The 60,948-nt window shown below is 40.2% G+C and overlaps 1 protein-coding gene across 2 annotated transcripts; it reads left to right on the top strand.

Moving 5' to 3' along the window:
• The first annotated feature begins 2,965 nt into the window (after nt 1–2,965).
• On the top strand, nt 2,966–30,629 carry PIK3R4 (phosphoinositide-3-kinase regulatory subunit 4). 2 transcript variants are annotated; one of them, XM_075083371.1, is made up of 20 exons: nt 2,966–3,056; nt 3,271–4,053; nt 5,393–5,526; nt 5,725–6,307; nt 8,601–8,735; nt 10,662–10,883; nt 13,329–13,502; nt 14,674–14,819; nt 16,908–17,111; nt 17,987–18,188; nt 19,756–19,955; nt 20,928–21,138; nt 23,118–23,283; nt 24,022–24,186; nt 25,369–25,580; nt 25,862–25,993; nt 27,399–27,499; nt 28,550–28,638; nt 28,991–29,099; nt 30,009–30,629. In XM_075083371.1, exons 2-20 carry the CDS (start codon nt 3,324–3,326, stop codon nt 30,177–30,179), a joined length of 4,086 nt encoding a protein of 1,361 aa, XP_074939472.1. In that variant the 5' UTR covers nt 2,966–3,056; nt 3,271–3,323; the 3' UTR covers nt 30,180–30,629. The 2 variants fall into 2 exon arrangements, with proteins under 2 accessions (XP_074939472.1, XP_074939473.1); XM_075083372.1 differs by lacking the exon at nt 24,022–24,186.
• Nucleotides 30,630–60,948: the final 30,319 nt, after the last annotated feature.

Below are 60,948 nucleotides of genomic sequence, written 5' to 3'. Positions count from 1 at the left end.
TAGCTGGGAGCAAAGACTGCCTACAGGAGTTACAAAAAGCCCTCGGTATTAAAAAGCCTTAGCTTCTTACCTTTGAAAAGGGAACTTCTCTCCTACGAGCAAAGGGAGGAGAGCACAGCTAAGCTGCAGGGCTGACAGATGCTCCTCTCCAGCCAAGTCGGCAGCTTGGCTGCATGGTCTCTGGCATCTGTTCACAACTGAGATGGGTGCTCAGTCATGAGGGAAGCATAAGCACTCGTGCACTCCGTTTTGGGAGGTGTAGGCTCTTACATTGTTAGCAGTAATGTGTTTCCCATTCAAAGAGCACGAGAGGCACGTCACCAGGGTGGGCTTGCCTTCGTCTGACCAAACCCTGACAGTTTCAAAGGCTTAACTAGGAGCTGCACTAGCTACAGTCATAGTTTGATAATTTGAGCAGGAAGTAAGTTGCAGCATTAATACAAGTTCTGTTCTTTACTGAACAGCCAGAGCATAATTAAAGTCACTTTCATGGGATTTATGCTTACTAAACAGCCTCAGATATTTTCTTCTGAACTTCATGCATCTGATTCAACTGAGAACATCTTTCTGCTTTAAATCCATTAACTTTTTCCATTACAGAGAACAACCCTATATAATTGTTTTGCAGACAACCCCACGGAGATTTTCTGATTACCCACTTACTGACTTACAAGACAATCGATGTCCAACTTAGCCACAGACTGTCAGCAGCCACTCAGCTTTCTCCCCACACAGCTGTCTCCACCCGTGTTATGCCCTAAAAGGAGGGGATGAAGTTTTAGGTGATTAGGAGTGATCAGAACAGGGTACCATTAGCTTACTCTCTGTTTCAAAGTCAAAAAGGGAGTGCAGGAGTCACAACTCCACATTCCCTTCTCTACCCACTGTGACAGGAGCTAAACAGTGGGGGTCAAGAGCATCAGTGTTACAGCATGAAGCCAACCTGCCAAACCACATTCCTTCTCTTCCAGATCCCCTTTGTCAGGACTTGATGCATACCCTGCCTGCCATCCAGGTAAAACTCTTGTGACTGGAACAGTTATGTCCAGATTATGGCATCTGAATAGGAAAAAAAGGGTGCAACAGCAAGCTACGACTCTAGAAGGAACCACACCTAGGCACCAATCTAATGCCTAAAGGTTTCTTACTTCTCACTCTCCTCACTCTAGTCCTAGCCCAGACCATAACCCTAGGCCTGGGCTAAGATTTCTGCCCTGGGACATGCTGAACCTCCAGGTGTCCATCGCTGGTGGCAGGGACCCCTCACTAGCACAACCTGAACCACTTCGCAGACAATGTGACTAAGTGACCTCATGCACAGCTGGTGGAAATCATACATTTGGGTAAGTTTCAATTGTACAGGCATTGGTGTAGGGGACCCAAACATCGCCTTCTTTAGTAATGTGTTACAGGTAGTGAAGAAACAACATGGCAAAGGCAAAAAGCAAAGGGAAGGATGAGCAAACTCTGCCCTGGACTTCTTGCTCTCAAGCAAGAATCAAAGATCAAAGGATAAGTAAGGCCCCTTTTTGTTTCAACTGTGAGTTTGCTATGAAAAGCCTCTTTCTCATATTTCAGACACATGAAATATGTCAGGACAATATTCCTGCCTGTCAGGACAGACCTAGTAGTGCATTCACCTAAAAAAACACCTCCTGACAGGCATCTAATACTTAGCGTCAGGAGAAGGAAGCATGGCAGGTATTCTCCTGTTTCCTCAGCTGAGAGAAGGTCCAACCAATGCATCTAAGGCCTGTCCTACCACCATACCCGATCTCCTCCCTGCGCTTTCTGACCCACGCAGCTTAGCTGTGTCAGTGCCAAGCTCACAGGAGTACATAACCTGTACCCCCCTCACCTCTTCCTTGGCATTGCTAAGCAAAAGAGACAAAAGTAACTTAAAAACTGCCTGAATGTGTCACTGTTACTGCTACTGACGTATCTTCTTCCCATTACAAAGCACAAAAGAAGGAACGCTTTCAGGGAATATAGAATCATGGAATCATTAAGGGTGGAAAAGAACTCTAGGACCATCAAGTCCAACCGCCAACCCAACATCACTGTGTCTCCTAAACCATGCCCTGAAATGCCACGTCTACACATTTTTTGAACACCTCCAGGGATGGTGGCTCCACCACCTCTCTGCGCAGCCTCTTCCAATGCCTGACCACTCTTTCGGTGAAGAAATGTTTCCTAATATCCAATCTAAACCTCCCCTGACACAGCTTGAGGCCATTTCCTCTCATCCTATCGCTAGTAACTTGGAACAAGAGACCAACACCCACCTCGCTACAGCCTCCTTTCAGGTATTTGTAGAGAACAATAAGGTCTCCCCTCAGCCTCCTCTTCTCCAGGCTAAACAACCCCCGTTCCCTCAGTCACTCCTCACAAGACTTTTTCTCCAGACCCTTCACCAACTTCCTTGCCCTTCTCTGGACACGCTCCAGCAACTCAATGTCCTTCTTGTACTGAGGGGCCCAAAACCAAACGCAATATTCAAGGTGCGGCCTCACCAGTGCCGAGTACAGGGGCACCATCACTTCCCTACTCCTGCTGGCCACACTAGTCCTGACACAAGCCAGGATTCAGCCAGCTGTCGACCAACACCCCCAAGTCCTTTTCTGCCAGGCAGCTTCCCAGCCACTCTTCCCCAAGCCTGTAGTGTTGCATGGGGTTATTGCGACCCAAGTGCAGGACCCGGCACTGAGTCTTGTTAAACCTCAAAAATACAACCAGGAAAAAACCCTAAAAGTCCATCAGAAGACAACCAGCCCCGACCAAAGTGAAAGCCGAAATTACGTCCCTGAGGCAGGTACCAGTGCAAATCCCTTCCCTTCCCTTCCCTTCCCTCCCCTTCCCTTCCCCGGCCGTGGGGCGCCGGCAGCCCGGCAGGCCGCAGCGGACCGGCGCCGCAGGATGTGAGCTCACGGCGCCGCCCCTTCCCCCGCCCGCCTGACGGTGCCGGTTCCGCCGCCCTCAGTCCCGCTCCGCTCCATCCCGCCGCCGGGGCTGGGGCGTCCCGGCTCTGCGTGGGCCGGGCGGGCCGCGCCGCGCCGGTGAGCGCTGCGGAGGGAGACCCGCCGCCGCGGCGCCCTGCTCCCCTTGGGCCCGGCCCCGCGCAGCGCTGCCCCGGCGGCGGGGCCTGGGGAGGGCGGCGGTAGCCGGGGCGGCGGCGGCGGCGGGGCCCGCTCAGGGCGGGGTGCCCGGGAGGGAGCGGGGTGAGCCCGAAGCGGCGGCCGGTGTGAAATACGCGTTGTGTTTTCCCCCCAGGCTGAGGCGGGAGAGCCCCGGTGCGGTGGCCGCGGCCGGGAGGAGGTGCCGCCATGGGGAACCAGCTGGCTGGCATCGCCCCCTCGCAGATCCTCTCGGTGGACAGCTACTTCTCGGACATCCACGACTTCGAATACGACAAGAGCCTGGGGAGCACCCGCTTCTTCAAGGTTGCCCGAGCCAAGCACCGGGAGGGGCTGGTGGTCGTGAAGGTGTTTGCCATCCAGGATCCGACCTTACCCCTGACGAGCTACAAGCAAGAGCTGGAGGAGCTGAAGATAAGGTTACACTCGGCGCAGAACTGCCTTCCCTTCCAGAAAGCGACCCTGTCCGAGAAGGCTGCGATGCTTTTCAGACAGTACGTACGGGACAACCTTTATGATCGAATTAGTACCAGGCCATTCCTAAACAACATTGAAAAAAGGTGGATAGCTTTCCAGATCCTTACAGCGGTGGACCAAGCGCACAAATCTGGAGTCCGCCATGGGGACATTAAGACAGAGAACATCATGGTGACCAGCTGGAACTGGGTTCTTCTAACTGACTTTGCCAGTTTTAAACCAACATACCTTCCTGAAGACAATCCCGCTGACTTCAATTACTTCTTTGACACATCACGGAGGAGAACATGTTACATTGCTCCTGAGCGCTTTGTTGATGGCAGTATGTTTGCCACGGAGTTGGAAAACATGCGGGACCCTTCAACTCCTTTGGTAGACTTGGCAAATAGCAATCAGCGAACAAGAGGGGAGTTAAAACGTGCAATGGATATCTTTTCTGCAGGTACTCGGAGACATCAGGAGAGACCAGGGTGGTGTTTATGATTGTGTGTTGGGATGCAGAAAAGCTTATTTGGAGGGTTTCTTTTTTTGGTTTTTGTTCTTTTTTTTGGTTTTACTTTGTTTTTTACAGTGGGCATGTGGAAAAGCTTGCTTATTTTAAGTGTAAGACCCAACCCCAAAACCTTTCATTCACAGAAAAAGTGCAGATATGATACAGTAAGCTACATAATTTAAGTGCATAACTGTGTTATCTGAGGAGGGAAATCACAAACTGTTCTGTTATGGCTCAGCTCTGCCCTGGGAAAGAGATGGTTCTGCAAGTCACAGACTATCATCTTCTCGTGGCTGAGGTTCTGGGGATGCACAGCATATGCCTCATGGGACCCAAAAGGAGGAACCAGTCAGTGGTTCACCTGAGGTCCAGCTGCCTGGGGACTGAGCCAGCTTTCAGGGCGGTTTGGCAATATTGGCTTTAGAAGCCCCTTCTTATTACATTTTCCCCAAAGGTGGGAAGTTGGATAACTAAGCAAGCTCCTGTCATAGTCCCACTCGCAAATAGTAGAGTCTGACTCTGGAGCCCATCTTGAGTCTTGGGCTTGTCTTGAGCAGTTTGAAAGCCATAAGTTTGGCCTTTTTTTTTTTTCTTCTTAAAGAGATTGGAAAATCTGAATTTAAAGATAATGGTTACTTCATTTTGCAAGCTGCTCTCACGGCCAAACTTCCAGGGCACTCCACTGATAAAGCAAGAATGCTGACCATTGGGAACAAACTGCAGGAGTGGGACTTTTGAAGAGAACGTGTGTCATGTACACAATGAGGGGGGCTGTGTTTGGCAATCATTATATTTCTCACTGTGCTTATGAGCTTGTGTGTGTGAATATATGCTGTCTCCCAGCATCGCCGTAGAAATAGAGGTTATTTCTTTACATTCTGTTAAAGGATTGCTTGTTTGACCTACTGCCCGATCCATGATGACTTACTGGCACTCTTCTTCCACGTGACAGTGATGTGGGTTCTTTTCTGGTGGTGTATTTTCCAGCTGGCAGGTGTCTGAAGTCACTGCCTCATGTTTCCTAATTACAAACTCTGCTGTTGGCATGTTTGAAATAAAATACTCAGGAGATATTTCGGGGATCAAGTGTAAAAGCCAGGTTTTGCAGCTTGAGATGCTACCTCCTTTCTGCAAGTTAATTTGGCAACTCACTTAGCTTATTTTTTAATTGAGCTAAGAGTCATGTAGGGTTTGTTCTTGTCTGCATATAGAAAGCAAAGTTAAAGTGTCTGTTTCTAATCCTCTGACAACTCTTTGACTTTTTTTCCCCCCCCCCCCTACTCCCCAGGCTGTGTAATAGCAGAGCTCTTCACAGAAGGCGTACCCTTGTTTGATTTATCTCAGCTTTTGGCTTACAGGAATGGCCTTTTTTCCCCTGATCAAGTCCTAAACAAAATTGAAGACTGCAGTATCAGAGAACTGGTAAGGGTGGACTGCAACATTAGAACCATATCTGTGGTCTGTTTGTAGTGTATTTCACCTACTTCTGTGACAAATGGCTTATTGTTTGGGCTTGGTTTTGGGGTTTGGGTTTTTTTTTGTGTTGGTTTTTTTATTATTACAAATGTCTAAACCTTTAATCTTTCTCTCCCGCTCCCTCTGACTTCTGCCTTTCTCAAGGTCACTCAGATGGTCCATCGCGAGCCAGATAAACGTTTAGCAGCTGAAGATTATTTGAAACAGCAACGTAACAATGCATTTCCTGAAATATTTTACACTTTCCTTCAGCCTTACATGGCCCAGTTTGCCAAGGAAACGTTTGTATCGGCAGATGAGCGTATATTGGTCATACGTAAAGATCTGGACAACATCATTCACAATCTCTGTGGGCATGATCGCACAGAGAAAGCCGAGGGAGAGACAAAAGAGAATGGGCTGGTTATTCTAGTGTCTGTGATAACTTCCTGTTTACAGACTCTGAAATACTGTGATTCCAAACTGGCTGCTTTGGAATTGATTCTTCATTTAGCACCAAGATTAAGCGTAGAGATTCTTCTGGATCGTATTACTCCTTATCTGTTACATTTCAGCAACGACTCTGTGCCCAGGGTGAGGGCAGAATCTGTGAGGACACTAACTAAAGTTCTTGCTCTCGTCAAAGAGGTGCCACGCAATGATATTAACATTTACCCAGAATACATTCTGCCAGGCATTGCACACTTGGCACAGGATGAAGCCACCATCGTCAGACTTGCATACGCTGGTAAGAGGAAATTCAGTCAAAACTCCAAATCTTGGGCTTTTCTGTATTTCCTTAACTGTTTTCTCCTCTGCTCAAAATCATCACATAGCTTGCTGTTTCTATTTCAGTAAATCTCCCCAGAAGTCTCAGAAATGACTGCAGGTAAAGACACCTGTATTCACTTAAGCTAACTGGTGCAGGTTGTGGTAGCAACTTGGTGATTAATGAGTTGATTTATACTAACAGATGAGTTCCCAGTGTAGATCTGTACCCAGAATAAATAATTACATTTTAAAGAGCTGACAAAATATGTTTGCTCTCTGCTAGGTGACTTAACTTTTTTTTTTCCAAATTAACATTTATTCATCTCTGTAGTTCTGCATGTAAAAGCAACTTGCAGGATGTGTACATGTGCTTTGGGTTAGGGCCTGGAGGTAGCACAGAGCAGGCCTGCCCACAGCGAACGTAAGGGGTCAGAGCTTAGAGCCTCATGCTCAGGGAAGCAGCCCTGGCTTTATTTCCTGGATAAGCAAGAGTGTAATGAAGAAAAGTGCTTGTCCAAGTGGTCTTTGTGTACTTAATCATGTGAGCAGGGCTTTCTGAGCTTGCCCACCCTTTGCAGCTTTTATTAATTTATCTTAATTGTCACTTCATTGGCTCAGATTATTTGCTTAGCGTGGCCTGATTGAACTGAATAAACATGGAACTAACAAAGCATCAGTTTGTTGCTACGCTTCAGGGGTATTTTCCCGCAAGTGAAGTTTTATATTAGGGGCTCAAATTACATTATTTGCTATGGGATAGAGTGGCTTATATTGTCACAGATGTTTTCTTTGTACGTGATTCAGATATGAGTTCTGCCTGATTCAGGAAGAAGCTTTGTAGTCGTGCCCATATTTGCTATTTACCATGTTCCCTTATTTGCTATGACTAGCATATTTTTAAGTGTGTTGAGTTTGATTTTGCTTGATTGTTTGTTTGGTTTTTTTAAGTTATAAATGCAGAATTTGGTTGAAAATGTCCCAGGTATTTTTCTTTTGTTTACTAAGTAAGCTGATAAAACTAATTATTGGAGATAACACACAGTTAATGAATAGAACCAATTGCTTTTGATCACTTTGATCTTCCACATTTATGGCTTTATGAAAGAATCATTTTTTCATGACTTGCTTTTATTTGTAGCTTAGAAGAAAAAACCCCAAATCTTGTAAAATTATAGGCTATTCATAATTAATTTTAAAATGAACTAATATAAAGCTGAACCTCTTAAATAAGCTGAAATGGAAAAAACCCAAAATGCAGTCTCCTTTTCTGCAAGTGCAAAAAGGCTACAGGTCTCAGTACCCATAGACTCCAGTTGCATTTGCTTACACAGAGGTTCTCTCTGTTTGGTGGTTGGACTATTTTCAAACTGAGTACAGCTAGAATATTTTCTGAAATTTGAAAAGGTTATTTGAACTGTAGATGGTTAAGTCTGATTAAGTTACCTTAATTTCAAATAGCTTTTCTTTTAAGAAAGCAGTTTAAATTTCAAATATATGTGTGTATATTTTTTAAGGTAGTCTAACACCTGGGTTAACTTGTGTTATTACAGCACGCTTTTTGGAAGTGGTCAGGCTGGTGACTTACAGGATTTGATCTGGGCTGTGGACAGGCTCTGTTGGCATGCTGCTGCTCTCTTAGATGACACTCAGAACGGCTGCTTAAGTGGGACTTCTGCCTCGATGGGATTTTTCCTGTGCCAGCCATATGGCTGGACCCATATAATATAGCCTGAGCTGCTTCAGCAGCTTCCAAATAGTGCAGAGTGGTGCCAAGTCACGTGGATAGATACAGGGACAAATGTTCTAAACGTGGAATCCAGTCCTCAAGGGTAACCCTGTTGTTGTTCCCTAGGATACATATCCTGGCGTGGTGGTTTGTTGTTTTGTTGCAGTCTACCACGTGGGCATGTTAGTTAATTCAGGTTAATTTGCCTTTACATTCTATCAAGTTATTTAGTCATTAGACTGAGATTACGTGGCATTTAGGGCTAGTTCTAGAGGACTGAAATTAGTCATTGTTACACTTAATGTCCTTATAATTTTTCTGCTTGTTTACATGACAAAAATACTTTGTGATTTGATGTACTTGATAGCTTCACTGGCATCGTGGTCAGCAGAATTGGGCTGACCAGAGCCAGTTCTGTAATTTCAACCCCATTTGCCCATCATGACTGGTTTTGTCAGTGGTAATAATCTCTTGTTGGGGACCATCGGACTGATGTAAACTGGTGAAGTAGAACAATTCTTAACCAAAATGTTTTCCTTTGCAGAAAACATAGCATTGTTGGCAGAAACAGCTCTGAGATTTCTAGAGTTAGTACAGCTGAAAAATCTGAATATGGAAAATGAACCAAATGGTGAAGAAATGGATGAAACATCTCACCCTAGTGATAACTATGACACCGGTAATGTCACTTCTACTTACCTTGCCTGCTTATAATCGCAAATCATGGGCCAAAGCTCCTAGTTAGTACTGATGTTCCTCATCTCTGAAAGCTTAGCCTTCCTATTAAATGGGAAGAATGCTTTTCTTTGACCGGTATCAAAGCGTGTGTGTTACAGCTTCAGGCAGAAACAGACATCTCTGTTCTGAACATTGGGAAAGACAAAAAAAAAAGCATATAAATAATAACAATCTTTTTTTTTTTTCCCTCCAGAAGTTCTCAAGGTATTTGACTCTGATGCTGGCTGCCTGTTTGCATATCCAGCTTCACTCAGAGTACCGTAAACAAGTCAGCTGTGAAAACACGGCTGTATTCCAAATACCATTTCCATCGAAGAGGCAGGCAGTGTTAGCTTTGAAAAACCTGACAATTTCTAGCATAGTCATAGTACTGTATTTTTCAGTCATTATTCTTTTCTGTTCTTATGTCTGGCAATTCTTGTCCACCTTTTTGCCTGAAGATGCTGAATGTATGGATGCCGTTGGGCAGTAACACTGCTATCTCTGCTGTTGGAACTGTAGCACAGAGAATGAGTTAAAATCCTAAGGATGGCCATTCTTTTTCCTTCCCTTGGGAAGGAGGGATGGTAATTAATGACCTGTGTGTCAGCTCCAGTGCCTTTTAGCGATGCGTAGATTTCCAGAACAATGCTGCATGAGTCTTCTAAGCTGGGAATAGTTTGTGGTTAAAACCCATCATTTTTCTTTTGGGCTAAGTAGATCAATCTGTGACTAATCGTAATTGGTAAACATCCTGCATATACTCATTTGGTAGGGAAAAAGGCATGTTTCAATTATCTCTTAACTAGTTGCAGGATGATACTATAAAAAAACCCCAAACCTACCAAAAACAAACATTAAAAAATCCCCTTCAAGTTCCTTCACATAAGGCATGGGGTGCTCAGAACTGCGGAGGAGTGAGAGAGGAAGCCCCGTCGTATGGGCTGTATTTCTATCCCTCAAAATAGCTTGGAGATGAAAGAAGTAGCACAAGGAAGAAACCAGTTTGAATAGTTCTATTCTTTAGTACCCTTTCAGAAACCAAGCATGAGAAATTTGAAGCCAGAAGGCAACTTTTGCATGTGACTGACAGAGTCATGTTAGAAAGCAGATTAGCTGGTCTTCTGACTGCAGGCAAATGGTAATGACCCCTGCAAAGCTGGGACAGCAATAGGTGAAATTTTTGTGCTACTTGTTTGAGAACCTCCCTTGTCCAGCTTTCAATAACAGCCTGTGCATTAGCAATTCTGTTATTTCCAATTAGTGTAAATATTTTTTTAGTTGTACCATGGAGTAGAAGCCATGGGCAAGGTCATCTTGAAATTTTTTGTCGGTATTGTTGGGGTAACTGCTGATATTTAATGAAATTGGAAGTACTCACTTTTTCAAGTATCGTTTATTCCTCTCTGTATCCTTAGTGAAGCCAATCTATCTACCTAACTAAAAATACTCTTGATCTGTTGTCAGTTCACAAATTTTGAAACTGATAGTCAGATAAACGTACCAAACCAGAATTGCCTTGAAGCATTTTGTTTACTGTTGTAACATTGCCGCTGACTTGTTCTGATGCTTCTTCACATTTGCATTTCACCTGGATATATAATGAGCTGGATCATCTTAGCTGAAGTTATGACAGGTTCAGAATACATTGATCTGGGAAGAATGTCTCACTTTTCTATACTCTTTGGCTTTGCCACCACCTCATGCTTAGTCTGAAGTCTTTGGTAAGCCAGTTGTTGGAATTGCTGAGGTTCTGTTGCGTTGTCCGTCTTACTGAGTGGGGAGTTCTTCAAGATGGCAGGTCAGCATAACTCCTTTAGCAGCAGGTAGTACACGTGCACATGTTGTTTCTCGCCAACCCAAATGTTCATCCTCTTGTCTCATGCAGAGTTGCAAGCCTTGCATGAAATGGTCCAGCAGAAAGTTGTTACTTTGCTAAGTGACCCAGAGAATATTGTGAAACAAACGCTGATGGAAAATGGAATAACACGTCTCTGTGTCTTTTTTGGACGTCAGAAAGCCAATGATGTTCTTCTATCTCATATGATCACTTTTTTAAATGATAAGAATGACTGGCATCTTCGAGGAGCCTTCTTTGACAGCATTGTTGGTAAGTGTTTGGTTTCAGCCAAACAGACTAGAGAGATAATAACGTAAATAAATTAATTTTTGCATATCTTGGAAACTGTTAACAGTCATATGAAAGCCCTTTCTTGTAAAGACTTCCATAATTTATAGGAAAAGACTTTGCTGAATTATTTGGTGTAAATGTTTCTTTAGGGAGTGAAGGCAAAACAATGTAAATACAATCAGATTTTTCATTTAGTCCAAATATTTAATACGAATGAGACTGAGGCATTTAAGTGAAGGTTAGATTAACATAAAAAGTAAACTTTAAATGCGCTTTTTTTTGAGTCCTTGCTAAAGCCACTGGCTTAGAAAGCTAAATTATGACAAGTAAATACTAAGATTGCTGCAAGCTGTCCAATAGATTCATCACTTCACACGTGTGCATGGTCCCATTAACTTCAATAGATCTGTTCATATGATGAAAACTACGCATTGGTATAGGCTAAAATTATAATATGAAAATTTTTCTTTTAGTGCCTTAAAACCTCACTTAAGTTTTCTGAGCTGACAAGAATCTTTAATAACAATTTAAAAAATCTTACCAATGATGACATCAGCTGTTAAGTACATCTAATGTTTCATGCATGTTGGAAATTCTTCCACATGACTGTTGCTGAGAGTCAGTGCTCAGGATTTGCAGGTCAAAAACTTTCCCATTGCAGTCCCTGGGCAGGGAAATGGTACTACAGGTGCATGGTAAGAAAAACGAGCATGATCAAAGTTCCATCAGGGCCATTATGGTAGGCACACGTTCCCTTATGACTGGAAGCCACAAAATGCTGTGCTGGCGAACCCTGCCAAGCTGTGATGCTAATAACTTTTCAGAGTTTGTTTAGAAGGAGCAATTCTTCTGGCAGGTAGCCAAAGTACAGGTCACCGTGTCCTTGCTTCTTGCAAAGACATGTAGAGAAATGTGAGGCTTCTAAGTGTAAAAGTCAAGATATGTAACCTATATTTTTAGCTCCTCCTCCTCTCCCAATATCTGTTCAAAACCTCCACAGAAGAATTCAGATAAAGTTTAAAATTTATATATTTTTGTTTTAGACTGTTTTACTGAAAGCTTTTGCACATCTTTAAAACAGAGCGCTCTAACTCGTCTTTAAGTACATGCAGGCACTTCTGCCTGCAGATGCCCTTCTGTAACAGTGTCGCTGAGGGGATTTCTCTTACCTGTGCTATTTCTCCCTTCTTCCTCTCTTCCTTTTAGCAACTGGTTGCAAAGCCCAGCATTAATACATGAGCGATTATATTGATTATTATCTTATTAGAGTAAATGATAAAGTTTATTTTATGTTTAATCTTGATTCTGATGGGAAGACATTGAATTTTCTGGTATTTACCAATCCCAAATAACTGGGTTAGAAGCAGAGGCAGTTATGGTCTATGCTGTGTATCAGATATGATGATAGCAACAATAAGCCTGAGCTATTCAGTGAAAACCTTTTTTTTTTTTTCCTCTTGAGGATGATCAGAGGACTTGCCCAGTTGTTTGTGGGAAGGAATGTTAGCTTGTTGGATGTAAAGCTAGAGAAAAGATCAGAAATCCAACAAGGTCCATCTCACTGACTGTTGCCAGAGATTAATTATTGTAGATGGGTTATCTAATCTAAACAAGCAATTCCAGATGCTAATTTCATGTGGCCAGTGGCTGGTTTTCATGTGGGAAAGGAAGAAAAATGGGAAAGGAGTTTCTTTTACTGTAATGCAGCTTCAAAGGAATTACTTTCATTTTGCTTTTGATCTTGGCTTGTTTCTAAGATTTTGAAATATATTTTAAAATTGAATTTATTTTTGAAACTAGGGTCAAGGTGGCTTCGTGGTAGCAAATAATTTGAGACCAGTTAACTGAACAGCAAATCTTGCAGCCATTTCAGGCTGGGGGATTTTTAGAAGCTGGTTCTAAAAGTTCCTTTTTGACTATTAGTGTATGCGATAGACTTTCCTTGCTGATAATTAGTCCAGTATCCAGTTCAGTCTTTTCAGGAGTCTGAATCATACTCCAATTACAAGCATTGCTAAGTTAAAAGACAAAATCTTGCTAACAGAACCTTTCATCGTTGCTCACTTGTCCTTTCCATGTACAAATGCAGGCACTGCATCCCCACCCCTTAGGAGCACTGCTGCTTTTGCCTTGCTGTTTCAGCTGTGGAAAGCAACAGACGTGGGAAGTGTTTCATGCTGCTGGCCAGCTGTGTGCTGACATCTATGCCTGGCATCTTGAAGGACCTCTGCAGGCACAGGGACCTGCTTTTATCAAACAGTTTTCAGAATATTGGTCTGACTTTGAATGGAAAGCAGCCTCCTTTTTTGCTAATGCCTAATAATCTGTTTTGAGATGTCTCTGTGGGATAGCAGTTTTAAACTTTGGTGAGGAAAGGCAAGGAAGTGCTACTTTGTATTTTTATGTGTTCTTTTTATGTTTCAGGTGTTGCTGCTTATGTTGGCTGGCAAAGCTCATCAATACTGAAACCTCTGCTTCAGCAAGGTCTCAGTGATGCTGAAGAATTTGTCATTTATAAAGCCCTCAATGCTCTTACTTGTATGTGCCAGCTAGGGCTCTTGCAAAAGCCCCATATTTATGAGTTTGCTTGTGATATTGGTAAGTTGGAATACTGGAGAATATCTTGTTTTCCTAGTTAAGAAAAGAAATTTTAGTACTACATAAAGCTTCACCGTCAGCTTAACTATCCAATATGCAAACCTATAGTACTGTTTTAGAATCTATACAAAATTGTGTTAATGAACTGTTGCTAGTTGGGCCATGTTAGTGCTCAGAACTCTAAAATAATAATTTTGGTGGAACAAATTGGAAGCATCTTCTCTGTTTTTGTATAGGACAGCAGCAAACAACACTTAGTCCAAAAACTTTCTGCTTTGAGATCTTTCCTTGTTCTTTTTGCCAACCTCCTAAAAAGAAAAACTCTTCGTTACTTCTGGAAGTTGATCAGGCACATAACTTGCAAATTTTTACCCATCAGCCTTTGAAGAAGGGGCAAATCCAGCCTCCTCCAGACAATGCATGATCCTTTCTCGTCCTGTACCTACCACCATTTCTAAAACCCATTTAGCTCAATAGGACCTTGAATACAGAGTTTGTCTCTCCTTCCTCATCAGGCTTATCAGTTTAATTTAGACCTGCCCAAGATTTACCAGCTGTCTATGGAAAAGAAAATACCAACTCCTATTTTGAGGTGTAGTCTGCTTCTTCCTAATGTTATGGCTTTTCAAAGGCACACAGAATTTCGGGCAGTTGATCTGTGGTTATATCTCATGACTAGATACAGTCCCTTGATTACATCTTCTTAAAACCCACGTAATTGAGGTGGACTTCTGAGTCTGATAATCTTAAAATATAAGTAGTGACTCTTCAAGGAAGAGAGGGGAAGAAGGAAGGAACAAAGTGTTTACTTAAAAAGAAAAAAATACGTCACTGGTATTAGGATTCTCTGTAATTGTCCAGAATAAGGTTGAGAATTATTTTTGGATTAGTCTCCTTTGCAAATCTGAAGTTGACAATTAGGAAATGAAATGAATAAATAGAAAAAATATGCTTTTTGGCAACAGCAAGGAAGCTGAGCAGCAGAAGCACAGTGAACTCCATGAAATAGTTTTCTCAGTATGAGTGTGTTCACCCCGGTGCTCTGCAGGAGGGAAGGCTCAGTTTGGGCATAATTCTAGGGGAAAGAAATGACATCACAGGCTGCCATATACAGGACAATCCCCTCTTTTTCATATGAATGATATATTTTAACAGCCTAATTTTCTTTCAGCACCTTTCCTGTGTCATCCTAATCTTTGGATACGTTACGGTGCAGTTGGATTTATCACTGTGGTGGCAGAGTATTTGAATATTGCTGATGTATACTGCAAGCTAATGCCATACCTCCATCCTTTCATCACACAACCAATAATACAGGTAATACTTCAAATACGATTAATGTGAGCATATCTCAACTAGTCATAATTCTTAAGTCTGCCTTGGCCATGGTCCCAGCTATAAGAATATCAGATTTTTTTTTTTCTTCAATTAAGGTTAGAAGTGATATAGTTTTTTGATCTCTGCTGTCAGACACTGACAGAATGGCCATTGCCTTCCATGTCTGAAAGACTGTTGTCTCAAATTTGTTGCAAATTGCAGAACACTTCACAAAGCCTAAAATCAACAGGTGTGTCTTTGGTTCAAGCCCTTCTCTGCCTTGCTTACAATCAAACTCTTGCAACATTGTGCTAGTTTACAGGAATCTAAAAGGCATGAGAAGTTGGCAGTGAAACAAGTGTTTCCATGTTCTATGCTTTCATCTACAAGGCTATTCCAGCCCTGCCCTGCTAACACATTTGGCTGTGGGCCTGACCCTCTGAAAACATGAGCAGTCTGTTAGGTAGTGATGACCATGCTTGGGATTTCAGCAGTGCTACTCCTGTATTCCAGCGCTTTGCCAAGGGTAAGGGCAGAGTGCTCAGCATGGTTAAGTCAAGTCATTTCGTAACAGCATGTGTCTAGGAATGACCTGCACGATCCTGGTAATATGATCATATAGGCAACTTTGCATATAACTTCAGGACCTGTAGAATGCATCTGTCAGGTGTTTAAATAGATAAGAAACTGTTGCAGTGCAACATGTGTTCAACATTTCTTGTAAACGATGCAGGTGATAACTTCACTAAAAATAATATTTTGTCTTGTTTATATCTCCCTAGACACCTTGTGCTGTGTTTTCAGCATTGATTGATAAATTTCTGTCTTGTTCACTTCCTGCTTCTTTTTAGGGTATTCATCTTTGCTATACAATTCTACATATAGTAAGCAAGTAGGGGGTAATGTTGCATTGGACTCTAATAAAGAAGTCCTCACTTTGGACTAATTTTGAAGTTGTTTTTCATGTAGACAGGCAGCTAGGAGAAGCACATCATAAGAATGAGGTCTTCTGACACTGTTGTGAAGGAATAACTGCAGTTCAACCCCACCATCTTGCATTAATTATTTTGAGTATTCTAACTTCTATCCAAACATTTATGACACAACTTTGGGCCAAATTAGGTTTGGCCATTTAACTGTGGGACTGTAACTGGGAGCCTATTTCATGAATATGGCTTGCCCTACCCCCAACCATCTTAAGACCTATTCTTGAAACAGAAAAGATCAAGTGCTAAAATAAAAGTGTGCACTCAGAGAAATGTTGGGGCTGCAAGTAATCTGGATTGCATACAAGGCCTTTTGTCCAGACACATTCTCTGGACACAAACAGACGTTGAATCGCCACCTGGGAGAACAGAAACTAGTTTGGGTTTTTTCTGTTTTAATAATAATGAACAACCTTTATAATGAGTGCCCCAATTAATTATTCTAAATTATGCCTTAACTCATCAGTTTCTTATGATTGTTTACTAATGTCCCAATACGCTTTTGAATATTCCTTAATTACGTGCCTGTGCATCCTTATTCCCCTGTATACATAGGAGGAAACTCAGTAATCTGACTGACACGGGGGAAGAGCTCTTCTGGTTGGTATTTTTACAGGGTAAATGTAGGACAAAGACAGACAAGGTTAGAAATATCATTGTACTAGTAGTAGATTTTTTTAATCCCATCTGGCAATGCCAAGTTAACATTCTGAGACTTCTGGGAGAACAGGGAAAGAGAATGGAGAAAACCTGATATGACCAACACAGGGAAAGATATTATTTTCACAAAAGGAGAGAAGTTGAACCTAAGTTATTGGTACAATCATGTGCAATAACGTTTAAGTCCTACATGATTTTTTTGTTGTTGTAAGTTTGAAAGCATCTCGTCAGGACTAAGCTGGAAACTGGTTTTTAGAACATGCCTTCAGAGGAAGAGATTGATTTTTATATTAATATTTGCAGTTGTCCAGTTACTGATTTTCAGGCTAGGGAAAAAACAAAAGTGCAAACATTGTAGACATGAGATGACATCATTTACGTTTCCCCCTGTTTACAGGGATATCATCCTCAATGTTGATGGGTCTCTCTTTTTGAATTGCAGATAGATAAAGAAATAGTCCTGCTAAGTGTACTTAAAGAGCCTGTCAGCCGTTCCATATTTGATTATGTCTTAAGATCAAAGGATATCACAAGCCTCTTCCGACACCTTCAGATGCGTCAGAAGAAGAGGAGTGGTGTTCTCCCTGACTGCCCACCCCCAGAGGACCCTGCCATTGCACAGCTCTTGAAGAAGCTACTTTCACAAGTGATTGTTTTTTATTTGTACTTTGAAAGTCAGGCTTGAGATTCTTGGGTTCTGTATATCTCCACAGATCCTAAACTTGCAGTTGCTGCTCTGCTCTGAGGGACTCCCAGTCTGAGGCTCTGATCCTGCAAACCATTGACTTCATTGATTTTAGCACATGTTTGTAGGACAAAGAGTTCAGGAGTTAAGGAAGATTCTGAAAAGATCTGCCAGAAATAGGGCAACCGCACGTTTGGATTTCCCAAACGCATCCTCTTTTTAAAGACTTCAGTTGTATGTCTCAGATTTGTGACACATCTGTGGTGGTATCAGGTTACAGAATATGCAGTGTGTGTTGCGTTGGAGAGAAGAGTATGTATTTGTTGAAGAGGTAGATATGCAGGTAACAGTGCAAAAGCCAAAGGGAGCTGGAAGGTGTTGAGGCTTATATATGAAAAGGGGAACACCTAAGAATCACCCACACAAAGTAGTGAGAACTGGGAAGAGGAAGGACTGCAGCTGAGAGTGTGTGTGCGTGTGTGGGTTCATTATGGGGTTTTTTAATCTTTTTTTTTTTTTTTCTCCTGTGGCTTATGAGCTGTAAGCAAGGCCTAGGTGGCAAAAAGCAGATTGCACTAGACAGTGATTCAGTATTAAATGCTATTCTGCCCTTTCACTATTCCTAGCCCTGTTCCTGAGGAGAGAAGATATTTTTGTACTACAGCAGCTTACCCAAAGTCTTGTATGAGTGATAGACTGATTCTTGAATTCTGGGGATGTCCTCTTTCCTTCCACTTTTGAGCCAGTCATTAATCTTACTGCTTCTTACATCTTCATGCCTTGATGTATGTTCTTGTCCAAAAGTAAATAATCATATTTTCCCTTTTATTCTATAGGGGATGACTGAGGAGGAAGAAGACAAACTGTTAGCACTGAAAGACTTTATGTTAAAATCAAATAAAGCTAAAGCCAATATAGTGGATCAGAGCCATCTGCATGACAGCAGTCAGAAAGGGGTGATTGACTTGTCAGCTCTGGGAATAACTGGGAGACAAGTGGATCTTGTTAAAACAAAGCAGGAGCCTGATGACAAACGTGGTTGGTATATTTTGTGGTCTGTATAGGTAAAGTATAGCCTTTCTTTCAGGGTCCAGAGAATTAAGTCTTTAATTTACTCAGCAAGCATTCTCGGTAATTCAGCCTACAAAATTATCACTGATTTTGCAGTAAGAAAATTACTGCTGCTATTTGAAGTGTGGGGTGCTGGAATGCTCTCTGGATGACTGAAAGATGGGGATATTTTGCCCCTGCGGGTATTTAAATTAGTTTGACTGCATTTGCAGTAGTAATATGCACAGGTTGTTTAGCTGATTGGGACAAACAGGACTCTAGTGACCCATGGTAACAGTGTAAATTCTGAAGGCTACTTTTCTGCTATCTCTGTGTCTTCTCAAGAAGTGATGAGCTCCTTATCTGTGAAAATCCAGGATATTTTCTTGAGGTAGCCTGGAGGAAACTGAGGCCTAGGTGTGATGCTGAAACAGGCTGGCACTGAGGTGTGCCAGCTGTTGCTCACCCACCAAGTACGTGCTTTTTGACCTTAGGGTTCATCAGTTGCTCATCCACCCCCATTTTACTTTGTTGCCTGCTCCTCTTTCAGTTTGAAAAACTTATTTCCTTGTTCAGCTTTGAAATCCACTTGCTGCTAACTCTATTCCAGTTCTTTGTATCCTCAAAATTCTTGTCTGCTGGACAGTGAGCTTCCTCTTTGCTCTGTCAAGCTTGTACGGCCCTCCTCTGTACACTGCTGATAGGTTCTGTGTTTTCAGATGTAAAAATACAGACATATCTGCAAACCAGGTAGTTATTGACATCTTATTTACAGAATTAAGATGCTAGTCTGCAAATATTTTGCATGTCAATTTAAAGGAAAGTGCATAAGTACGGGATTTTTCAGTTTTCCGTCCTGTGGAGTCAGGATTGGACAGGATTTAAAAGTTAGTGTATGAAGTGTGCATTTGAACTGATTGACTTCACCCAAAACTGTCACCTGCAAAGTCTTCACACCTTTATCTTCCTTACTGACTTTGTCCAAATTCAATTTGTCCTATGTTTTCATTTAGCTTTCTATATTTTACAGTTTTAAGTGACTCCAGAGGAATGCTGAAAATAAATAAATTTCCTATTTACAGATAACGTTCTTGACTTACAGGTGATGTTGCAATTGTGATGGAAAACTGATTGTATTTGACACTGACAGTGATTTGTGTACTGTGCTATTACAAATTTATCCCTGTCTTATGCCAGTAGTGGAGTAACTCTCGTAAGAAAAAATTGTCACGTGAAGTCTAATCCTGCAGCCTTCTAGACTCAGAATTTCCTTGTACTGGAGTGATTAATTGCATGAGTCAGCTGTAGGATTAAGAAGGTGTAAACAGAGCACTTGCCACATGTGTTCTGTTTGCCTCATAAATTCCTGTCAGCTGGTTTAAACAGCCTAGCAGTACATTTTTCTCTATTAACTATATAAATAATAAATTGGCATGTAAACATTGGACTCGCATGTAGCCTGAAAGTAATGATCAGCCTGAGTGAATGTTGCCATGATTATGTGTTCTTTGGTTTTTTTCTTTCCCTCCCACTTCTCCTTCCCGATTGCTTATAGCTAGAAAACACGTAAAGCAAGATTCAAACGTAAATGAAGAATGGAAAAGCATGTTTGGGTCCCTGGAACCAACTAACATCTCCCAGCCAATACCCAAAGGACATGGGCAAACTACTGATCCTGAAGCCATCCAGGCTGGGAAACCACTTCGTTCAGAGTCCTCAGCTGGCATATGTGCCACTTTGTCATCCTCCCCACAGGTAGGGCTGAAAAATACTATCTTCGCATCTTTAAAACAACTGAATCACTTCAGTTTAAGCCAAGTAGGACTATAGGGATGTGGTGTTCTTGTTTTGTTTGGAGGTTATTTTATACTGGTGCTATTCCCTGGCCTCTTCTCTAGCAGAGTAGCCGACTTTCAAGTTCTTATTTTTAAAATAGGAATTGAGAGAGGATGGAAGTAAGCTTAGTCACTTGAATGGAAGAGTTTCACTAACAAATAGATGCTCTGCATAAAGAGATGGGGCTTTGTGGATTAGCCAGTTACTAGGTGAGCTCTTTTTGGCAGGGAAGACTCAAATTGCATGCCCTGATATGTGTTGTGAGGAAGAGAGAGATGTCATGATTTTAACTTGGAACTGGTGTATCACATCATAGCTGCATTTAGACACCCTGTACCTATAATAAGTTAGTACTGGCTACAGAAGGATGGGCTGGGAGCCCTGCAGGCTGCGGAAGCATCTTTTGACAATGAATCCTTCTTTCTATTCTGTTTCTAGTTGGAGATTAACTTCTGTTAGCTTTAAATGAGTGTCCACGCTGAACTAAGAGAGAAACACTTCATGCTTTCATTTCTAAAGCCCAATATAAAAAAAAAATCATTCGAGAGCTAACCTGTAATTCTGTAAGTCTTGAGAGCAATAACTGCTTCTGTAACAATCGCATTAAGAGGTGTGCACAGCACAATACAATTTCTACAAATAGAATACAGAACGGACTAGGCAAGCAGGGTAGAATAAGTGAATGGTTAAGCTTTTCTATAAAAATAATTTTCACTGTTTTTAATTGTTTTCATGCAAACATGATTTTTTAAAATGCTAATTCATTGCTAATTGATTCAATAAAAAACATTTTTCCAATTCTTTTTTTTCAGTGTGACCCAGTAATCTTAAGAGCAGGATTTATGTGTGTAGAATGTAAGGCATATATTTTTAAGTGCTTACCTCTTACAGGCATCTGATGGAACGGTTGTTCAACCCAGGAAACCGACCATGCAGGTACCAAGCAGTTCAGCGTCCCCATCTGCACACCAGTTACGCATCACCACATGCAAAACTGAACTTCAGCAGCTGATCCAGCAGAAGCGAGAACAGTGTAATGCAGAGAGACTTGCCAAACAGATGATGGAGAACGCTGAGTGGGAGAGCAAGCCCCCACCTCCAGGTAAATCACAGGCTACTGATGTTGTTATACAAAAAATAAAAAGTATATAATTTGAGTCAAAGCGTCATCGTCCCCAGGAAAAAAATGCAAAAAATGAGTAAAAGAGGAGAAATTACTAGTTTAGGAAATGTGCCTATTATGCAGAACACCTATTTGGCAAAATACGTGCATGACCGATGAAAGAGGGTTGGGACCGAGATCTTCACCTTTGCAGTAACGGACCCAAACCACTGGTCTTAAGTCCAGGTTGTGCACTTTGTTCCAGTGAGTTTTCTGAAGCAGATTGTTTGTAACCAAGTATACAGCAGGTAACTTGCCATCCTGTAACAGGCTATAGCTTGGTTTGGGCAAGGGGAGAAACACAGTGTTGGGAGGTGGGAAATGTGAGTACTTTGCCTGGGGTGGCTTCAGATTTTCAGCCATCCTATGAGTGCTGAACCTTTTGGCCAGGTTTTCTTACCCAGTGGCATGCACCCTCGGGAGGGTTGTTTGAGCTGCCCTTGTTTGCAAAGGAGACTGTCCTCACCAGCAGTGGTGACAGCGACACAAGGCCCAGCCAGAGAGAGATGTGTGTTCCCATACTACACTGTTGCTTGCAGAGGGGAAGGAGAGACATTTTTTACCTCTTGTCCCCTTTTCTTTACCGGAAAGGAGCAACACCCAGGTTTTGCTAATTAGGGCTCTAGGAGCCACTCTGGGAGAAAACACAGGGTTTTAAATCGCAGCCATCTTCCCATGAGCCCACCTTAAATTTTGAAGCTCCAAATTGATATTGGGATTTACTTGCATTAGTTTTCAGCGTTTTCTGCTCGTGTTCTCCACTCCGTGCACTGTTGCTGGGTATCTCGTATGGAGATTCCTGACTGCCCTCTACTAATGGCAGTTCATGTGCTTAAACTCCAGATGTTGGGAGCAGAATCTGTAGCAGCTAGGCTTGCCGTAATCAACACAGTGATGCTAAAGTCTTTTGGTAAATCTAGCATAAATGCACATATCTGGGCAATATACAGCTACCATGTCAGTTTCGGGGAAGCAGTAGAAAATCATTAGGAAAATGGTCCGACCAGAAAGCGTTTGAACATAGCTAACCTTGACTGAGCTTGGCTAAGCCGTGCGTTTGTCTTCTGAAGAGGGTTTTACAACCTATGAAATAACGTGTCCCAATACAAGCAGCTGACCTGCTCTGCCACATGAGTGAGTGAGTGCCAGAAAATGTTCATATTTAAAGTTTGTGTCTTATTCTGAAATTTGCTGTGGTCTGTACGTCATTATCTTCATCTGCTGTTAATCCTTCACTACAGTAGATGTGTGTTAGAAGTGCAGCCAGATACTTCTGCACTGCTTATTTCAGAGGAGGAGACGTATTGCACAAACGTTGGCAACTTCTTGGCAAGAGTTATTGCGTGGCAGCTCAACTCCTCAATTTATTTTTGAAGTTCTGGAATAAATTTTCCATAGGATTTTAGAAGAGCTGTTATTTCATCTTATTAGGTACATAAGGCTTGTGATGTAGCATGCAGTGCAACGCTGAGCCTGTCACTTCAGGTGCTCTACAGACAATCCAGGAACTTCAGTCTGTTCAAATGTGTTGCTCATTATGTGCATTTTGGGCATTTATGGGATTGCCATTTGCAGCACAGCAATCTGCATGGGCTGATAGCAGAACTGTGCACTAATATCTCTATATAAAGTCTACGAAGAAGGGCTCTTCGTAATTTCACTGACTGTACATGGAACCCATCTCAGAGAAAACTCTTACCCAGACCTGCCAATAGGGTTTAGTTTAGAATTGAGTAAATAGGCTTTTGCTTTTAATATTTAAAATGTGTTAGCTCTGTGTTTTCAGCGCCTTCTGTGCTTTGCAGCTGTAATGACTATATCCCAATATAGCTGTTGGTGGATGGGATCAGGGGAATTTTCATGTTCCTATTAAGTTATGAAACCAACACAAAACTTCATAGTTTTGTTTTCCCCTGCAGGATGGCGTCCCAAAGGGTTGTTGGTAGCTCACCTTCATGAACACAGATCTGCGGTGAACCGTATTCGGGTCTCTGATGAACACTCCATTTTTGCCACTTGCTCAAATGATGGCACAGTGAAAATCTGGAACAGCCAAAAAATGGAAGGAAAAACCACTACAACCAGGTAGATTTAAAACTCATAGGATTTGGGGTCTGCTGTTTCAGAGTGCAAAATAAATTAGAGCAGGGAGCAAAATATGAATCACTTGTGGGTGTGCTGGAGATTTCAATAATGAAAAACTGGTGTTCCTCTTTGTATGCAACTATAAAATATTAGATTGCTGTTTCAATTATTTAATAAAAAAATTGCTAGCAAATGCAAAGGGACTGCTTCGTGGTTGTAGTAATTACAGGCTTTTTGATTTCATTTCTATACAGAGATAAATATATTCTGGTGCTGCTGTTTAAAGCCATCTGAGGTTTTGGAACAAATTAGTTTTATGTTTAATTGTCTCATCCGCTGATATTTGATGCAGGAAAGCTGGATTGCTGGCTGAAACATGGGTGGTATGGGGCTGACAGTCTCTGTGAGAGAATCTTTGGGAGAAAAGAATGTCTCAAAATACTGTGGAAAAAAAGTAGTGGACTGCAGCATCAGTTAAACAACAGTAACTACAGTATGCTACTTTGATACAGATCTAGGTTAGACTTTTATTGTACTGGTAGACAAATGTGTGCATCTGCAATTGGAGACTCATAACCCATAGGGTCAAAGATGAGCAGTTAAGCTTGCAGATTCTGGAACACTTACAAAATGTTATTCTGAGAGACATTGGTTTTAAGTAGGTGTTTGAGAGAAGTAATTTTTTGTTTAATGTGCCACAGAAAAATTCCTTTCCCCCCCCCTCTCTCTACTGCTTAGATCAATTTTGACATACTCTCGGATTGGAGGACATGTAAAGACACTTACATTCTGCCAAGGCTCACATTACTTGGCTATAGCTTCAGATAATGGTGCCATCCAGCTTCTTAGCATCGAAGCTTCAAAGCTCCCTAAATCTCCTAAAATTCATCCAATACAAAGCAGGTAGGTACTTAGAGCGGTCAAATCTCACCGCAGAGCTCAAGCTGTTATTATATTCCCCAATTAGATCCCTTGATTTGCTCTAGGCTTCCTGCTGGCTGAGCCCAGGCTGTACTGGAAGGCGGTAATTCATGATCTTATCCTGCTTCATAAAAAAGGGTTGAAAGGCAACCGTGCAGGTCTGAGAATTCATAGCTATAGGTTATTGGTGCCTCCTGTGTCACTGGACTCATGAGCTTGAAAGAGTCAGTCTGAATAGTTCTCGGTTCTTTCATTAATGCACTGGTATTGGTAGCTTCTTACCTCCTCCGTTATGATGTTAATACCTATAAATTTTGGAGGTTCTTTTACAGGTCATTAGATAAAGGTTTATAAAGGTACATGTGGTTTGGCATCAGGCGTGCAAATTTTCTCTCCCAGGCTCTTAATGTGAGTAAGGTGGCAAAGACAGAGGGGATGGGGTACTATTTAGGGGAGCCTTTGGGGATGGTTTAGCACTTCCTTACTTCTCCATATGGGCAGTTTTTTAATATTTTGGCACTGATTCAACAGCTTAATCTTCCAGCTTGAATGAAGGACATGTGCAGGCCCCAGCAAATCTAGCAACCATCTCAAAGGCCTCTTCTCTGTCCAAAGTAAAAGTAAGGGTTCTGTGACAAATGTACTCTCTTACTTGGGATTAAGTTCAGAAATGAAATAAGCCAAATCTAATGGAGATGGAAACTACAAAACTGTATTTTCCCTTTTGGTATATGCTGCGTTTGTGCCTGAAGAAGGTGTCCATTTGCACACACAGTATGTGATTGATGACAGCGCTGGCAGTATAACATGGAGAGGTGTGTTCCTGCGTGTAAAGTCTGGGTAGATGAGTATCTGATAAATGTGGAGCATGAATGAGAGAGAAATACCAAACACGCTGAGAGACCCAGAGCACAGAGTTATGTTTATGTTTGCGAAGAGCTGCTGGCAGCATTTTAATAGCCTGTAGAAAGCTTGCAGGTCCTGTCAGCAGAGAGATTTGAGAGAGCATGAGCATCTGTTGTACTAAAATTGGAAAGTTGTTTCTGGCAGATGCCTTGAAGTGACATGAAGAGGAAAATGCTGCTCAGCATTAGCTATTGGAAGGAGTCTTAAACTTGGATAGAGTCATATCTGTTTCTAAATAAGTTTATTCTTTTAATCAAGGTCCTTAGATCTGAAGGATGATGGCTGTGTGGTAGATATGCATCACTTCAATTCAGGAGCCCAGTCAGTACTGGCTTATGGAACAGTTAATGGATCTCTGGTTGGATGGGACTTGCGATCTAGCAGCAATGCTTGGACACTGAAACATGATTTGAAGTTAGGCCTCATAACTTCGTTTGCTGTGGACATACACCAATGCTGGCTGTGTATTGGTAAGCCCGTATTTCTTGTTAGCTTCTTTATCTTCTCTCCCTCCCCTCTTTCTGGTTTTCTTTTACAATAACTATAGCTCAAGCTCTTGCTTGATCTGACTTGACTAGAATATGCTTTCCTCAAACAAGAGGAGAAAAATACCTCCCGTTCTATTTGTGGGAAGTATTCTGCCCTTTAAGTACTTGAGGCTGAAGTCCACCTCCCTTGGAAGAGAGCACAAAGATATGGGCAAAACCCAGTACACTTACCCCTCTGACTGTGGGGAGCTTTCTCTCACCAGGAACGAGCAATGGTACCATGGCGTGCTGGGACATGAGGTTTCAGTTACCTATCTCCAGCCATTCTCATCCTTCCAAGGCCCGAATCAGACGCCTGCTCATGCATCCTGTCTATCAGTCCTGGGTAATTGCAGGTAAAAGAGGTCTTAAACTTACCTCATAGTTGCCAGAGGTTGTGATTAAAGCAGCTTTTGTTTCAGCTTCTGCTTCAAGTTCTGGGGGCAGGTTTTTTTTGTTTGGTTGGTTTTTGTTTTTATTTATTTTCCTTGTAGTTTTTCTTGTGCTTTGCTTGGGGAGAGGAAAAGGGGGAGGTTCATACTTGTTCTGCCACTGTTCTCTTCCAGGCTTTTTGAAATTAAAAAAACAGGTGGGTGGGGAAGTAGTGCTAAGCTGTTATGGAAGTGACAGTCAGTCTTCACAGTTCTCATCTTCTGAGCATTACAACTCTCATGAGGGTCCCTCCCTGTGTGCTGTCTACCACGTCGCTTTTTTAAGGATGAAATGTTATGAAAGACAAAACCCAAAATTGTGACATACAATGATGGGAATTCTGCCACTGCCTTCAGTGCTTCTGAAGAGCAGAGAGTGAAAGGTTGTCCCATTCCAATTCCCACTTGACACAGCTGGATTAGATTCATGGGTTAGAGCTTTTGAAAATCTCCCGAGATTCCTCATCTGGTGTGCTCACAGCTGCTTCACCCTCACCGTGTGTGGCACTGTCATATACTTTTAAGTGTTTGTGTCGGGAACACATTCTGAAATGGACAAGTAGCTTAAACTAATCCTACAGTAACAAAATTGATAAAGTTGCTGTAAAAAGAGAAATTTGGGTTTTATATTTTACTTGCTTCTTAGGCTTCGCATCTTGCTCTAGTTATTAACCACGCTGGGAGAAAAAAAAAATTCTTGAAAAGCATACAAATAAAGCAAGCTTCTCTGTGCTTTCTAGTTTGTTTCCTCCCTGCTAAATAATAAATGAGTGACAAAATTCATCACTTTAATAATATTCAAAAAAGTCCTTGCCTGCTAGGTTGCTGCCAGGCATGTAAGCAGTCCCTTGAACAGAGTTCTTTGCCTGTCCATGCTAAACATGGGTGTGGAACATCATTGTAGCTACTGAACTTTGTAACTTTGGATTGCTGTCTTACCTGCCCAGGGTTAGTCTCCAAAGTCCCTGATGACCATGCTGAACAGACGATCCATCCTTCTCAAAGAAGGATGAAAAGTTATTTAGGGAGGAAACTGAGGTTTTAATACCTTTTAAAAAGGGTTGCAGATTAAAGCAGGTTTCTTTTAAACTCTCTGAAATGAGGCACTTTAACTCGAGTGAAGCTTCTGTTAAATGGTAGAACCAACAAAACACATGCACGGCTTTACCACGAAAGCAAGACTAACACCAAATGCCACAGAGAGCGAGCGGAGAGTGTCTCTGTGTCATGCCCCCTGTATCATGTCAGTAGAACACAAGTAACAAGGGCTAACTGACCTGGTTTGTTTTTTTGTTTTTTTTTTTTTGCATTGGCAATACCTTTCCTGTAGCTGTTCAAGGCAATAATGAAGTCTCCATGTGGGATATGGAAACTGGCGACCGACGCTTCACTTTGTGGGCCAGCAGTGCACCTCCTCTTTCAGAGCTGCAGGTCTGGTCTTTTTCTTTTCATGTTTCTGTTCTGTAGCTGGGGCTGGAACAGCCTCAGACTCCATGCTGTGTGTCAGTACAGTTACCTGTTCTCAAGGCCTTGCCAGTTTGGCACCAGGAACGTGCCCTGGGATTTATTTTGGCACCATAATTGTTTTGCTGTCAAAATTAAATCCCCTTTGTAAAACAGCAGTGTAATTGAATCTTCATTGGTATTTTCCACACTCTGTGGAATGTACTTGTAACACTCACTTGCTATATCCAAAAACCCATGAGCCAGTCAAGCCTGTAAAGCTTACAGTAAGCCAAAATTCATGGTGTGGCATCTTTTACTTACTTTTACTTCCTGTTTCTGGGATTGTGCACACTTCTGTAAGCGTCTGCTCTTTTGCACATTCTTTCTGAAACATAATGCCACTATAACACTTAGCTGCTAGTTTAAAGCATGAAGTTGCTCTTCTTCAAGGAGTTAATTGGGGAAGGAGCAATCTGGGATATCTTTCTTAAAACATAAATACATACACATAAATAACCACAGCTGCTTCTATAAATATTGTAAATGCAGATCTGGAATGTACCTAAACTTGAATTAGTACATGCTACGAAGATTGCAGGTTGAGTTCATTTTGGTCACTCACTTTGCACACAGGGAACTTGTGATTCAAGCTGGTTTTCTGTTACGTGTCCTTTAATACCTTCATAGCATAAAAATTTGAGCATCCATGTGCTTTTCAGCATGATTCGCCTGCCTGATTCTGTTAGAAACAATCTTTCTCCTTTGCCGTCATTGAGAATGTAATTTCCAGGATTCCAAAAAAGCATTATGCGGAGTTAAATCTGTTGCATTGCTCTACGAAACATAAGGAATAAAAGGAAGCAATTTACCATCCTATATTAAGATACGGCCCATTAACAAAGTAACTTGGCATTTGTCAGAAACATTTGGAAATTGGATGGATGGATGAATGTGGTAAAGAATGCATTCCCTTTGTGAAGCCTGGCAACAGCTATTGGTGGTAATTCATTTTTATCTGTCCCTTTTCCCTACTAGCCTTCTCCTCACAGCATCCACGGAATATACTGTAGTCCAGCGTCTGGTAATCCCATATTACTGACAGCAGGCTCAGACATGAAAATAAGGTAAGCTTCAAGAAGTAAAAAACATAATGCTGAAGATGTGTTCATTAGTAAGCAGCAGTGAGCTGAGAGAGTTGTTCTCAGCCGAAGTAGTGCAAAACTCCGTGCTTCTCTGAAACATGACGTGTACTCTTCTGTAAAGTTCTTGATAGGCTGTGTGAAACAAAACGATAGCTCGTGTGTGCGTTTGACATGACTGTCGATTTCTCTACATTGCTGTCTTCCACTAAGTGTTGGAAGCATATAGCATTTGTGCCCACTCGTTTTCATCATATTAGGAAGACAGCTTTTAAACGGCTGTATTAAGCTGATAATCAAGCTGAGATGTTAGATTTTTTTGTTTCTTTGTGTTTAGGTTTTGGGATCTAGCCTACCCTGAGAGATCATATGTTGTTGCCGGAAGTTCTAATTGCCCATCTGTTTCCTACTACAGAAAGATAATTGAGGGCACGGAGGTGGTTCAGGTATTTTGCTTTGTTTGATAGACACCTATTCTGCTTGCCTTTTGGATGGTGCCTTGGGTTCCAGTAATTGCATGACGGATTTAATTATAACTATCTCACTCTTACCTTTTGTGGATGGTGCCAGCATTGCATTTTCAGGCAGTTAGGAAGATGTTATTTTAAAAGAAAAAGAATCAGTTGTCTTTGACAGAACTAGACGTACCAAATAATACGTGCAGAAACTAGGGTTGTGTTTCTTTTGGCAGATTGAAATCTAGTGCATTAACACTCTTGATTTTGATCAGTCTTTGGAATGTCTTTTCTGTAGGATCCTTAGCAAGGCATTGTGAGAGGTACCAGGACCAAAATAATATGGTAGCAGAACTCTGCAATTTTTATTACACCCTTCAGAGTGACTTTTAGCACAATGTTTTGTTTCAGTGCAATTGAATGAGTGCTGTTTCAAAGGTGACTGTTTAACTTTAAAAAAAAAAAAAAAAAAGTCCAAGTCAGTGAGGGTCTACCTATGCACTATGATTTTTGAGTATTTTATGTGAAGTTCTTAATTGTATTCATGCTATTGAACCAATCTTTATCAAAACCTTGGGAAGCTGTGTGTGTCACGGTAGCTTCCCCTCTGCCCCCCCATAGGACTATTAAATCTTAGTGTCATTGAAATAAATATGAGAAAAAATTATTCTTTCCCTAATCAGAGAGCTGTACTGTCAGTTCAGATTAAGACTTAGGTTGTATGTGATGAAAAGAAATGAACCAAGGAGTAATCCCAAGAACACCATCAAAGGGTGGGAGATTGGGGTTTTTTTGTTTAAGAGGTTTTTTGATCTTTTTACATCCTAATATGTGTGATAAAGGTAAGCATTTGGAAAGGGGATTTCTGTACATAATATTTCTCACTTTCTTTTTGTACAGGAAATTCAAAACAAGCAAAAACTGGGTCCCACTGATGAGACCCCTCGGAAGGGTCCAGAGTCTCTCCCTGTCGGACATCATGATATCATCACAGATATTGCAACTTTCCAGACCACACAAGGATTTATAGTAACTGCATCAAGAGATGGAATTGTTAAAGTGTGGAAATAAAAGTTGTACTAATATATAGCATGTAAATATTTGTAATAAAGAAATAGTGTTATAATGAAGTTTTCAAGGACTCTTTCCAGATCATGGAATAGACTTTAAAGACTGTAAAGGTGATGATAAAATGGGTCATCTGTATCCTACCACCCTGTTAGCACTTCATCACTTCTTTTATTAAAGATGTTTGGTATCTCTAGCATTTCCTTGAAATACCAAGCGGTCTATGAAGAAATAATTTAGCCTGGTTTTGACTACATTGTTCTTCAAGGATATTTCAGAATATGATTTAAAGACGTCCCACTTTACACGTTCTAAATGTGCAAAAAGCAAAGAGCTGGTACTAGTGCTTCAGTGTCTGACTGCTCCTATATTGAATTTGAGAAATTAAATAAGAACCAGTGCACTAACATCCCTGTACATTCTAATAACTATAATAAAGTCCACTTGAGCTTCCATGTTTGGTACTTGGGTGTCTTTATATCAGTTGTTCCTCTGCAGTGATTCTGTAGTTTCAGCTGCCAGAGCCATTGGCCTGTTACTTGTTCTTTGAGATCAGCTTAACTTTGTGTCAGATCCTCAACTGTACTTTGTGCTTTGCATCCAGCTTGCTCTTGGCTTGAGTCTAATTCTAAGCCCTCCTGTCCTGGGAACCCAGAACAGCACCACCAGGATGGTGTTCTCCATCACTCGGCATGAATATAGGAAATAGCCGTAACACAAGGTTTCAGCAGGAATCATTTTCTTCATCGTGCAATGTTCACGTGAGGGGCAGTTCTGGAGGTCAGACAGGGGCAGTAAACTTTCTCACTGTTCTTCGACAGTCTGATCCAGATTTTCAGATTTCCAAATCCTTTTCAGTCTCCCTCTCTTAAGCTTTATCCTATGAGTTAACTTGTTCTTTACCTACATTTCCAGGTTCTGCTTTACAGGAACTGAAGGTTATTTACCCCTAAACCAGGTGATTCACCCCTTCTCCATGGATGGACTCAGAAGGTCACTGACAGCAAACAGCACTAATTTGACATTTATTTTTTGAGGGTGGCTGGGAAAAAATGGAAGCCTAATGCTCTGCAGGGTGTCTACTGGAAGCAGGGAATGCTCTTATCTTGTGAATTGGGTTATCTTAAAAGTCAGTGCAAGAAATATGTAACTTGTTTACATTTCAGAGTTCACCAGAAAAATAAGTTTGACTGAGGATGACTGCTTTTAGAGGCTCTACCTGCTTTTAATTAGACTGCATTACTTGGATGATTCATTGCAGCAGGTAGAAGTCCTAAGTTTAACATGTTCAAAAGAGGAAGAGAGCTCAAGAACAGCATGACATTTCTGTGCAGACCTTCCCATAACTTCTGCTCTCTGTTGTGGTACACAAAGTTTGTTCTTTGCTTGTACAGAGGAGCTGATACTGCATATGAGATTAAATATTTTGCCTCTTTCTGTTGTATGAACTCAGGAATAAGGTAGGTTTTCTCAGCCCGCTTGGATTGCAGAGTAGCAAGGAAAAGTGTGGTAAGCCAAGTTTGTGTTGCTCATGTATCTATTTGGCATGCAGTTCTAAACTGGTCCTTACCTGAAAGGAATCACCACTTCAGCGGCGTTGGTTGGTTAATGGTTTTGCCCTTTGACAGAAGTCTGATGAAAGAAGTAGACAGATCTTATTTTTAGGTATTGTAATGCATTGACACCATATGAAAGTTACAAGATATTTTAAATAGTATCAACCACAGGACTGTTTTGAATGGTGGCTATAGTATAAAAAGAATTTGCATTATAATCTTACCTCTACAATGTTAAAATATTTTCTAGTGATCAGTAAAAAGTTATAAGCTGAGGCAAGCAATGAAGCATCATAACTGGTGAACTGTATGTCTGAGCGTGGCTTTTGCCTGTATATAGTAATGTGGAATGAAAAAATGACTATGTCTGTTCTCATAAGAAATCTTGTCATATTTTAGTGGCACCACTTGTAGGGTAATGAGCTTTGGCTGAGCCTTTAGAAATGTCAGTATTGTCATGCAGCACCAATGGTTACAGTTTCAGTAGTTCCTCTTTCTGATGTGCTATAACATGTCTTTTACAGACTTTTGATTCTTTTTACTTTTGTTTAAGAGATGGCAATCTGTTAATATCTGTATCAAATATGAAGGGTTTTTAAAATTTTTTTGATTAATGTAGACATTGTATACTTGAATACCTGGTGTGAGGCATGCTCTGCCATCATGAACTAGCCTCTTGGCTCCAGTAAAACTATTCATAACATAGCCCGTCGCAAGTATTTAGAAAACTGGGTCAATGCACTTAAAGCCTGTGTCTACTGAAGGTGATATTTTTTATCCCTAGTGATTTTGTTGTAATTTTCAATGCTTTCTGCATAAAGCACAAATATAAATAAGGGAAGAAATTCTGTCTCTCAGAAAGCACGGTCAAGAAACTTTTGGTCACTTCATCAACTACGCAATGAAGGGAGAAAGGAATTTTGATTATTTCTTATCCACTTGCAGTATCTTGTCTTGCTCAGTTCAGCAAACTGCTATATATAAATGTTGTCCTCTTCCCTTTTTTTTGTATGCTTACCAAAATATATTACATTACATAATTTGTAACTAATTTCTTTGTATTACTAGAGGGTGTGTGTGTGCGTATAAAAATTCACTAAGCCGTTTCAATAAAACACCACGTACAAAAATCCAGCTAAACAGAAGCCCCATAGCAGATCCCACGGGGTTCCGTAGATCAAAACCCTCATGATGTCATGGTATCTTAAGACTACTGAAATATATTTCAAGAATAAAAACTCATACATGTTTGATACTGTAAATTACCAAGTGCTTTCCTCATCTACCAAAATCAAAAAAGCTTATGGCTACATCTAGGTGTATATATTTAAAAACAAAATGTAGTGTATTCACTGTATTATACCAACCAGGGAAGAAGGAAATGAAAGCTCACACCCACAGTATTTTTCTTTTGTTGGACGTGCAAATAGTGTGCCACCTTAAGCCATTGCTTCATGCACCCTGAGTCACTTTGCTGAATTTCCAATCGTCCTTAACAGAAAAGAGAAAAGACACAGTTGTGAGACAATTTATAAAGAAGATTCAAGTGCCTGCAAAATATCTTTCATATAGCAGAAAGTCATGTTTCTGGCCAGAGGCAACTCAAGGGTTTTCAACAGTGTAGGAAAGTGTCAATTACACAGGGGCTGTTTGGGAACTGTGGGTAGTGTTTGGCAAGTTAAAGGCATCTCCTTCTCTCTTGCCAAGTCAGGCCTTTTCACCCTCCCTCTTCTTCTCCCTTAAGGCTATGCCCCGGTGGGACCTCCTCTCCAGCCCACCTCCATTCCCAGGACCCAGAATCTGCCTCTCCTCCCTTCTCCCCAGAACTAGCAAGGGTCCTGCAGCTCTTGGGATGCTGGCAGGAAGGATGGAGGCTTGCTGGTGTTGTGGGCACAGAGGGGGAAAGGAGAGGAGCGTGGCTTTCTATGCCTGCTGCCAAAGAGAGGGGTTGAAGGTACCATCAGCTCCTGCCAGGAGAGGTGGCCTTGACAGGGTTAAAATCTGCTCCAAACACCCTGACCCCCTTCTTGGCAGTGGCTAAAGCAGGGACAAGTCAGCAGTTGGTGCAAACACAACAGAGCCTGTCTCCTCTTTCATGGGCAATGGGGCTGCTTGGCACATGACAGTAATTGCCCCCCACAGGCAACTGCCCACTTTGCCCACAGTCTTAACGGGGCTTTAGGTTTCCTGTTCCATTTTCTACCCTCCAGAGTAAATGCAGTTCACCATAAAGGGCCCCAGTGTAAAAGGAACAGTGCCAATATGAAAGGCAAGGCAAAGTGTGTTTGCGTTGTACACACACAAGTACATGCTTGCTAATGCACATGCACATGATCATCCACATCGATGCTTGCACCATCAAACTTTTCTTGGAAGCAAGGTGTCTGGTGCACAGTCCCCCCTCTGACTGCCCATGTCAAATCAAGTAGATGAATGTCTGGACTCACAAAAGCCTTGGGTCTGTTGGCTAGAAGTCAGTTCACTGGAGGCTGTGTGTGCTGTGCCTCTCATTAAGATTTTTTTTTTGTGGTTGGTGACTATTGAAAGAGCCTGTCAAGAAAGCAGAACAAAGAAATCAAGTTTACCATCAAATGTATCATCAGCATTTGAACTCACTTTCAAAGTTTTTTATTTTCTACTGTTCATAACATTGATACAGTTAAGCTTGAGCAATAACAAGGGTGTGTTTCTACACTATTTGTTATTGTATTGCCCATATTGCTCTCTTTCTGAAAGATACCTTCCTCATAGATTTAAAAGCATCTTTTTTATCTACATACACAGCATCCTTAACACAAATTACTTACACCCATGGGAAGCAACGGTTACCAGTGCTGCAGTTAAATTTTTAATTTTTGCCTAGAGATTAAAACTTTTTTTTTTTTTTTTTTTTTTTAATTAAAAATTTATTTCTTTTCAACATCCATTTGCTGGCCATAGTGGAAAGCCAGGGTGTTGGGTCAGTTGCAGTATGTTATTTCCTCTGAAGCTATTCTATCAAGACTCTGCTAAGCAATTAAAGAATAAAGAAAAGAGTCTGTCTCCCATTTATACATCCTTCACACCTCTTTGTGGCTCTCACCATGAGAAGCCTTCTCTGGGATCTTTTTATGAACACGTTACAGGGTCAGCAGTTTCTGTTCACTAATTAAAAACAAACACAAAACCAAAATATGAACAGATACACCAGGAAAATGACTATGGAAAAAAATTCACACTTTCAACTGGATTTCACTGGGTTCTCCAGCAGATGCAACAACGATGATCTTGCAGTTTCTCTGACAGGTAGCTTTTGGGAAAATATTTTTAATTGCCCATTTTATGGCAAAGCCAATGGCAGCCTCTCCATTCAGCTGCTGAAGGGATTCTGCGACATGAACTCTCAGTAATTCTTTAGCATTGCAGCTTAAGGGTCAAATTTCTCATTCCACTTGGTTTCTCTTTGCTCCTGGAAGACCGTGATGACTCATCATAGATACTCTATCATCTCCACTGTGCTGATGGGAGATAGCCAAAGCATTAAGTGTTTTGTTCAGGAGGTCTCTAACTTTTTGGAGTTCATTGCTGATAATTTTCCATGAACTACTCAAGACGACAGCAGCATTCACATATTCCTGGGGTGGAAAACGCCTGTGATGTTTACAAGGATAGAGATCCAGGTTGCACTTGTCTGCAAAAGAACGGAAATTAATTAGCACTTCTCTGTATTAAAAAAAAGTTAAAGTACATCAAAATAAAACAATGAAGAATATGATCTTGTGCATGCTTAGTTTCTGGCAAGGTTTCATTACATTCAGATCCACCCCTGCAAACTAATCCCAGGGAATTAGCAACATTCTGGGCTATGCTGCCCCCCCTTAACGATGCCTGAAGGGCAGAAGTTACAACCACTGAAATTAATGTAGAAAAATATCTCTGAGGTAGTGAACGCTGCGTGGGCAATTAAACAGTAAGGCATTGCAATTAATAGAAGTACCACACGATGTTCTAACAGCTTCCACTACTGCAGCACAGAGGATCATTTCAGGAATGGCTCAGGATCCACTGTAACAAAACACCTACTGCAGTTTTGGAATCAGTTGTGTTCACAGGCTTGTTGGCTGGGAAATGGCATATTTCCCATATGAAGTAGCACTGAGGACTGAATAGGTCTCATCTTCCTTAATTTCAGCAATACAAAAGTTATGGGTGTAGGCTGAGAGTCTGTAGTTAATGGAGGGTTCCTGAGTCAGTGATAAATCTGTGCTGACTATAGATGGAGAGAATACAAGTATATACTTCATGCCTAGAGAGGTAGGAGAAGATAAGACCTACTCCTGATCTATGCTGTGCTCTTTTTTTTGCTTTGCTTGAGATTTCTCTTTGCAAAGGACACGTTCAGCCAAAATCTCCACAAAAGTGAATGCTCTTTACAAAGTGATGGGGCCCATTAATCTGATGTCTCTCTGCACAGAAACCACATCAGCTTCACTAAAAGTTTAGCATGTGCAGTGGTTGTGGAATGAGCCAGATGTGCCAAAATGATGAGTCTGGTATGGCAGGCATCTTACATCTCTGAAATTATACTTGTTCTGTCAGTGCATTTAACACCTTTAGATAATCACTTCTGTATAACCACATCTTACCGCTTACAATGACACAAACTCTTTACAACCTTTCCTTTAGTGCAGCTGCTGGTACTAAAATTCCCTGTGAATAAACACATTTTGGCTTTCACAGCTAGGAATAAACTAACACTGAAGTGAGCTGTGATGGATGAAGTTTTCAATAACCCATACTAAGACAAATGAGAAATAATCAAGAAGTAATTGAAGTGATGATTAACAAGTAATTGAATTTCTGTGAGTGAGTGAGCTACTAGAGCTACCACAGAAGACAGCAGCTTGAAACTGGACAGTTTTTCTGGAGAAAACCTACTCTTTCTGCATGTCTTTGCAGGAAAATGCTATGTGCAATACGTAGTCTAATACAGTATTCTGCTCAGAATCAACCTTATTTGGTAATGTCTATGAGCCACATATTTGTTTTTCTATTGTGTACAATTTTTTGCTGAACAAATTCTGATCCAAAATCCATGCACTATGGACCCATTTCATCTTTCGGTAAACCCCATGCTACACCAGTAACACCTAGGACAAATATGATCCCCAAAGTTTATAAATTATGTTTTAAAATAAAGCATTCTCACCAGATACTGGACTGCCTTTCACAGGAGTTTACACTGATAGCAAAAAAAGCAAAAGAAATTAGTAATGTGGAAGTAATCCATGGGGGCAGAGCTCAAGGTTGAAAGTGAAACAAATGTAGGAAGTCAGAAATACACTCACCCGGTGGGCAGCCATGAATCCCTGCAGCACTCAGCACAGCCAGCAATTCAAGGGACTAGCCCAAGTTTTGAGAGGTAGTCAGAGAACACAGGGGTCTACACAAACGTAAGAATTGGCAGGAAGTTGATAATGGCAGGGCTTGCAAAAAACCTTATAAACACTGTTGTTAATGCATTAACACACACCAGAATAGATTAGGTGTGGAGAGAGAGAGAGGAAGGCAGGCAGGCATGAAAGGGAGTAGGGGGGAAACCATTATTTTGTTGTTGTTGTTGTTACAATTAAAAGCATTGTTATGGATTTATGCTCTCAACTAACCATATGAGGTAGCCAGATTCAGACTATTCTTTATCAGACTCATTAGGTGCCTTAAGTTTTCTTAACTACTGATTTCCAGATTCAAGAGTTTTGATTCCTGTAATGTGATGAAACTAATTACAAACAGAAACTGGCAGTCCTGCTTGTAATCTCTCCCTTCTCCCTTTTACATTGCTTTGTTAAACTGTCAGGCTGTCCTCTTCTACATCTTTCTTAGTCTGTGTAAATCTTTCTATTGACTGCAAAAAAAAAAATTAAATTAGCAAATTAATTACCTCAAATACTTTCTCATTGCTGGGGATATCATTAAAAGCAAAAACGACAGGAAAAATATCCAATTCACTTTACTTCAGGACTGCAGTGTTTAATAGAAGACATATCTGTGGTGGGATCTAGCTGAAATATGCAGGTCTTTCTTCTGTTAGGACCTCAGATAATTCACTTGAAAAAGTTTCTGGCAGCAAACTCAGTGCATTGCCAATATTTCATCCACTTGAGGATCTCTGATAGTTGAGATTTTTACGACCTCTGAGGTGTTTATTCTTGTCTCTGAGGAGCCGACCAGGTTGTGGACAGCCAAGGTTTAGGAGACAACAGTGACTCTGGCTCCTGCAGAGAAGTCATTGTCTCTGATTTTAGTGACACTGACCACTACAGTTTTAATTTCTCTCATTCTTTCCAATATTTGAGGTGTAACTTCTGTGTGAAAGTCCGAGGCAAACACCAAGTCAGTTGGAGGCACAGGGCATGCTAGGATACCTGAAACACAAGAACAGAGAGACAAATTACAAGGATTAATAAAAGGGGGCATTTTCTCATGTGTTTAATACCACTTTGATCCACAGGTCCAGAATAAACTGCAGTGAGGGCTTCTCACATGGGAAATGTTGCTGGATACTGGGCCACGCTTCAAGAAGACAGTGGGGTGTTCTCCACCGTTGCCTAGGTTTACTTGTAGCCCTGAACTTTTAAAATCAGAGCTGGCTTATGTAAGATCAGGAATGCCTTCAGATTGGGGTAAGGAAAAGACAACCACAGTGCACTGCTGTGCTGTAGGCAGCTGCGAAAGGGGAAGTCTGCAGCACTTTCTTTGTGAGGATTCAGGGAAGGACGATTTTCTGGAGACACAATAGCTTCTTAAACAGGAACGTTATTCACTGCACAGAGCTGTGCTTATCAGCTTATAACACTTGTACAGTTCCTAGCAAAGAAGCTTTCAAGGTGTACAGCTCATTTACTTGCCCAAATCTATGTCAGTGTTTTCAATGACTGCAGTTACAGCACCCTCCAAGAGAGAACTGGGATAGCATTAGTAACTAGATAATTTAGTAGGAAAGGCAGGACAGTCAGAAGCAGGGAATAAGGCAGTTTAAGGAAACACAGGGAGGTCAAGAATTGTACAAGAAAAAAGGAAAGAGCTCACCCAGTGCGTCCATTTGCCTGAAGCAGGATCAATATACCCATTCTGTCCCTGAGAGGCATTTGTATAGTATGTTCTTATGAGCCCACCAGAAAAGGGAAGTCCACAGCCTCGCCAGCAAGCATTGATTTACTCTGCTCTTGGTGACCCTTGTCCCTTCCAGCTCATGTCTGCTTTGCATCTTCTGCTGTAAATTATGCAGATTTCTTCTTGCTTTGCACTTCGCTTTTCTTCAGTATACCACTAAGACTCTTATCATGCCTGATGCTATTCCTTCCTATCTCCTTTATCTTTAGGCTGAGTGAACTCAAATTATTCTGCCCTTATGTCACTTTTGTTGCTCTTCCCTGGGCTCAGTGCTGTCTGTCTCCATTTTTCATGGTGTGTGGCACCTAACAAGCTGCTGTCGTGCTCCAGGTCCACAAAGCTCATTCATTTCTGTGTCTAATGTAAATCAGGTTGGTCAATGCACTGCAGGGAGAGGTCTGGGTCTTTAATCACATTGTGCTGTTGAGACAGATTTGCTTCTTGACTGCTGAAGCAACCAAACCCCTTCTATATTGTTGCTGCTGCTATTCACCTTCATTCACACAATTCGTCCCTGTTAAGAGCGGTGCCTTGTGTTCGTCTCATTTAAATTACATTTTGTTAATGTCAGGTGATTTATTTAATTTATCAGAATAACTAAGTTTTGATGCACCTTTGGAAGAGGGAAGAGAGTCAGGTGATGATGGCAAGGAACTGCAAAAGGCTGAGAGGAAGATAGTCAGAGAGTGGAAGAAAACAAATCGTTAATCTGCATTTCCCTAAACAGCCTAGATGCAAAAGATGATAGAAGCAGACAAAGTAGACCTCATTAACAGAGGTAAAGCAAGGCCAACAGTGATATTAAAATTTACACTAGCAACAAAGAAAGCTCACAGAGAGGACATGAAATAGGAAATAAAGAAAAAGTTTCTAACTCTTAGAGAAAATATTTAATAAATTGACAGATGGTGAGATGAGAGGCAAGTAGTATAATGACTGGTCCCCTGACACAGCTGTTGCTGTTGAGCTCTGCCTTGCACAGACTAGCTGTAGTGGAGCTGTCAGGAGCTGGTGAAACCCAGGTACAAGTTTAGGCAAAAGTGGGATTTAGCTAGTGGGATTTAGCTTTGCTTAAAACGTGTTACAACGTGAATAAATCAGTTTTAAATTGTCATAAGTGATATTCAGTTTTAGAACAAGCTAACTGAAAAAAGAAACCAAAATGGTGTTACTCAATAATATTTATCAAAACTCTTATATCTTTAAAGAATACTACTCTATTAGTAACATAGATTTTCTGCTCACTATGTTTCCTGTAACAGGGAAGGCTTCTGGCTAAACTGGAAGTGCTGATTTACCCACATAATTCAGGATCTGTCTTTAATTTTAATCTGTGTTCTCACAGCAGCAACATTGATTCAGTTCCTATTCTCCTTCCCAAGCCTAGAGAAGCAGCAGATACAATTCAGCAGAATTCATCAATATTTCATGAAAAGCATCTTAGAGCCCAGGAACTTGGTGTTTCACTCACAGTTCAAAAAGCATCTACGCATTTCAAGCATCTGGCTAAACTAATCCCAAACCCTGAAGTACAAAACTGGCTTAGGAATTTTGCACAAAGATAGAGGACATTGTGACAGCCTTAATTAATCATCCTTAATTAAATAGAAGCACTAACGGCTAATCAAGGAAAGCCACCTTGTTAGATTATCTTTGGTATAGAAGTCCTGCCACATATGTAAATGTGTGAGCGAGAAAATTTGCATGGTTTAAGTACAGCATAGAGTGAGCCAACAAGGAAAGGGCAGTTTAACTGCAGGGGCAAGGAGCTGACATTCTCTCCATCCTTAAGAGCAGAGGTAAGTCAAAACAAGAGAAGTCAGACAGGCCTGGGCAGTAAAAAGACAAACAAAACCAAATGAAGCAGCACTGGATGGGGACCCCAGCTGACAACATTTGGTAGGCAATAGTCAAGTTTGTAGTATCAAAGAAGACCTGAGGGTGGCTTGTCTGGTCACTGTGCAAACATAATACAAGGTGCCCGGATGGGGTCTTAGGACATCTGGAGTGGGCTCAGTGGTTGAATCATTGTGTGGACAGCTATGACAGATTAAATGATAGGAAACATGTTATGGAGTCAAAATGTGGGCTTTTAAAAAGGAAGTAGAGGGCCAGGACTGGCATAGTAATATTTTCCAAAAATTTTTCCCAGAATCATGCATCCTGACAGAAAGAGATGATGTCTTGATGGGAAAATGGTGTAAGGAGGAAGAACCAAGATTCAGTGAGTACTGAAGGAAACTTCTGTAGCTTGTTCAGGAAAGATGGTCTTCATTTAAACTAAAATGACACAACACCTCTGACAGTAAAAATTAAACAGGTTTTGGCAGAATATTTAAAGGAAAGTCTAGGGGAGTGGAAAACGGATGTGAAGGAGCATATTTGCAGTGATGTTTCCTCTAGGTTGATGTCAATAAAAGCTTTCTGTCCTCAGATTGAGCCTGGGACAGAAGTTGGCAAAACTCAAAAGGGAGGCTGAAGAGTCCCATCAAAAGAGAGCATAGTGATGCCACCTATGGTGTGTTAAACAAAATTACAGAGGCTGCAAAGGTGGAACCCCAACAATGAAAAACTCCATTTAACTGCCATGATGATGACATCTTACTGCAATGTGACATTCAAACAAAGATAACATTTTTAGACAATATATTCACACCAGCATAAGGAAGACTACTATGAAATAAAAGAAACCTTTCAAAAGGCATAAACTACAGTAAAATGGAAAACAGAGAAAAAGAAACTTTGGAAACCATATGTAAAAATAAAATAAACCAAGGCAAAATACATTCTCAGGGAAAAAAAAGTCTGTAAGACATAAACCCAAATAATAAACCCTTTTTCAAATATATCGGGAAAGAGAATCTGACAGAGTCTGTATGGCCAATAATTAATGAATGTGTAAAAGAAGATTTCAAAGAAAACAAGGCCATGGCAGATAATTAAATGTGTACTTTGCATCCAGGTTCACCATGGAGGAGTTCAGGGAGGTTCCTATGGCAGAATCCTGTCCCTTTTCTGCACATGTAAGTGATGTGCCAGAGGATCTGCCTGCCTGAAACACCTGCCCAGGAGAGGTTTCAAGCAGTAGTAAATTGCCAAGAGAAGAAAATACTCATCTAAAGGGTGATGTGTTTTAAGGGGCATCAGGAATGAAACAGTTGAACTGTTAACTATGGTTTGCAGCCTCTTGATTAAAACTGCTCTAGCACGAGAAGGATGAAAACTGGCAGAATTGACATCAGGTCTCACAGAAAAATTCTGGGGAGTTTATAGACCAGCATAATGTATGCAGTAGGCAAATTAGTGTAAATTATAAAAAGGAGCAGAATTGGTAGAGACATCGATAAACATGCTCTGTTGAGGAAGTGTCAACATGTAAGGTGAAATCTTCTATCATAAACCTATCTTTGAAAGAATTGCTAGCCATGTGAACAATACAGGTCTGCCTGATCGTCCAGGATTTCCAGAAGGATTTTGACAAGTTCCCCAAAGAAAGCCTTCCAAAAGTAATTAATATTGTCACCCAATATAGAATCTTCTCACAGAGTAACATTGTTAAATACAGTTATTAAATTAAACACTATTTAATACTAGTTAAAATACAGTAAGTGAGATTAGGAACAGATCAGTTTTCCCAGTGGAAGAAAGCTGTCAGTAGAGACACAAGTGGATTTTTACTTAGACCTGTGTTGTTCACAATGTTTATCAGTGACTTAGCAAAAAGAAGGGAATGATGTCATGTCCAAAGTGGCTGAAGACAGTAAGTTACTTGGGACAGTAAGAAATAAAAATGACTGCAAAATGTTACAGAGGGATTTCATGATAGTGGATGACTGAATCATCCCGTGTCAAGTGAAATTCTTTGCAGGTAAAAGAGGTGCACATGGTAAACACAGCCCAGTCTTAACTCTGTGTTTATAATGAGCAGTCCTGAATAGCTTAGTCCTATTCAGGGAAAAAAATGTTGGAGTTATAAGACAGTTCTACAAAAACATGAGCTCAGTGCTCCATATTGATCCAAAAGTTAAAACGAATGTTAGGAATTATCAGGGAAAGAATAGGATAATACCCCAATGACCAAATCCATGGTGCCCTTACTGTGAATAATGTGTACAGTACTTCCCCCTAATAATGAAAATATATATAACTATGGGAGGCACAGAAAAAGTCTATTCTGGGTAAAGAATAGTTTCCATATAAAGAATAATTAACTAAACTAGGAGTCTGCATCTGGGCAACAGAAGCCTGAAAAAAGAGATGACAGAGATCTGTAAATAAGCAATGACACTGGGAAAACTGAATAGGCAATAACTATTTGGTCGCTTGCACAATGCAAGTACCAAATAAAAGATGAGATAAACATGTACAAAAGAAGATACTATTTCATAAAGCATGTAATTAAGCAATGAAGCTCATTGCTTTGGGCTGCTGTGAACACCAAAGGTTTGCCTGTATTTAAATAATACTGACCACAGAGAAAGCAAAGAGGTAGCTTTGCTCACGTCATTTACATCCTGTCAAAATTAGATCAGCTGCCATAAAGCAGCCAGCAGCCATCAATTCTGGAAGAGAGGTAAAACCATTAGCACTGCAAGAGAGGTAAAACCATTAGCGCACAACAGCTCTGAAAGCAGAAGCAAAAATTCTGTTTATACCTGTGCAAATAATGGTCCAGATTTTCTTCTCCACCAAGGAGGGGGGAAAGTAAAATGTTAAAAATCACTGGTTTTCATCCTCCACTTTGATGAGGTTGTACTGTGTTGGTTGGAGGCTCCAAAAGACTCTTCTGCTCCAGCTGACACCCTTTTGGCACTCATACTCTAGAACACAGGTTAGGGGTAATGAAATGAAACTTGTTTTCTCATGTTATGATTTCCATTGCTCATTGATTTCTTCAAAAGGTCAGCTTCAACTGAGATAATTAGGCATAAACCCATCATCTACGTTTATCTGCAAAAACTGGGTTTTGAAGGAGACAATCAGAGACTAGAAGAAACTGAAATGGAATGTTATTACAATATATTCCATGGGTATTACCTGGAAGTGATCTGGTAGGACAGACCAAGCATAGTCTCTTGGGAAGAGGCTGTATCACAAGAGACTTTGCTAGCATAATTAAGAAGAAAGAAGTCAATATTCTTAGGTACACAGAAAAGAACAGGACTGCCAGAGAAAGTGGTCTTTCAGTGATTTATGGAAAGAAAGAAAAGGACAAGAAGAGTATGGCTAAAAATAACATGGGAGACAAAGAACTGAGAATTATGCAAGCCAGCTGGGAAACTGCCCTCAAACCCCAAATCAAAGATGGTCGATGCTACCGCTGCAGATACGGAGAATATACGTCTTTGAAGGCAATTGGGTCAGATGGGTTAAACTTCAAATGAAATGAACTTCACCCATGTGCACATTGTGAAAAGGTGGCACTGCAGGAACAAAACACATTTAGTTATTTACATCATTAAAATACTGACCACTGAATCTGAAATGAATTCATAAATACACAGATCAACTTGGGGTATTCAGGAGTGGTCATGGCAAGGACCCAATTGTCTTCTGTTGTCTTCAGAATGTCAAAATTTTTTATTAAAAATATGAGCCTGGGCTTCCCACTAATGTTTTTAGGACGAGATCTACCTTGGCAGTTCTGTGCAAATATCAGATCTACCAGTGAGAAGCAGCATAGAGAGTGCACTTCTGACATGGTTTATATGATTGCAGTGAAAGCTGTGCTTGTGCCAAAGAGGGTAGAATGTTTAGAAAAAGGCTGTAAATGAAAGTCAGGCCCTTACCATCTGGTTTTTTGCCAGCAGCAGCCACCAGAATGCAGTTCAGTCTTGTCTTCTTCACTCCCTTGAGTTTATTACTAACCAGGTTTAGACACATCCATTTTTATTACTACTTCTTGCAATTTTGGGTTACATGAGAAAAGACATCTATTTCAAGCAGCATTTTAAAAATCCTTCCTTTTGATACCCTGCTTGTGCATGGTTTTAAAAGAATGACTTCTCAAACAAAAACTGCAAGAGTGCCTTAGCATCTGAAAATGAAATAAAACCAAGAAAAAAAGAGTAGCAGAAGTGAAACCAGAAATAAAGATAATGTGTAAAACGAGGAAACTCTCCTGCGTGATTTGTAAAAGGAAATTTTGAAAAGAATCTATTCCTAAATGTCAGCTGAGTAAAATATACAGGGCAGAACAAAAAGGGATTGCTTCAGGAGATAGAACACTTGACTTTTAAAATTTGTAATTCATTATTTTACAAGAAAAAGATAGTGTGCATAAATGTATAGCTTTCTATTAACTAGCACAAGCCAGTTCCCACAAGCTGTGGTTCCCTTCATAGCAAGCACGAAGAGTTCAGGAAATTCAGAACTTAAAGCATGAACAGCATTAGATATATGTGCAACCCACAGATGTAATGATGTCTTGTGAACTGGCCAGAAAGACCGTGATAATTTTTTTTTCCTTTAAAGTGGTGTGCTACATGGTTCCTTTATCTGCATTAATGTCTTCCCAGGTTTCTCATCACAAATTCTTTTTCTGCTAAAGTAATGAGAAGACCAACACAGAAGACAGCACTGGGCTTCTTTACGCTGCTCCCACAAAAGTGCAGCAAAGATCCAGGACCACAAGCTTAGTAACATATGACAGAAATGATGAAATATATTTTGGGGGCAGCTTTTATTGGACAGTTTAGTCAGAGAAAGTTAGCTGGAAATCCCTTTCCTGCTTCCACCCAGGTTTCATTTTTGATTTAAATATATGACATCCTGTAAAACTCTTCAGAATGGGATGAACTGGATCAGTTTTAAAAAGAAAGTTTTCCATATGTAGAATGATAATTTGGCCATTTTGAGAAGGGAGGGTGGAGTGCACTGATGCTGTTTTTCTACGGTTCTTTTGAGCCTTCTTTCCAATGAAAATAAGGTTGATACTGTTACAGTGTCTGTCTGTCTATCTTGCCACAGTGGAACAGTGAACATGTTGGCCAATTTCAACCAAATGTGACAGGCAGGTAGAGGCCTCAAAATTGTGAGGTTCCTGCAGACTTTAGAAAGTGTCCAGGAGACACATCGCATATACCCAGCCATGACAATGGACGGTTCTATGCATCTATTTCTTTTGAGATATTCCTTAGGTTTTACAGTGCGATCATGGCCAAGAAAGTCCAAGTGCTTCTATGCTAGATGTGTTAAGGCATGTGAAACAAGAATCAATGGCAAGCTTCACAAAGACAGGAGCAGAAGGATCAAACAACTTAACTGCAGCTGTGGCACAGAATTTATATGTCTCCAAGTACTTTGTTGAGTTTCTGTTTGTTTGGGGTTGGTTTTTGTGAAATAGTTTAAATAGATGCAAATTTCTTATTATAAATGATCATTTTTTAAATTTTCTTTGACTGTGGTAGAACAACAAGAAGGGTTTGAAAGAACGAGAACTGGTAGGATTACAAATTAAATGGATTTCAGCATTCAACTGTGCTCTGAAAGAGTGACAAGAGAGAAGAGGAAAGGACGCTGAGAATACGCTTACGGGCAGAAGCAGGACAGCTGGCATGATGGTAGAGAGCAGAATGGGAGAACCCCACTTTCCAGCCTTTTCCTCCTTACCTTCCCAGCCTGGGCAAGGATGCAACTCTTTTCAGTTAGAGTATTAACTCTTTTTTTTTTTTTTCCCTCTCATTTATATGAACAAAGAACAAAACAAAGGAACTTTGCACAGAAGAAAGCATTTTTTCAACTGTTGCGTTGTTCATTCTCTACCCCATCTTCTTTAGAAAAGGCCTCTTGAGTGGTAGAACGGATAGTGTACTGTTTCCTTATTCCCCCATACTCACCTTACAGTTTCTTATAGCTTAATAAAAGAAACAGTAACCAGTCCTTTATCAATATCCAGATACAATTCTTCTTTTACAGAAATAACATGAAAAAGAACCTCTTCTATAAAGTTAGACTCATTTTGTAAGATAGATCCAGTAACTTATTTTTAAGAGAAGTTTAGATCAGCAAGAAACCCATTAATATAGACATATGACATCTCTAAGGTACTTCTACTTGCAATTCTGATATAGTTAAAACATTTTTTGCTTTGGAGCACAATTTAAAAACCATTTTTCCATGCCTTATTGGGTACAGCACAATTCCAAATTAAAGAATGTAATGTGGGAAGTAGTTGGTAATTTTAATGATATCAGAATGGACTCCTCATTTTCCTGAGATTTTTAGCTTTATCTATAAAAAGAAGCTGATATTCTGTGTTGGACATATTATAATTAAGAAGCTGTAAACAGCTATGGCAAATGCTCATTTCTAGCTGCTAGTTTATTGAAATCATTATCTGAAGCTTCATGAAATGTGCAACCTTTGAGCAGTCATAATATTTTACATTTTTATGATGACTTGAAATGACATTAGTCAAATGCAACATATGTGTTCTCTCCTTACAAATCTCTCCTGTTTTTCTGTATCAGAAGTCCATTATGGCCCAGCTCCTCATAAGGATTCTTGGAAGATAAAGAAAACTGTTTTCCTTGCACTCTACCCTCACATTTCCCAGTTTCTTGCACCTCTGAGGCACAATTCCATTTTGTGAGGCATGAATGGTGGTGTAAATTGCAAAGGGTATATGAACATGCTATCTCACAGAGATACCAAATTTAACTTTTACTTCTCAGTTCTCTTTAATCTGAAATAAATTGTTCTATGGATGATTTTTTGCAGAGCATTTTAATAAGGATGTATATACATGTTATAGCAAAGCCACAGAGATAAATGGAAACCCTGCAATGTAGCTTAATAACAACAATGGGAAAAATAAAACACAGAGTTCATGGCACCTTGCAAAGCTGTTAGCACCAGTAAAGAGCCCAGATGAACTCAGCACTGCGGTAGAATGCAGCTTCTCAACAGCCTTATCTGTGCAGTACACAAGCTACATATTAACATCAGACCTCAAGCACATTTTCAGGTTTCTGAAAGCAACAGAGATATTTTAATTCTCTGAGGCATGAAAGGCAGGTACTGTAATTTCAAAACACGTATCTTTCTAGTGACCTTGTTCTCCGAAACACTGAAGAGAAACAGACATCTCTCTGGAACGCAGAGGGATTTACTTTCAGAGTAAAATCATGAACTGCTTCTGTCTGTCTTCAGGTTACTCTGTGCCTTTTAAGGGGAGCACAGTCTTTTTCCCCTTTCCAGACATCTGAGAAGCAAAACAAACAAAAACGTCTCCTTATGAAGACAGAAACTTATTTCTTCATTTATTTCTCCTCATCTTCTGCATGGTCTTTGTATTTAAGATGGCAAGTATTTCGTTGAGAAAATCCCTTCCTAGTTGATATGCTTGATTGAGACCACAAACTTAATGAGTGCTCCTGTAGGACCCTGTGATGGAAATAGATGAGAATAAAATATCTCTCATCACTGTGGAGCATTGTAGTCCCTAACAATGAAACACAACCCACTTTCCCCTCTTAAGCATGCAGGAGAAAAGGAAAAATGAAAAAGTTAAGGATATGTAAAGTAGAGAATCCACAAACTCCAACTGCAATTAATCTGATATAGACTGAAATACTCTCTCTAAATCTCTCTCTGAAGGACCTGAAACCCCAGCCTTCTGGTGTCCCATTGACCAAATGTCTCTCTGCATTCATCATCATATTTTTCATAGCAGATATTGCCAAAAATAACTTCTCATCTAGCAGTTTTCAAAAGAGTCATCATCAGATCATGATTTCAGCAAACATTGCTAATGCATTCTTAAGGGACAACGAATAGCAGAAAATTGCACTGGAAAGTCATTTTGTCTCTTCATGGTACTGACAATTTTCTTCTTACATCATGGCACCTGTGGTTGATATTCACACCTCAGGAAGGACATGAAAGCTAGAAAGAATTCAGGAAAAAATTATGAAGCATGATTTAACATTTGATTGCAAAAACCTCAAACCCATTCTCAGGAAATTCAATTCAAGAAAAAGTTAAGAATAATTTGCAGGACTTTTTGCAGAACAAGGTCTGCTCTTTTTAGCTAAGCACCTACCGACAGTTTGGACACCTGCTCTGCAGTTCAGTTTGTATTCACTTAAATCTTGGAAACAGCATGGAGCTGAGAGAAACCAAAATGCAGCTCTGTGTTTTAAAAGGCTGGCTGGGAAGAGACAGCAGGTGAGTAGAGAAAGCGTCAGGGTTTCCACCCCCCCTTAGAGAGGGTTCTGTCAGAAAACCGGCAGAGGTTTATGTGAATCATTCGCTTGCAAATAGAGAAGGAGAAAAGTAATGAAAAGATCAGCTTGAAGCAGGGGCAAGGTTGGAGAAAAGAACCCCCTCCTTCCACTTGGTACTGTAAGGATGAGTTAGGACCCATCTAGGGCTAGGTGGTGCAATGTTGTTACTGTTTTCCCTTCTTGTCTGTTTCTTTCAAATACAGATTCTGCTTTCACCCACAACCCCTTCTGTCTGGCTGAAGGGCTTCACATATTTCTGAAAATTGTGCCTTAAATTTCTAGTTACCCCAGTTTTGTTTCTTCCTGGTGAAAACTCTTGTTCTTAAAGGAGTATATTTTCTATCAGCCTGCAACAGTCCTCTTGAATATGAGGGAGAAGTGAATGAAGTAGCTGCTACAGTGACATGGTCTGCAGATGTCTCTTCTGTTTCAAAGCTAGAGGTAAACACAGGGCACAATCAGGATGTGTGGCGATAAAATATTCACAGGTAGCTCCTTCTAAATCACAAGGGAAGTGAATTTCTAGAGAAAATTGCTCAAGCTTGTTGACAGAATCGAATGCCTAATTATAACAGAAGTACAAACAGGCCAACACTACAATTTAATAGGCTGAAAAAAAGAATACATTTTCAGCTAAGTGTGTTGCTCTTCCTGCACCCACCCCCCAAAAAAAACCCATGCCATTTAAGAGAACTGCAACCTCTTTATACACAGAACAACAAAAAACATATTTTCTCTTTGTGTCAAAAAATATTCTCTTTCTTGACTGCTTACAGTCATTTCTCTTGAAAAACTAAGTCTTAAAAACTGATCTATATATAGTTTAAGGAAAAGTGAGTGAAGGTTAGAAAAGCTTTTGCACAGTGCTCAGAAGTGCAGAAGAATCTATACATAGCTCTCAAGAAAGCACAGACTGTAGTGAGAATAAGAAACAAAGTTGATAGTTACAAGTCAATGATACTGCTATTATCAGCCATGATCCAAGGTAATGCACATGTGAACTGCTGCTAGAGAAAGCTCAGAACAGGGTGACAGCAAATAAGAGACGGTGTTTCTACACATAAGAAAATGGAAAAAACAACTCTCAGTCAGCTCCTCTAGCTATTTTTCTCCAAGAGTAGGAGGAAAGGATTTCAAAAGCTTTGATTTTGCTCATTATTATCACATTTTTTTTCTAATCCAAGAATTCAGATTCTTCCCCAGGCGCATGCTAAAGCTGCCCTAAGAAGTAGAAATAAGTTGACAATGTGCCTGCCTACGTAACAGAGATTCTTATGGTCTATACAGTAATAATGCAAATCAGGAAAAATTCAGGAACTTTCAATTGTTCTTATTTGCACTTCAGGGAAGTAACACTGAAGACAATGGCTCGGAGTCTTCATGTTGTTTCCTTTCCTCACCTGAACACTGGCCTTGAGGTCCTTTTGCAGCACTTTTCCAGTGTGTGTCCTACTGGGCAGTTCACTAGGGAATCTCTGCATTGAAAGTGAGCCCTTTGCACTTCGATTCGGTTTCAGAACCAACCAATGCCTTTGGCAGGAGGAGTCACAAAACTGGCTGCCGTCAGTGACTGATTTCCTCAGTTTTGATGTCCCTTTTCACATTATATTTAAGCCTTCATGTAACAAAAAAAGTAGCATTTTAATACTAAAATATATTAGGGCACTTGGAAATTTTCAGAAGGGCACAATATATAGTTTTGGGTGACTACAAAGGTAAGTTTAAAACACAAAAGTAATACTAGGGATATAATTAATTTTGTACAACAATTTTAGACTTGTTTTAAAACATAACATGGTATGCTGTCAATTTCTAATGTGTTTACTACAGTCCAGCTCCACTTCTTATCTTTGCTAATCAAGAAGTCTTTTAGCCACTCAAAAAAACAACTTGTTGAAAACACCCAGTATGGAGAGTGCTCCAAAACCAAATCTTATTCACCATTAACCTCCTGATATTCAAATAATTATGTAATGGACTTACATGGGTCTTTGGCTCTGAAAGCAGAGTCTGCTACACTTTGCCTTGAGCTCTTCTGTTGGGTAGTTGTCCTCACCTGTTCAGAAGACAGTAACAAAATTCATTAGTTTTGTGGGAGTTAGAAGATTTTAGCAAAGCTTAGCCTTTTATGCAAGAACAGCTGCAAATCAAGTGACTTCATTAATTTTATACACATATCACAAACACTATTTATAGAGAGATGAATGCTATGGTGGTCTGATTCTGCACCCATCAATAGGAAAAAGTGCAGTTAACTTGAATGAAAAAAATGAAGGACCTAAATAAACTTAATCTTAGATGAATGTGAACATTATATTTATACTATACTATACTATTTATTTATTTCCTTACTAAGTTGTTCTGACTTTTTAGCTAAAAGCCACTAACAAAGTCTATGAGTAACATAATGTCCAATGTCTTTTTATGTGGTCTATATTCACAATTTACAACACTTTGTAGAGGATACAGGCAATTATTAGTCTGTTCTCATTTTGATTTGATAGACAGATCTTATATTTTTATAGTAGCAAAAAAAAGTTAGGTCTTGGACTTCCAAAGCTGAGTGATGAGGCAGAAATACCTAAGTCCCATTGCAAGTTGGCTACAGTTGATCTTCAATGGGAGCAGGGCACTTGTCGGTATTTCACTCCAATATAGAGCATTTAGCCCCACAGCCAATTTTTACTTCTAACTCCCAGCAGTGTAGCAGAATTTCCAAATACGCGTTATAAAGTGTATTCTGAACTCAGTCCCGTTTGCATTCTCCATTAGCCTGTATTTAAATAACTCTGGTGATGGCTGATCTTCCTCTCTAGCTATATGTTTGCCTTGCTAAAGACAATATATGATCAGGACAAATTCACTCAGAGAACTGCACTGAAGAGTTTCTATCCTATTAGAAGCCACAGGTATCAGTGATGTTAGAGTCTAAAGGCAATGGAAAACCTTAACTATCTGATAGCAAGGGTGCTCTGCACGAGAAAGTTGGTGGTGTTTGTGCTTTTGAAAAAGAATATTTTTATAGCCAAATATTTTTATCTCAAAATCAGGGATATTTCTAGGCAAAGAAAAAGCAGCTGTGCTCCATGGCAATGGCAAGCTTAGCAATGCTTCTTTCAGCATCAAAGCCATATCCATTCCATCAGTTGCTCCTGGCTAAACTTTTTGTCAAACTGATGGCAAACAACAGGCCCTATAGATGTCAGTCATCAAAATAAAAACTCCTGGAATGAAGGAGGATGGATATAATCCCTGATTTTATCCTCCCTCTGTGAAGGGAGAATGAATATAACTTGCCAAGCAATGCACATCCATGGGGACACCCCAACCTTATTCATCCAATGCTTTTGCAGAATACTGAAAATTCACAGGGGAATAATAAAAACAAAACAAAACAAAAAACACCCGTGATGTAATTATTTGCTCCTGAAGAAATGTATGAGTGGCTTCAGAAACCTCATTACATAGTCAGGTTCAGGCTTGTGGATTCTGCCAAGCTGAACCAAATGTTGTTCCAGAGGAGTCCTTGCGAGCTCTTCCAGTTCATTTCTGTCATACGGCTTTCCTAGTGAAATTGCAAGCAGTGCATAGCCTTGGCACTTACAGGGAAATTTGTTTTAATGTTCCTTTGTCCCGTTGACTCATTTTTCCAGGAGATATAATGGTGATAATTTTGAGTGGCCTTGTATTGGGAGCACCTGAGAAAATGTTAGCAATCGTCCATTGAATGGCATAGCCAATGGCAGCCTCTCCATTCAGCTGTTGAAGAGATTCTTTAATAAATCTTCTCATTCAGTATTTACTGTGATAGGTAACCAAGTCGAATTCTTTCTTTACTGGCCTCTTCCCTATGCCTGCTTTGAAATATGATAGTGCATTGCTCACCGCAGCTATTCTATCCCCTGCAACAGATGTTTCTGGATCCAAGGAAATGTTGAATGCAGTGACTGCTTTGCTCATGAAGTCTTTGATTTGCTCAAGTTCGGCACCACTCATTTTCTGTGAACTATCCAGAATGAATGCAGCACCCACACGTGCCCTCATTAAACAGGACTTGGGATGTTCACAAAAAGCATCTGGTCTACATTTGTCTGCAAAAGAATGTAAAATTAATGAGCATTTTTTTAGCCAAATCAAAACGCAAATATGTAACAATGAACGTGATCACAGATCTAAAGTGTCAGAACAGCCAATTTTTAAAAAAAGGGAAAAAAACCCCAAACCACTAGAAATACCCCAGTGCATGTTAGGAAAATAAAGACTGACTCAAAACACATAATTATGCACCAGGTTCTGCAAGGCAATTGATGCTGTATTTCCCATTGAAATAAAAAATATAAAAGATTATAGTAATAGAGTTAATTACTTTATAATTGTTTATTTTTGGACAGGTTTAAAAAAAAACAAGATTTAGAAAAAATGGTAAACCACGTCCTTACTTCCCATTAAAATCAATAAAACCCCCAAACTCTCCTGTTTACTTTAGTGTGTATTTCATAAGGTATTTAATTTTTTTTGTTATGACAGAAATCAGTACACACACCAACCATATCAACTATAAAAAGTTTGAGCAACATGTCAGAATGTATTTATGCAGCTATTTAAATAGAAGTTTTATTCCTAACTAACACATCTGCTGGAAGTTTTTTGAGGAACCTTAACTTATTATGGCACTAAGAGGAGAAAGCAATACTTTTCGAAAAGGAACTTTGAGTCAAGAGAAGAAAATGGCATTTTCAGAATTGGAATTTTTCCCAGTATTGCAGAAAGCACAAGGGTCAATATTCACATTGATGTCCTTCACAGAAGAGAGTCTCTGTGATATTGGTGACTTTCACAAAATTGTTGAGGACTCTGGTCAGGCGTCAAAGTTGATCAATATTCCAAAAATTGCAAAATGGCTGCAGTCAAGACTTTTAAAACATTTTCTAATCTTTCAAACTACTTTCTATGAAAAGTGAATCCAACCCAGACTCAGAACATACAAGTAGCTTGTCCAGATTCCAGCAGGATAACAAGCCTTTCTCCCAAGCCGTTAGGTGTGCTAATAGTTGATGCACTGCACAGATTCATCATAAAGAAGTCAGGGGACCTCACATGCCATGAACGCCAGACCATTAGCTGCATCACAAAATTAGATATTCCTTGTTAATACTTCATCTGTCTTTCTGAACACTGTGTGTCCCGGTAGGAATACGTAGGGGTACTCTCCAGCTTTACATAGTGATAGAAAGACCAGAAATTATCTTCTGAAGAATCAGAAGAAGGAAGGAGAGAAGGATGTAGGCTCTAGCCCTATTACATCTCTTCACCAGTCTGGGAAAATACTGGTTTCACAGAAGGCGACATTGATTATCACTACTGCAGCTTCTTAAAGGTTAGCAAACTTTGTCATGCACGCTTTTAAGGCTGAAGGACACTGGTAGCCTTGCTCTGTCACATTTAATTAACAGTTGCTTTTAGGATGCCATTCAAGTAAACACATTCTTTTCAACCAGGCACTCTGGTCAGACAAGTATTCAAATACCCTGGAAGAAAAGCATGTGCTCATTCTAGGTAGTAGGCCCAGAAAGACAGGAGTAAGGGAACGGCTCTAGATGTTTAACACCACATTTGATGAAGGAAATATGTTCTACCAATTTATTTTCCTTTGAAATGGATTTAGCAGTCATGAAAATGCAGGTGATAGGTTGCCAGTAAATAATGTTCACTGGAAACAGAGTCTACTTTAGGAATTCAATACATCAACAAGAAACAAGGCCAAATAATTTTGCTAGGGTTATGTAAGGCCAGAGGAATGCCTCAGCCCTTTTGCTTATCCCACTGCTCTTCACTAGGAACTCTACATAATACTGTATTTCTCCTTTAATGACAATTCAAAATATGGTATTGGTCTTACCATAGCACAATGTGCAGAGCTGAAATCTTTGTAATGTTTCGTTATGCTGTCCACCACGAACATTTAGCACCTGAAACAATCCAGAATCATCCACCTAGAAACAAAAAATAAAGACAGCAGGTAAGTACTGCTGAGTAAGTGCTCTATGATCTCTTGCTGTTGATGAAGTTAAATTTAGTGCACAAACTTGGCCCAGAAGACCCATTGCAAGGGAGGGGGACGGAGGGGGAAGGAGGGGAGGAGGGATGCACTGTAGACAATTAGTGCACGTATCCCAGTTGTGGTAATCTCATGTAGATTTGATCCTAATTAAGCCCTTTTAAACTTATAAAACCATTTTCCTAGTGCTATTATGAAAGAAGCAAAAGACTTCATATCTATTTCTGTCTATGCTAGATCCTCAGTTGACAGATCCCAGTGGAAGTTCTGCATTCTCCAAGTGTGATAAAATAAATATTTTACATTTGAAAATCTTTGTAGCATGGTCAAAATATCTGGCAAAAGCTTCAGGAAGAAAAATTATCTACAGAAAAAGCAAACTAAGCAACCTGAGTTGATGGCTCTGTCTCAGACATGCAGTGATCCCTTGCAAAGTTAGGACCTATCTAAAACACTACCAAGGGTTTCTGATACCAGATTTCTTGTCCTCTTTAAAATATTTCTTCAACACTTGGATTTGAATATAGCTGTTTCTTCTTGAAATTTTTTTGAAAGCTACTGATGGTCACAAAGGGAAATCAAATAATGTCATTGACAAAAACCTTACACATTTCATAAACATCCATACACATGTTTAGATATATATATATTTAAATACAGGTATTGTTTTCATACATTACTATATCTTACTAAACTGTGAATCAACTGTCATAAAGTCTGACAGTGAAGTGTGGCATATACATGAAACTGCACAGAGCTTTGACATTCTCCTAAAAGGAAGTTCCTTATCTTACAAATGCCCTGGTTCTGCTAGATATCAGTATTTATGCACCTCATGGGAAAGAGACCAGAATGCTTTTTATAGCACTATTTGTCTGAATCCACAAAAGCTCCATGCTTTGCTGTGTCCTTGTGCCAAGGCACAAACCCCTCAACGAGTATGTCTGCCTAGGTTCTCTCACAGCTTAAAGGGAATGACAGTGATAAGCAGTGATAATGAACAGTTAGCTTTATCTACACCAATAACACTTCCAAGAGCTGTGGTTACTGTGGGGAAGCAACTAATCTCTCCCCCGACCCCTTCCTTCCCTCCCCTCCCGCCTCTTCCTTCCTTCCTTCCTTAGTATCCATCATTACAGCTCACCTTCCAGGAGTTACTCCAACAAGCCTTCTCTTCAGAATAAACAAAGGGAGGATTTTTGACTTCACCATCATAAATATAGGTAATGTAATGATCAGAATATCATCTGTCTGGGCTGAAACTCCTGGGAGGCTTCCAGGTCATTGGGTACCAGATTTTTGGATCACCTCCATCCGCACTTATGAACTTTGTCTCCAGACAACTGTTGTTTTTCCTTACAGAAAGATCTGAAACAGCAAAACTAGTTCTTTGGTTTTGCCTGTGCCCTACCTGTGCCTGCCCTCTCACACCGTTCGCTCTACTCTAACAGATGCAACTTGAAATGAACTTCCTCACATTTACAAGAGAAAGACAGACAGCAAACTTCCTGTCTGTCTAGGATGTGATTCTTCTCACACAGAGGAAGCAGCAGCAGTGATCACTGGCACCTTATGGTGATTTTGCAAGGGGAAGAAAGTTTAAATCTGTGCTGGATCCTGGATTATCATGGTAGGTAATCTTTTATAGTGATGTTTTTAAGTTAATTTTTTTTGTAATTCATTGGTTTTAGAAAGAATTTACACCCCTTTTTGGATGAAGGCAATTAATGCTTTAGGAAATAAGTAAAATCTAGTGAATCTGAAAGTAATGGCAGATCAGATCCTGCTGGGCTTGCTGTCATGAGGAAGCCTGAGGTTTATGCGCAAGAACAGAGATATTCAGTAAGCTTGTTTCTCATCTAGACTCTCATTCAGATTAGATATAAGAAAGACTTTTTTTACAGTGAGGGTGCTGAAGCACCCGAACAGGTTGCCCAGAGAGGTGAAAGATGCCCCATCCCTGGAACCATTCAAGGTCAGGGGCTCTGAGCAACCTAATTGCGTTGAAGATGTCCCTGCTCATTGCAGGGGGGTTGGACTAGATGACCTTTAAAGGTCCCTTCCCACCCAAACCTCTAAGCTGAGCATGACACTTGAGGAAAATGAAGAGGTTTCCATTTCAAATAACTTATCTGCAATAGAAACCACAGGAATGGGACTAAACAATTCAATCTTAATGAGAAACATGATCCCCCTTTGGTTTTTCCCACATGACTCCCACTGTAGCTAATATAGTCTCTTAATAGACTACGCTTGACATGGAAGTCTTTTTCCTGGATAACATTATTTAATTATGCAAGTCAGAATAAAAACAATAGGATAAAATAATCTTGGACGTTGCTCCATGAGTTTCAACTGCATGTTAGAGAAACATAACCTACCAATTTTAAAACAGTTTTACTTTGTAAAGGAGGGAAAAAAGGAAGAGATACATCCTTTAAATTCATAAAATCCTTCCTATGTAGCAGTATTATAATTTCTGCAAGGTCACGTATTATTTTTGGTGAGCGTTAACACAATCTAAATCAATAGTTCCATTTTCTTGATGTAAAAATCTTCCATGTCTTACTCACAATTCATTTTTCATATATCCTTTCTCTCATTCATCATCAGACAGAAAAAATAATCTCTCAACACAAAATTTACAGTTATTGCACAATCTTTTTTACATTATTCCATAGAAATACACCCTCATTCCAGACCATATTCTTCAATGCCAAGGAATGTCATTGAATTTCAACCCTTCTGTCTAAAATGAAATTACATTATTTCCTAGGACATTTATAATACACAAATCACATTTCCCTTTAGAACCACTTGGCAATATTAAACGAAGCGCTACAGTTATGAAATCCTTTCTAACATTTCTTCCTTACAGCAAGTGACTGGAGTATAACATCCTTTCAGAAACTAAACAGCAGAATAGTAAAAATTAATCCATGCTTTAGTGAACTTGCAGTATATAGCAATTTATTTTGGAGGATAAAGTCTACCCACAGTACTTGTACAAAATGCGTTATTAAGAGCAAGGTGACTACTAATAATTTTGAGCTTTATTACTTAAAATATAAGAAAAAGGCAGAAACCACCTCAGAACAGCTTTTGACTTTTCATTAGCTGCTCTATGGGCACCATTGATTCACCTTATACTTCGCAAGAGAAATAGTTGGCTTGAGAATTTTGAAGTCATCAGTGATGAGGGCCATCTACCTTTATAACTTAACTCTAATAATTGATTTTGCAACAATGGATAGGAGAGATTTGCAATGTGGGCCACAATATCCAACTAAGTAGCCAGGCTACTCAGCTGAATGGTCTTCTAGCTCCAAAGACTTCCTACGCTCATGCTGTTTCACAGTTTTTCTCTTGTGAAAATGGTGCATGAATTGTGTCAGATGCGCTGCCTCACAATATGCCTTTTCCTGGTGTCCCTTCCCTGCACTGTGCTCCTAAGGCAAGATGGCAGAAGCCAGTTATCGGCCTTTCACCCATTTTCTTTAGAAAAGTGTCAGAGAAAGGGAAATAAGATTACAAGAGGAAAGCACATCAGGTGACAAAGTCCTACTCACATTCCTGAGAACTTTGTAAAGTGAACATGCATTCACTCACAGGTAAAAGTAGGACAGACACATCTACATATAAGAAGACTTCTCTGCACTAGAACAGACAAGCAGATGCATTTTACAGTTTTTCTCTTGAAGCAGAAGCTCCACACCACTCCTTCTGCACCCAGTTCCTCTCAATAAGGAACCTCACCCAATACAAGGCAGCGCAAAGCAAAACAGGACACCTGCCAGGCACACAGCCTTGAGACAGAGTACCCTCATAAGAGCTTTTCCAGAATGATACCTCATACACATAACTTGTCAGAGGCCCATGAAGGAAGGAGGGAGGAAAGTATTTAGCACCATTCTTGATCATGAACATGTTCACAGGTGATGATAGAAAGATGATGCTGGACAGAGATGTACCTTTGAGATGCACATCCCTATGCATCACCAAAGCTGGCCTGTTTTATACATTTTGCATTTAAACACCCACCTAAGGGTCTTCAGCAAGACAGTGCAGCAGTAGTAACACAAGTCTTTAGGAAATTACTCCTTCCACTCTCACAGAGTTCCAAACACATTAACCCCTAATGTTCCCACAGGCATTTCAGTGGTTTTAGGGCACCTCCATGATAAACACCAGAGAGTACACACCTTGAACTGTCATAGATATTCTGTGACAAAACTACAGCCAATATCTGCCAACTTCTAGAATACTGAAAATCCAATCTACAAACACAAGTCTGTCCCTAACTTTGTGCCTCCAAGTATGTGATCTCATTTCATTTGTGGAAGTGTTTGTCAGGACAATTGTTTTACAATTAGAAAAGAGCTTGGAAGCAAAGAGATAATGGAATAGGCAGAGAAGAATCTTTAGTTGCATTGATCCTAGGTAAGAAAGTGAGACTTTAATTAAAAGCTAAGCCCTCTCTGAGATAAAGCCAGTGACCTCATTTCAATGCTGTTTCATAGAAAAAACAAATTCCAGCACACGAACTATTTGTCACTGGAAAGAAAAGAGAGCTTCTGAAATACTTTGCTGGGAAAGCACAACATACAGACCCGGGGAGAGATGACCACACCACTTTACTACACACATGGCATTCGTTTCTAGGAAAGAGCATTCCAAAAGGATGATGAAAGGCAGCCTCAGTAAAAGCTCACAAGTCACACTGGCCTAGAAAGCAAAGCTTGCCTTTTAATCTGAGCAATTGTTTTTAGAATCTCTAGTATCCTTGGCAGTGAAAGTGGATGTCTTTTACTAATGTAGCATTTATCACCTTGATAAAGGTCATTTACATCTAGTAACAGGGCCACAAGAAGCAGGCATGGAGCATGCTCCAGGTGCACTGGAAAAATTACCTTCTTCAGAAATTTCCGGTGCTAAAACACTACATTTTTATCCTCACAAAAAACACTACATTTTTATCCTCACAAGAGTTGACTCCTCAAGTCCAGACAAGAGGAAAACCACAGATCTTGCTATCTTAACTATTTCCATTGTTTGTTCTTGAAAAAACTCAGCATGCGAACGTTCCAATATCAGACATTAGTAGTGTTTTACCTAGTGTTCAATATTTTAGTTCTTTGATTTTTTTTCTTTCTATTCATTTCTACACTTATTTCATAGACATTAAAGCTATGGAAATGCTACTATGAAGAACAAGAGGTTTTCTAACTCTTAATAATTTATTATGCATTAGAAGCATTTTCCATAATTTCACCCTCTTTTGGTAGTTTTGTCAAGTGATAAAAAGAAGACATTTGCACCTAGCCATTTACTGTACAAGGCTTGCTGGTACATTGAAGGCTTTTCTACTAAACACATTCTGTGAATTTTTACTATTTTAGAGTGAAGCATCCAGACAGCTGAGAACATGCAGTTCCACGATCTGCTTCATGGGATTATAACCAGACGGGAATAGTTCCAAAGTATTAGAGTTGTAACAGATGCTTTAATCAGAAAGTTATTGACCGTGAAATCTCTCCTCTATAAAGCTATCCATGTATTTTATGGTCTGCACACATTACCTTTGTTGTGGTCTGCTAAAGTATTCTTATAAAATCTCCAGTATTCCCACACCTTTCATTAGCATCACTGAAGATTAACTGACAGCTACTGGTGTGCAGAATTTGGATCAAAGTTTGATACAGGTGAGTCGCTATGCTCAGGAGCATTACATGTGGGATAAGCATGACGTAATACACTTAAGGTTTCTTGTTTTAAAC

The sequence above is a fragment of the Phalacrocorax aristotelis genome, chromosome 2, assembly GCF_949628215.1.
Source record: "Phalacrocorax aristotelis chromosome 2, bGulAri2.1, whole genome shotgun sequence".
In the NCBI taxonomy this organism is placed as follows: domain Eukaryota; kingdom Metazoa; phylum Chordata; class Aves; order Suliformes; family Phalacrocoracidae; genus Phalacrocorax; species Phalacrocorax aristotelis.
The sequence above is the reverse complement of the archived record's forward strand: the minus strand, read 5'-3'. Positions and strand labels throughout refer to the sequence as shown.

Bases quoted from the DNA above. Each gene is read 5' to 3' on its own strand.
- PIK3R4 (XM_075083371.1), top strand. From the start codon at position 3,324: ATGGGGAACCAGCTGGCTGGCATCGCCCCCTCGCAGATCCTCTCGGTG. The intron at 18,189-19,755 runs GTTGGTATATTT...GATTGCTTATAG, and splicing joins GGAGCCTGATGACAAACGTG to CTAGAAAACACGTAAAGCAA. The intron at 24,187-25,368 runs GTAGGTACTTAG...CTTTTAATCAAG, and splicing joins ATTCATCCAATACAAAGCAG to GTCCTTAGATCTGAAGGATG.